The sequence below is a fragment of the Rhagoletis pomonella genome, unplaced genomic scaffold, assembly GCF_013731165.1.
Source record: "Rhagoletis pomonella isolate Grant_MI unplaced genomic scaffold, Rhpom_1.0 Rhpom_scaffold_00006, whole genome shotgun sequence".
Classification (NCBI taxonomy): Eukaryota; Metazoa; Arthropoda; class Insecta; order Diptera; family Tephritidae; genus Rhagoletis; species Rhagoletis pomonella.
In genome coordinates this window covers 70,950,981-71,023,069 of record NW_023458560.1, presented here as the reverse complement: position 1 = coordinate 71,023,069, position 72,089 = coordinate 70,950,981, and the positions used below count along the sequence as shown (strand labels likewise).

At 35.8% G+C, this 72,089-nt stretch overlaps 2 protein-coding genes and 1 pseudogene across 2 annotated transcripts; 2 read left to right on the top strand and 1 right to left on the bottom strand.

Annotated features, from left to right (window-relative positions):
• The first annotated feature begins 36,087 nt into the window (after positions 1-36,087).
• On the top strand, positions 36,088-37,586 carry LOC118742086 (juvenile hormone acid O-methyltransferase-like). The gene is made up of 4 exons (XM_036474050.1): positions 36,088-36,405; positions 36,915-36,988; positions 37,051-37,334; positions 37,393-37,586. The coding sequence occupies exons 1-4, from the start codon at positions 36,088-36,090 to the stop codon at positions 37,584-37,586; spliced, it is 870 nt and encodes a 289-aa protein (XP_036329943.1).
• Positions 37,587-38,874: 1,288 nt separating this feature from the next.
• On the top strand, positions 38,875-39,967 carry LOC118742085 (annotated as a pseudogene).
• Positions 39,968-43,982: 4,015 nt separating this feature from the next.
• LOC118741749 (juvenile hormone acid O-methyltransferase-like) lies at positions 43,983-45,172 on the bottom strand. Its single transcript, XM_036473723.1, has 3 exons — positions 44,693-45,172; positions 44,345-44,628; positions 43,983-44,280 (listed from the first exon to the last, which is right to left on the bottom strand). Exons 1-3 carry the CDS (start codon positions 45,061-45,063, stop codon positions 44,042-44,044), a joined length of 894 nt encoding a protein of 297 aa, XP_036329616.1. The 5' UTR covers positions 45,064-45,172; the 3' UTR covers positions 43,983-44,041.
• Positions 45,173-72,089: the final 26,917 nt, after the last annotated feature.

Below are 72,089 nucleotides of genomic sequence, written 5' to 3'. Positions count from 1 at the left end.
CTGGAATGCTTAAAAATTTTCCATTATGGAGCAGTGCAAAGAAAATTACATTGATGACTTATGTATGTATACTAGATTTCGACTAGGCATTAAATGGTAGAAATTTTAAGGACAAAGTTGGGCATTAAAAAATATTCGTGTCATTATGTTAAAAAAAATTGTGATATAACTCATTTCCACGCGGCATTTTTTAAGTGGCACTAATTTTTTGTGAGTTCAATGCCTAGTGGAAATTCGGCATTATTTTTTTAGCATTATTTTGAAGGTCACTCGATTTGGGGCCGTTTTGACGACTTCCTTAATAAAGTGGCACAATTCAAACAAATCACTAAAGGTTGCGTAAGAATTCAGGGAAAAAACTCTAGAAATGTTACTAATTTGTTATTTGCTGTGTTCTCAGCATTTTTTTTTATGTACACATGTTATTTCAGCTAGGGTTTGGACTCTTACTTTACGTGTTGAGTTATATTACACTGGTCAATAATGGCTTTGGTGCAAACGAGCTATAATTCTTTTTTATAATTTTTTTTATAAAAGTCTATTACATCTATGTGCACCACAAAAATCCACATTGAAAACTTCTTACAAAAATGTATAAAAATTAAACAAACTTTAACATTTGCACCCGAAAATTTTAAACTTTTTATTAAATATATATTTTAGTTATGCAGTTTTATATCCCATTAAATTTTAGTTAATTAAAGTGCAAATTTCAATCCCCTAGAAAATCGCGTTGATTTTTTATATTTTTTTTTTTTTTGCTGACAATTACTTTTATATGGTGGATGGTGGTGGTGCTAGGCATCGTCAGGAAAAAAAAATATTTAACAACAAGTTACGCGCTAACCATTTACTTTGTACCGCACACATAAAAAATTTTAATTTAATTTTTACAACGCTACAAGCGCTCCCAAAAGTGCCTTTCTCCAAAGTATCTACATATCTAAGTGCATTCACAATAAAGAAGATATTATTCTTATCACCAAAGAAAAATTAACGCCGCCACTTACTTTGCCGCTTCTCAATTAAATTCATTACGTTCATTAGCAGAAATTACCCAAATGTCAAGTGCCAATCTAACTTTGTCCCATCATTGCAATTCAACTGATCTGTGGCAGCAAAAAAATGTCAACGTAATTGAAGCAAAAAGCGCAAAAGTTAAATAGCAGAGTAGGAAGTACCTGGAAAAAGTTATATAAGGCAAAATAGCCAGCTTCCTGCTACACACATTCATCGACGGCGGGTCAAAGGTTAAGGGAAATAATAAATGTTGCAAACATTAAGTTGATAATTATTACAGAAAGCAAGGGAGTGCAAAATACATGTACGCACACACACACACGCCTCACGTGGGCATAGAAGGACAATCGGCGCTTGGAAGGACACACATCGACCGATTCGTTCGTTGGTAGGCAACGCCATGGCAAGCAAATAAAAATAGCAAATTTATTTTATTGCGCTGGCAGTTGGCAAAAGCTGAACACTTTTTGTACTTTTCGCACTAAGTACTCGCATCATATGTAAGTGTAATAACCCTACAGTGAAAAATTATCAATTGTTAAAACTAACCAACTTATAGTTAGCTTTTTGGCGAGATTTCGATTAATACCTCACTTTTAATTAGCTATGACAAAACCAACTTAAAGTGAATTGTAAAGTCGTGCAGGAGTCATCCAGACGCAATCGGGAGTTGGTTTTCTTTACAAGTTTCTATTAAATATCCTCATACAAAAATTACTTTCAATACACTTTTTTTCTGAACTTCGCAGGTTCTTTTTCATATTCAGGACAAATAAAAGGAAGATCGAAATTTTATACTATCATTTTGAAGTTATGTCTGATGGTGTTCGAATATGGGGCCACCCAGAGCAGAATATGTAAACAAATATGAAATGTAATAAAATAAAGTAAATAAATAAGTAAATAAAAAAGTAAAAAAACAAAAAAATATTTTGTTTTTCTTATTGATATTTTATGTCCAAAAGTAGGTAGTTACAAGTTAGTTGACATGTAATGCAGAGGTATCCAGGTCTGACTTTTTTGCGGCCATCGCCCCACAAAAGTAGTTAGCTTTTTTCGAACAAAATACACAGTTAATAGTTAGCACTAGTGTTCGCGTAAACAGACTAAAGTTAGGTATAAGCTAACGTCACTCCCTGCAGGGAAGTGTAAATGCGTCAATAAATATGAACTTATCTAATGCAGAAGGACACTACAGCGTACTACATGGACTGCGATATATATACATACGTACATATGTACATGTCCTGCTCGTGCGAAATAAAAATTATCGCTGCTCATAAAGTCACACATGCATGCTCAGCCGAGAGAGGGATAGGGAAATTATGATTACGCATGAAATTAGAGAAATTGACAAAAGTCTTACGCATTGACGTTTATTCGCTATTTAGATAATTCACTCGTTTTGCTGGATAACAATTTTATTGCGCACAACTGAGCTTTGTTGCACATGATTACTTTATTTATTGCAACGAATTCTTTCATTTGTTGGGAAAGAATTTTTGTTGTCTGGTCATGGCGAAATTTTCGTTGGTACACCCTTTTAATTAGGAAAATTTTTTTAAAATTTTTTAAAAGGTTTTGTTAGAAAATTGCTAGAGAATTAATATATTCTGCTTCTGCTGAAAAGGAATAACGGTTAATTATAATCAGCTTTGATAATTCTTCTTCAGTTGATTCTCATATGCGTAAGTAGGTATCCGGGTCGGTACCCATTGCCCTTTTTTTTTTTTTTGAGGCCATAATAGAGGATATATTTTCAGCAGTAATTTTTGCAGTTATTTTAATTTTTTAGGTTTTCTCGAGACTTCTCAAGATTTTTTTCGGAAATTTTCGGGATTCTTCGTATTTCACTTTGCTTATTTTATTTAGTGTTTTACGTTTTCGGAATTTTTGTGTAACTTATGGAAATTTTGCGGAATTTTTGGAATAATTTATAGTCTAGCTTACATGATCTTTCTGATAGGATACCGGATTATTTTTCGAGCTTTTAGGATCTCTCCGTATTCTTCTTATTATTTTTTCTTCGTAATCTTGGGACTATTGGGGTTTTGAGGACTTTTCTGGGTTCTTCGTGTTCGGATTGTTGGAATCTTCCTAGTCGTTCGGGGACACTCCTGGAATTTTTGCGTTCAATTTTTCAAAATTTTCGGGAGAATTTTAGACCTTCGGTGATTTTTTGAGATATAGTTTCTGTGATCTTTCTAAATTTTTCGGGTCGAAATTTTTGGAATATTTTTAGCTCCTTCGAAATTCTTAGGGATTCTTCAGAGTTTTCGGAACCTTTCGAGATTTGGGATGTTTTCAGAACTTTTCGGAATCCTTAAAATCTAAGTTTTGAGTTGTTTTCCGAAATGTTTAAGGACCTTTTCAGATACTTCGCTTTTTCTTCTACGGTATTTTGTTAAGATTTGGAGATTTTAGGCCTTTCACTTATTTTTTGTTTTTTTTTTTTTAGTTTTCGATATCTTCCTAGACAATGTCAGGACTCTGGGGTTTTTTTGATATTTTTCGGAATTTTTTGGCAACGTCTATGGAAATACCAATTGTTTTTCGGCATTTGTCGTATTTAGGATTTTAAATTTCGGGATTTTGTGGTACTTTTTTGTATTGTAGTTTTCGGATTTGCGCAATTATTTGGTGTATTCTAGTGAACTTTCTGGACGTTTTCAGGATTTTCTCTGAACAATTCGAAATATTTTATTTTTATTTTTCATATATTGTTAGGAGCTGTTTTGGATCTTCCAGAATTTTTCGTGGTTTACTTCGTGTGACCCTTTTGCATTTTCTTGTGATTTCTCGTGTTTTGGTTTTTGGGAACTTTTTCCATTTTTCGAGATGTTTTTCTTCGAAATTTCGGCACCTTCGTGATTTTTTAGCGAGCGATTTCGAAATTTTGTGAGACTTTTTGGGAATTTTTCGGGACTCTTCGGGATTATTGTGTAAGTTTCCAAAATTTTCCGGAATTCCTAGACATTTACGGGAGCATTTGGTAAATTTTCGGAATATTTTGGAGGCGTTTGATATTTTTTTTTTGTTTTGATTTCGCGGATTCTTCGTCTTTTAATTTTTTGGTATCTTTTTTGATACTTTCGGGTCTTTTTGACAGTTTTGACCTTTTGGAATTCGAAAATTTTTGGTTTTGCAGGATACTTTGAAAATTTTTTTGGAAAACTTTTTCGGGACTAAGTAACTTTTTCGGGAACTTCTTGATCCAAAAGTTGTAAATTTTTAGTTATCTTTTATTGAATTTCTAAAACGCAAAAAATAACCGGCATTTCGCGCTCAAAGTACTAAAATTCAAAATTGAACTAAACGCATTGTCTGCACAAATACAATAAATAATTATTTTATTACCTCAAATATCTTGGCTTTAGTTTGAGAAGTGTGTCCATTTTATTAGTGATATCAAGAAATATTTAATTTTCTCCAAATCCGTGTTGAGTTAATAAAACCAAAAGCGCATTTCCCATTCTATTGAGTGTCAATTGCGACAAACGCAGAAGGGCGATAGATAGATTTATGACTTGCTATCACAGTGCAGTGCAATAAAAAATCCTGCGCAAAATTAGATAAATCCTATCAAAACCGAAACATAGGAACATATAAAAATAAACGTACGCTGCTTGTGAACACATGTACCGCGCTCGGTTGACCAACTCAGCGATTTATTGCGGCGCTATTGATTTTCCAAGGCGAAACCAACCAACCAACCGATTTGTGAAATCAGGAAGAAGGAAAGAAATATACAGTTACAATATTTCCACGCAGATAAAAGAACATCCCCCCACTCCTGTACATCCACACTCGTATTCGTCGTGCATTCATTCAATTATGCTCTCAAATATGCTTTAGCTTTTGTTTCGCGCTGCGTGCGCCAGCAAATGAAAGTAATAATTAAAATAATAATTTTCACAACTTAAGTCTTTGTAATTATATTTGACGTTCGCTCATTCGGTTTCAGGCTTTCCGCTATACCCATTCTGGCGTACAAAGTTGTGAGCCGGAGGTGACGCCATTATGCATGTCCGCTTTTGTTTTACTCATTGTATATATCTGTGCGTGTATACGTACTCCTAGTAATAAGTAGCGCTGTTCAGTTCGCTCGCCAGTTCGCCAGCTCGCCCCATGCATTGTCCCATTAAGCAATATTTTTGGAAATTTGAAACCACAAATGCTCGCCAAAGTAGTATAATACAATATTGTACTTGTACTTAAATAGAAAACCCACACCCCACCAGCCGCTAACATAAATGGTAACACCAATGGCAGCAGCACCGCCACAACCACCACCCATTATCACCAGTGCCAGTAAAGATACATAAATTAAGCTCTATGCCAAGTTGAGCATCAGTTTTTTTTTGCTGCTCTCATAACTACAAAAGTAGGTCTTTGAAAATTCGAAGAAAATCTAATTTAAAATAAATGGACCGACGCAAACGTATTGAAAGAAATTGCATTACAAAGCAGACATATGGATACTCATATTTATGGAGCACGAAGGAAAAATAATATTTAAGAAGAAGTGCGTTTTTTGTTAAAATTTCCAATTGACACCGAACATTAAAGAGGCTCATGGAAACACTTAGCAGAATATTTAAACCGTCTTTATAAAAACTGCCATAAAATCCGTTCCCTACTAAACAGCATTAAAGATATTTTGTATCCTGAAAGTAGTAAAGTCGTAATACCCAATCCTCAACACAACTACTCAACTTAATACCGTAGAAGTACAGTACTGAAATTCGAAGTACTATGGTATGAACCCGATTGCAGCATTTCTTAGAAAAGGGCAGAGAGCAACAAGAGTCACCGCGGCCTGAAAGATCTGGTTTATCTCTGAAAAGAGTTCCCGACCCACCAAGCTTAAGGAAGCGCAAAAATGCATTGGTAGGCGAATGCTTTATTACAATGAGTCTCACCATTGGTGTTTTGAAATTAAATAATCCTTAAGGAATGTGTTTCGCAGTCCCATCGTCCTCAAGACGGAGTCGGCATTCTGGCTCTCCCCTTACACCTATTTGGTGCATATTAAATCGCATTTATTCGGGGCTGAAGCGTTTGCATTGCTTTCGCTGGACTTGGGTCAGCTAGCTTAAAGGGCTGTATTTAAGTCGTGTACACACTGCTCTACTTATACATATTTTCTCTGTTATTCCCAAAGACATTAGACTCTACCAGAATCTGTCTCTCGAACACTCCTTATTAAATGATGTCATCGTCAACGCTTGTGCGCCATGCATCAGGACGGGCATTCATCATGCCCAGAGAAGGAATTTTTGATGACGGAGGAGGACTTTACTATTCAGTTGTCTTTTCAGTCCGAAGTAACACTTATTTCCAAAAGAGATTCTTTGTTGAATTTGAAGGCAGACGCTATTATCGGATTTAATGCTGGTTCGCTAAAGTTATCTACTACTACGATGCGCCTGGGCTTACTGCTTTTTTACTTTCCTAACTTCTAAAAGGCACAACGGTCAACATACGTCAGCAGCCAGCTCTGCAACTGTCTATTGTCTTCTTTAACGTCAGATTAAAGAAATCGCACAAAATCTCGATTGATATCGGCTGGAATAGGTATCTCCCAATTTGAACTGAGCTAGGCATGTTCCTCAACGACATCTTACACAGTCGTATTAAGTTTGTGAAAGTAAATTGACACATAGTACTCTCTTATAGTACTTTGAGATCTTTTATAAGAGGTGGCATATGGTGAATACTGGGTATATGGTGGATTTCATATGTCTAAAGCGGTGATGGGCATCAGGTTGCACGCGCGCAAAACTCTTTCAAGCTTTGTATATATTTCCTCCGGGCGGACCGTTGCCCACCACAGGTCTAATTCCTTACGGATAAGGCCCAACAAGTTCATTGAGGGTGAGCCTTATCCATTCATACAAAACGTTCGATAAGACTGTTACTCAGAATGCTGAACCGGGGCTAGTTTGTGCATACGGCATAGTCATCTTTCTTGAGGGTTGGCTAGGGTACACTTAAGTTCCAATCGGTAGGCACGCTTTCGTCCAACTACATATTTATATTTTGCAGAGACGTTGGTGCATGCAACACATCATATCTTCGTCGCCATATTTAAATATCTTAGCTGGTAAACCATCGGCAACGACATGTTTTTTTTCTGTTTATTACCGCGCTTTTGCTATTCGAATATCGTCATGATCGATTTACGCAACATCAATTTCTTCATCATCGATTGGGTGGTCCAGCTCATCATCACCTCCATGGTTTACTACTACTACCATTCAAGGGGAGATTTTGTTCTTACAGGAATTCTCACCAGTCTCGAGTGTTCATTTGTAAATAAATAACGCTTTCAGCGGTTTCACTTCTAGCTCCTCAAATGATGTCCAAATATTTAGCAACGTTGGCTTCTGAAATATCTGTTTCGGGATAAAACAGCGCGTTTAAGAATAGCTCTGTGCTGGCCATATAGCGTTTTTATTCTCACCGACAAAAGGAGAGATAATATATTTCGCCTTCGTCTAACAGCAGATGGTTTTTGTGAGACGCTTTCAAACAGAAGGTATGCATATTAGTTGATACTTGCGCTGTGACCTATTCAACCTTAAAACGTCACTCCAACCATGTCCTCTTCATAAAGTTAAGCACTTTGGAGAATAAACCACCCCCTTGCAGTACAGCAACCACAGATATATGTAAATAGGGAAATGGGCTGTCTTTTTCCTCCTTGGGACTCCTTGGGGCTCCTTGGGGCCGCACTAAAGATCAGTTTCCGTAGTCATTTAGAGCCTCTGTCACCGCCCCTTAGCCGCGCCTTCAGGCACCTACCGGTATGCACCGAATTCTAGGGCCGCTGTCACCCTCAGTGCCGTTTGCGGCGCCGAAACTACTACCGTTCCTGGGCCGAAGCCACTGTCGCTGTCACCGGAAGCCGCTACCACTATTCACCGCAGCCCAGGGCCGCTCCACCATCACTGTTATATGGCCACACCCGTCACTATTATTGCCGTCACTGTGCCGCCGTTTTTCTACCCATCACTACTACTGAGAGCAGCTGCCGCTATCACCGATCCCCAAAATTCAGGGCCGCAGTCACCGTCACCGCAACTGGCGCCGCCGACATTTTTACCGCCAATGAAAGATGCACATAGCTATCGGGCCCACTGCCAACATCACCACTGGGGCCGCCTACGGAGAGTGGCTACTGTTGACAACATCACTGCTACCGTTCACATCGTCGTTGCTGTCAAGGTCCTGCTGTTCTCACCTTCGCTATTGCGACTACCGCTCCGTTCGTCATCAGCGACTTCGCCGTCAGCCTTTGACCAAACCCACCTCTTACTTGGTGTCGGTAGTGGATTTTTTACGCAAAAAATAATCGGCACACGAAATTCACTCTTCAATTTTCGTTAATATTTGCTCAAAAGTTTACATCAGTCTATTAATCGACGGCAGCTGATAGGAGCAGTATTGCATTTAAAGTTACTGCTTGCAAGTCACCGACTTTTCAAGTTACCCTCGTATTTATCTTGCAATTTTAAAGCGTTCGATAATGTAAATTACCACAATGCTCCAATGGCTTAACTCAATTGCCAACTGTGCTGTACAATAAACGATACCAGCAGTCATCTGTCAAAACGATGGACCCAATAAAAATCCAATTTCAAATCAATCAATTTTCATACGAAATTTCACTTTTCAATGTTTTGCCAATTTCATTTCAATTTTTATACCACAGAAAAACCTGCAGGCAAAACGAAAAACCGAACTGTCGTACACTTTGAATGATTGTGCGATTGACTAGTTGACAAGCTGACTGAGAGACTGACGGACTGACTTTTTCAGCCGCTGACTGACCACATCTACAAGCCAACTAGCTGGCTGATGGCCCTGTGTGGCGCCCCGAATCGACAAGCGATAAACACTAAAGCCAACCAACTTAACATTCGATATGCGTATTTTTGTATGTTTTTGCGGTCAATTGCGCACAGCTGAATTGAATTATCAGTTTCGCAGCGAAGGAAAAAACCGCAAAAAAACTTGCGCCTAGCAAAATGCAGTGCGCAACCCCAAACAAAAGTGCCAGCGTAAAAGTAGGCGGCACGGAGTGTGAGTATTAAATTAAATGTGTTCTTGCCTTCATATATATGTATATATGTATGTATGTATGTTTGTGGCTATACAATTTTCATAATTTCTAAACTCAACGCTCAATGCTGACTGTGCAAAATGGTGCCTGTGTGAGTAGTAAAACAATTCAATTAAAAGCCGTAACTGACATATCAATTCCAACAATTGCACGAGTAATATTACATTTACATTGGACCAAAATGCGTGATTTGAAATCAGTCATTTGAAGGTGTTTACACTGCTTGATCCGCATTTGCTTTGACTTCTCATCAAATGAAAAGGGAAGACAAAAACAAAATGTATGTAAACAAACACTACATTTATTATATTGTTAACGCTTTTTGGACACAAAAAGGCAATTATTCTTTGATTAAACTAAAAATGTGTAAAGCTCTTGTATAAATTAACAATTTTTACACACAAATTTCAAAGATTTATTTATTTCGTTGTGTTTGTTTTGTGTTTGAAAAATTCCAAATGTCAAAGACAAACCAAAGCTTTTGTGGAACTTTTGTTTCTGAGTGCGTTCAATAAAATAGTACGGCAATTGGAACGCATTTGTTTCGTGATTTTGTGTAAATGCGTCATTCTGGAAATGTGAATTTGTATGGAGAAATGCGTGATTTGGCCTCGCATTTGAGGTTTCTCGCCCAAATGACGCATTTGGGCTCAATGTAAATGTAATATAAGCGATCAGCGCTAGGTTAAAAATAAAAATCCTGATAAAACTCAACAAACTGTAATTTTTCAAAACTTCAATTTCAATTTCTGCCTTTGGCTGTTGGTGCTTTTTATTGTACATACCTAAATAATATATGACGGCATAGTGATGCATCACTTCTTGACAGCCGTCACCACCAGCATGACAGTCAATACTCACTCACTCAGTCACTCACTCAAATGTTGAATTTGCACTCTTCGCCAAGTGAACATATCCATCAAATTAACGTCGTCCTCGCGTCGTCCTTTTTTACAACGCTTTTATCAACTTGCAATGTTGTGCGTCCAGAAACTTTCAATGTTGTGGATCCAGAAACTTTCAATGTTGTGTGTCCGACACCAAAGCAAAGCTTTGAAAAGTTCCTATAAAAAAGCATAGTGCATAGGGCGACAGCTGTAATGAATAGGGCGAGGTAGATGACATCTAGATGTCGCCCTATGTACTACGTTTGCTACAGCGGAAATAGACGACACGCCATTTCTTTAAATAAAATTAATTGGTGCTCGTTTGTATGTACATACATATGTAAATGCATGTGTGTTCACCTTTCTATTAATATCGTTGAATTATTTTAATATCTATTGCAAACTTTTATTCAGACAGGACTAAAAAGTACAATATAAATAATATAAAAAAAAACTTTTTAATATACAACGCTTTTATAAATGTACTAAAAAGTAGAAAATAATATTTCTCAGTCCCATAGAATTTTTTTTGATAACTTTTGATTTTGAAATTTTAGCAAAAGTCATTATAAACAATCTATGAAATTGAAAATGACAAGCGTGGGGCGCATGTAATACACTTGAATTGATATGAAAAGTAATATATGTATGTATGTATGTGGGTATATGAATAACGACCGCTTAAAATCGATTTCAAAGTTCTACTTTCGCTGTAGAAATTTTAGGTCTACGTTATGTAGTTTGACTATTGTCAATTAAATCGAATGCTTTGTATTGCATGCGCTCCACGTTTTTCATTTTCAATTTCATAGATTGTTTATAATGACTTTTGCTAAAATTTCAAAATCAAAAGTTATCAAAACAAATTCTATGGGACTGAGAAATATTATTTTCTACTTTTTAGTCCATTTATAAAAGCGTTGTATATTAAAAAGTTTTTTTTATATTATTTATTTTAATTTTCTGACAACCAGCTTTGCTTTTGTGCTTTTAGTATTGCAACTATAAATTATTTAATTTATTCACTTAACACTTCTTTTACAATATTTTTTTAAGTATATGTAGTTTGTAAAATTGTCCTGTCATTGCATCAAATCCCCTAATTATCCCATCAGTTTGCTTGGCAACATTTGTTCTATTTCGTGTATTTGCATGCGTTTGGTGAGAATGGCAGCAATTTTCTCGTTAGCTCCAGTGAAATTATCCACTTTTTCAGTGTTGACTGGTTTGGATTGACAGCGGGTTTCTGCTTGCATTTGAGCGTGGCGGGAGAGAAGTGAGATGAAAAGAAAAGAGATCATCAATTGACAATTTGTGACCAATCATGCTGACTATTTCATACGAGTATTTACCGCAAGTGAGGACATTCGAGAAAGCCTGTGCATAATTACAAAAGAAGCTAGCTTTATTTAACTTGTTAAAACCCTCATTCTTCAGAGCACGGGGCGGAGGACGGAGAAATGAAATTTACGTCTGGCCACTCGTCAAAGAAAATGTAAGATGATTAAAAAAGATAGGTCTAGCAATGGATGGAGTACAATGCAGTGTAGTGGAGGTTCTGGGTGTGCAGTTATTGTTGCCCAACTAAACTCAATTCCTCCTCTTTCGACCGCGTTCGCACACCCTGCGCAATGTGAGCAATTCATCTAAAAAGCAGTGGAGCTTAAAAGTATACAAAATGGATAATTTGCAGATTGAATGTGTAATCAACCAAATCTGCCAAAGCCCAGAGAGAGCTTTTACTTTGTGCGCGTCCATATAAAATCTACAGAGAGTTTTGAGGAGTTCCGCCCGCGGGCGCTATTTTGAGCATCATTGATCTAAATAGACCAGCGATGGGCAGACAGAGCTTTTACTCTGACTTCGTCTATACAAAATGTATAGAAAGCTTAAAAGAGCTTTGTCTGCGGGCAAGGCGATTCCCATCAGTGATCTAAATCAGTGTCCGCCAAAAAGAGAAGTCTTAAAATGAGAATGTATTAGTTATGAAATAAAAAATGAGAATGTGTTGGTGGTAATGCACGGAAATGCGTCATCAACCTACTTCGCCTATTGTTTGCATGCAACTAAATAAAATTTGTTGCTCTGCTACTCTTTCTGTTGACGTTCGGATTGTGTACGTGTAAGAAGCCGATTGTGTACGTGTAAGAAGCCGATTGTGTACATGTGAAAGGCCGAATATAGTTCGTTTCCCAGGAAAGTGTTTGGCGGTCACTGATCTAAATAGAACAGCGATGGGCAGAGAGAGCTTTTACTCTGCGTTCATCTATACAAAATGTATAGAAAGCTTAAAAGAGCTTTGTCTGCGGGCAAGGCGATGCCCATCACCGAAATATATAGAAAAAACTTCAAAGTTCATATTAAATATTGGTAGTTAGACAACGCTTACCAATGGTAACCATCCGTTACCACCTCTTCATTGTTGTAAGTCTTGCCGCATACCTAGGACTTTTTTCATTGATAAAAATTTTGGAAGAGCCTTTATGGGATTCCTCAAGAGTATGGTTTTGGTTTTCAGAAGTCTATTACTTCAATTCGTTCTGCATTGACCAATCTGTATGACACTTTATTGGTCCACAATATCAATTTTCTCTTAAAGTTGATGTTGCATCTAACCTTGATTTATAAAGATCATTTTAATATTTAATTAAGAAGGTCGAGGGCTCTTAAACAAACAGAGGTAGGAACTAAATACTGGTGTCAAAACTACCATCAAAAGTTACATGGGTCCGTAGCTTTATCACAGCCTTGTTTAAACGAATATTTACCAAACCGTGTAGTACTTACTAGATTTTAACGAAGTAAATGCAGAGCTTTCAGGGTTTCGAGGAACAATAGTCAATAAAAGCAGTCGATGAAACCTTAAGCCAAAAATATCCCGCGAGATAAGCCTTTCAGAGCATTTTATGGATTTTGTATGTACCTATACAGAGTAAAAACTCTATCTAGTCATTGCTGGTTTAGATCAGAGACCATTAGGTAAAGCTTTTATATAAATATAAAATCTATTAAGAATTTTAAAACACCGCTCATCGGTTACTGGCAAAGAGGATAGCTTAACTTTACTTAAGTCAGTCACGATCAAACAATTTTCCGAGGCAGAAGCTTTTTAAAGCTTTTCGTAAGTTTTATATGAACGTGCAATGGCGAAAAGCTTCCTCTGGTCATCGCTGGTGTTTGCATTTTTCTGACGACAGTTTACGTTTTTTTAATATTTTTTTCCATCAAATTGATTCAGCAGTAAACGTGATTTGCAAAGAAAATTAGACACAGTACATTTTCGTCATTCATTTAAACACCCGTAATTTTCTTTAGTCCATTCAACATCAACTGCTAGCTGGAATGGAAATTATTTATTAAAATTCTTTGCTGGCAACGAGTATACTTACTCACGACAGGACAACAGAGCACTAAATTGGACGACAGATGAACTTGAGGTAACACGTAAACACATGATAGCGTGTACACATCCTGAGTTACGTGGTGTTGAAAGAGCCATTGAGCAAAAACAAAAGCAAAAGAACAAATAACGAAACTCGTTAGTGGTGAATTTTTAATAAAACATGAAATTATTTGTCATTATTGTCTGTGGTAATAAGTGCATACATATGTATGTACATAACTAGCATCCTGGACCAAGGTAGTCCTACCTATCAACCAACATAACAACCTGATAGTTGTGTATGGCAAAGTTTGCCTGTTAGTGTGTGTGTGTGCGTGTGTTTAAGTTAGTTTCATAATTAAGTTGTGCACTGGATGGACATCGTTGTTTTTTGGTTGAAGTGCAAAAAGTGTCAGGTTGGCTGAAAAGTCTACGGAAGGTGTGCTCTTCCTCATCATTACAACTATCCAAATGGTCTGAGCATTGGCGCTGGGTCAAACCACAGATGCAAAAGCAGCGATGAGGCAGTGAGCGAATGAAGGCTGTGGTAAAGATTCATTACATGCGTTTTGCATATTTCATAGTGCAAACTTAATTTCGCTATTAAAATAATTTTTTTCTCTCTCTTTTTGTAATTTTTTGAGCTGCATATTCGTTTGTGACAAAAAATTAGTTTGATTAAGCAACTGTAGCATAAGCACATCGCCCTTTTTACTTTAATTGTCATGTGCACATAAGTAATGTATAAACAAATAGGAATGTACACAAACAACAGTTTACCCAAATCAGTTACATTGAACTCAGCGGGAGTTTATGCAAAGACTGCATTCATCGCACATAGCGAGGATCTTGTTACACTTGTGCGGACGGTCAAAGACACCGCCAAAGACAGTCGCAGTGACTAACTGATCCACAACGTCAGTTTATCAATGCGACTGACATATTTATATATTTATTGCAACCATATGTTGACTTAGCATATTTTAGAGTTATGTAGTTAGTTTGTAGGTATTAGTAGTATATTTGTATACATTCTAGTTCGTAAATAATTTGTAAGTGTTAGTGTAAGAATTTGGTATAAAAGAAAGTGAAATCAATAAAGTAAACCAATTGGTGATCAAACTCCAACCAATAACTTATTATTTGCTATACAACATTTCAATTTATATTTAAATTAACTTTCTGTTTATCTACTTGTTTGATGATTAATTTTAGCTGCACATGCTGACGTACATATGTACATTTATTGGGTCATATGAAATGTCTCTGTGGATTGTTTGTCACTATGTGATGTTGATGCTTATACATCTGGTAAATCTAATCCAATTGAGTCAAATTTACGGGCGTTTGAAATTTTTGGAGTGTACGGTGAAAATACTGTGCATGACAAACGACTACGAAGCCTGAATTGACGGCAAGCAAGGTTATATGGAGCATTTGCTCGGATTGAAAAGGAATTGTCCATTTGAACAACTTGGTGAAAAGATCAAGAAAGGGCGCCAAGAATTGGCCAACAAAAAATTAGTTGTGTTCCATCATGACAATTCCAGGCCACACACATCTTTGATGAATCGAATTTACGGAAGTTAGTTGTAGAAACTTGATGGTAGAAAATTTGCCGTTCGAAGAGCAGCTCTGTATCACTTGGCCAAGTTTTTCCAAGGAGGACTGCACCAATGAAATAATTTTATGAATCTACCTGGAAAATGGTAATGGTCGATTTCCAATCAGTGTTGCCACAGACAAATTTTATTTCAATCGACAATTTGTTTAGCCTTTCGTTGCCTTCAACCTCTTCATGTCCTGGAACCCACCGCAGCTATTGTGGGCTCCCAAGTAGTTCAAAAGAGTTTTACAGCTGTCCAAAAGCCTTCATGCCGTTTTAAAAGAGTCTAAGTCCTTTAACCCTGCCTGACTATCCGACATATTTATTCGGCCACATTTGCTCTTCTACGAATACTTCCGCCTGGAATATCGTTGGGAATTTGCTCATTGTCAGACTTTCTTGGAATCTGGTCCAAGAACGGCTCCAAAGTACTCCCGCGATCCATATTCGATCTGTCGGTATACCATACTTGAGACCCTTCGTCAATCATAGCCATAATCGCTTTACAGCAGTCACTTTCAAGAATTCTGACCTTTTAGGGTTTGTAACAGGACAACTCGGGATCAACCAGGAATGACTTGAGAACCTCCAAGCGAACCTTAGATCTAGCCAAGTTTACTTTTTTTTTGTAAATGGGACAATGGTGGACTTCAGTGGGTTTATTGACAGCCCTTTGCGAGGTTACTAAAATCTTTGGAGATCCATATGTTCTATTTTTCGGAAAACCAATCTAGCCTACCAACCGTCCAAATGGAAATAAGCCTACTAGTTTGGTAGTTTGGTGATAAATATTCATGGCAATGGTGTTATTAATGGTATTCATACAAAGTGCAAACGGTTGCTATGGCAGCAAGCACAAAATTTGCAAATGTAATTCCAACTGCAAATCCCAGACCATTTCCACAACATCCTGAACAGCCCTTATGTATATCAAAATATTTCATGCATAGCGGCTTTCTCGAATGTAGTTAATAGAATATTAAGCTCCATTTTATGCATTGATGGCGTTATTATATTACAAAAAAAAACTTTTAGCTAGTGATGGAGGGGAAAGTATTTTGTGTGATTTTTGAAATTCGAAAGAATTATATAGTGAGATAGATATGACTTTTCGAATCGATGGTAACCATAAAAAAAAAGTATTTCAAACTAAAGCTTTCATAACACATTCGTTTGACACTCAAATTTAAATTTAATATAACCTAACTAAATTCGACTTTTGGAACAGGTGGCAACCACATTATGCCAACTAAGAATTTTTGTCATAAAAATTAACAATGAATGAGCTCTTCTACTATTATTATCTGCTTAATATGCCTTGGTAAAAGCCGTACTTTTTCACTTCTGCGCGGCATTATGAAGAAATTGGACATTTGCGTACATACAATACGGTTGGCAACGTTGCCATTTCGCCAAAAATGCCACTTTGCGGCGTTGCATGTATCGCAGCAATGTGTTTCAATTATAAGTAGTAAGGCACCTTCAAGTATAATGGGACAGATCTTCATAAACTTTAACAGGGTATCAAGACAAATTATTTACATTCCCATTTATTATTTTTCCGAGGCAATAAAAGTAATACCCGCGATTCATATAATGAGTATGGATTTGCTAAAAATTAAATCGAGTTTTTTTTCATTTTATTTATTTACGTTCTGCCAACACCCATGCATTTGCATATTTCTAAAAAAATTATGTATTCATACAAAGGCCAGCGGGCCGAAAGGACTCTGCTCAGCAGATCAACATAGTACATTTGAACTTTAGTAATATTGCTTTTGATAGGGCAACTATTTATATATGCATGTATGTCGACAACTAATTTCACCAAAGTAAATAAAACACCCACAATGCAACTGTGCGTACATACATGAATACATATGTGTGATGAATCCAGGGTTGCCACTTTGGTAAATTATTACAGAAATTGGTAGAAAAAAAAATCGGGTTGTTAAAAAAGTAAATTTTTGTTCATTTTGGTAGATTTGTGTATTTTTTTTTTTGAAAAACAAATAAAACTTTTCGTTCCCGCTTTAATTTTTGTAGTTATCTATTCATATATATATAATTTCTTTCCAAACGTGTAGTCTTCATTATTACATTAGATTTCGAACGCTCTAATGCACACTTGTTACACTTACATACATATGTATGTATATTGATAAAAGGTGAACATATCGTGCTCCATTCAAAATTAATTTTACTGGAATTCTGAGGAGCTTTTGATTGCCTAAATATTTTTGATCAACCTTTAAATAAAAAAAATGGACAGTTATGTAATTACATATTTCGATTGTTCACAAAAAAATTAAAAAAGTCAACGCCGGTTTTATAAATGGCAATTTTTAAATAAACAAAAAAAACACATAAAAGACCGGCGACAAAAGAAATCAGAAATTTTTAGGTGCAAATTGTTGGCTATACTAAAATTCCATGGGCTGCACATCGAAAAACGTTCTAAAAACTCAGAGTAAAAAGCTTTAAATTTAGACGAAAATTTTTAGAATTTTTCCTAATATTGTATATAGCATGAATCCTTGATTCAATATTCGTATACAAAAAAAAATTTACTTGAAAAATATTGTGAATATAAAAAAATGACCAAGGGGCTTTTTGAGTCACAGTATTTGTCTATAATAACTCCATTTGAAGTTTTGTTGTTGCCTTTAGTTTCATCACTTTTGCTTTAGGTTAAAGGAAACCGAGAAGAAGCTATTAATGGATCTGTAATATCATGTAATAATATTTTTTATTGAAATAACCAAAAAATAGAACAAAATAATTTAAAAAAAATTATTGGTAGATATTTTCCACATTTGGTAAATTTTTTTAAAGTGAATGGTAAGAAGTGAAGAAGAAAACTGGACATCCTTCCCTCAAACCACCAGCCTCTTCCTTTCCAGCGCGCTGCAGAACGTGCCCGACCAATGGTCAGCCGGGATTTGCATACGCAATCAAATCGGAAAAAGCGGCCAATATAAACACAAACTCCAACAAAAAGCAAACACAAATACAAACAAATAAGTGGCACGCAAGTCAAAGGCGTGATTGTATGCTCTTGATTGAAGGCAGTGCAGGGCGGGGGCGACCCAATGGGGCGCGGTATGTCCAACGTACTTACAAGCGAGTTAATAAAGTGACCGCGTTGAAAAGGCGGTTGTCGGTGTGTGTATGTCGTTGTGTTGATGTATTGATGCGTTGTTGGTTCGCGTGTGGTCATATAAAGCTCACACCTGATGTCATTTAAATACATATTTGCGTATTTACTGTTGACGCGCGCGTGGCATCAAAGGCTTCTCGCTCTCTCTCTCTCTCTCCCGCGCTCTTCCCGCGCCCATGTGCTCCGCCAGTAACCTTATCTGGCTGTAACCGTTGCGCGGCACTACGAATCGAAATGAATATTGGCTGACTTTGAGCCGCTTCAATTTAAAATTGCGCTGCATCAGAGTAAACTTTCATGCAATTAATGTAGGGGGTGTGGTGGGCAAGAGGTGGCACGATTGATGTGAGTCGCATACTCACTTGCGTTAGGTGCACTTACATTTATGTAGTTAATTGGTGTTGCACGGCAGGCGGTAGTGGCGTTGGTTCATGCCACCGAATGTATGTAAGTATGTAAGTTGGTGCTGCAACATTTTTTTTATTTTTCTTCCGCTTATTTTTGTTTTCGCCATTTGTTTGCTTTGATTTCCGCCGGAAATGGAGTTCGTTTGCATAGTTGCGTGCACCTGTCAGCTTGCTGGCCCCTTTCCGATTGAGGAGTCGTGTGAACGTTGCTGGGTTGATTCGTTGCCGAAATGGCATAGCGCGCTGTTTTGGCTTGCGGATCCTGGAAAGTCTGTGTGTGGCTTGCTTTCATTTGCGTACTCGTAAAAGTTATTTTTTCGGTATTAATTTACGCCTTTTTCAACGCACATGGCGTGTAAATTGGAGGTAAAAAATATTTGAAGACGTACGTAAATATGTATGTAGTAGTAAATGGTGGATTGGATGTCAGTTTATCACACTAATTTTATTGGCTTGCCGGAATTCGGGTGTATTTTTTATATTACTTACTCTAGTGGTAGTAAAAAAAAAATAAATAAACACCTAATATATTTTTTTTTAATTTTGAAAATTAACAAAATTATATCCTCCTCAGACTTCTTCTTTTGAGTTCATGGTGAAAAAAATTATTATTAATTTTATAGAAATAGTTTCAATTCATCATTTTGTATCCACACTATCGTCGGGTTATAACGTTGAAAGAAGGGTGGAGGATTCATATATGTAGTTCCTCTTATCGATAAAGGCTCGCTGAATATTGGAATGGTTGTATTACGCAGGATAAAAGTGATTTGCTGGCGACAACTTCCAAAGCCAATTAAAAAATTATTTAAAGCTTCGTTGTTGTAACTTCCTTGGCTAATCAAAACTTGTATGATATATGACATTTTTTTAAATGTCGCGTCGATTTTCTATCACATTTTTTCATTAAGGTTATTTGTTTAGTTTTTAACTGTTAAAAGGCAACATAGAGTCTATCGATTGCAAACTTTATTTTATATGCATATGCATATGATTTAATCGAATTTAATCATTGAAACAGGTAGCAACATTCTTTAAAATGTTTTTAAAGTTGAGTTTTCTTAAATCCATTTCGTTTGACACCCATATTGAAAAATCTCTTTTAATTTTCCAGAAAATATTTTTTTTTTCAATGAGCTCTCAAACCCTTTTCCGTTCGGCCCCGTATTACGATATTTGATCAATCAAATTGTTTAAATTTAGTTTAGCTTTTATAACAAGTGGCAACTCTCTTGAAGATTTACTAAGAACCTACTCCTCGCCGAGACAAACACGTACGCATGCCTTTCTGTAATCGGACCACAGCAACATAGGGTCTATTGCTTGCAAACATTGGGCAGCTTACGCAGGGACATAAATATAGTACTGTTACAACATTGAACGCAACCGTTCCAATATAAAAGTTGAACATATCCCGTTATTACCACGTGGCTTATAAAATGTAACCTATTAAGCGTTAGTCTGTATCGGGAATTTAAAATTAATTCGGCTTTCACCATGAGGTGATCAGATATCGAAAAGCATAACAGCTATTTATTTATTTATTTGTTTATTTACCGCCAAATGTCCGGCCTGTATACGCCAAGTTCGATCGCAGCAAGTGATCAAATCTGAATTGAGCGGATTCCGCTCCAAATACAGGAAATCATGGCCCGATAGACGAATGGCGCAAATTATTAAAAAAAACGACAATGCAAACGCCTTTGGGTGAAGCACGCTGATAACTTGCACAGGAAAATCTTCTTTCTTTAATGCAAATTTAGTAAGCATTGCTTACTGAGCAAAAAGTACCCGAACCGATTCCACGGGTCGAAAAGGGTCATCATCCAGCTTCTGTCATGGTTTTGGTAGGGTGTCTCTTAGGATGTGGTCACTGGCTTGCAGTTCTGCAAACAAAGGGTCAAAACATCAGCGGACAGGATTCTGCGCCGGCCCTTTAAGCTAAAACGGCACAAACCTGGCTCCAAAACAATTTGACAGCATTCATTTCCTCTGAAGAATGGTTTCTGGCAGTTCTAATTTGACATGTTTTGCCACAAAAGCTACATTGAGTCTCTTAAGGCAGCTTTGATTCCTTCATATAGTGCTAACCACGCTACCATTCCGCAGGACCTGGGTTCGAGACCAAGTTTCGACCAACATAAACAAAATAAAAAAATAAAAAGACTTTTCTAATAGCGGTGGCTCTTTGGTAGAAAATGAAAAACCTCCGAGTATATTAAGCCAAGAAATACAGCTTCAGGATTCAGCGTGAAAGAAGAAGTATTGCTTAAGTACTTAAGTACCGTCTACAAAACCTCACATTTACTACACCGACTGCTTGTACTAGCTACACGGTGAATCGAATTCTACTACATCAATTTTTGCCAGATATCTACTTACTCGCTAAATGTTTAGGAGAAATCCCTCAAAAAAAACTCCAAAATTTCTCCCCAAAACCTCCTGCCATCTTTTCCATTTGCTACCCACAAAAATTGAGCTCAATTTCAACCCATTTTCTTCGCCTGCACTTTTCTACACAAAACTCATTTAATACATAAATTTTTAATAATATTCCTCAATTATTTTCGGCTAATTTTCAACCAAAAAGTAAAGCAAAACATTTTTACGGCACATGCAGCTAATTAACTCAGAATGCAACAACAACAACCACACAGCTAGCAACCGGAATTCCATTTCATTAACAGCCGAATATGGAATTTTTAAATCAACCGTCAAAGTAAGAACAAATTTTATACAACTGCGAGTGCAGGTGAAAATGAAGAAATCTCCAAGGACTTGCGCGGCGGCGTGGCAAATCAAAAAGCATAAACGAGTGTTGGATTACACAGCAAAACGCAGATAAAAATGCGTAAAACTGGATTTGTTGGCCTATCACAAAAAAGTTTAGTCCGAGTGCTATTTGGCTTTTAAGTTTATATTATTTTCTCTTTTTATTAAATACTGACTTTCTTCTATAACTACTTACATACGCATTACAACTGCCACATTTGCTTTACTTTAATTTCATTTTAACTTTACACCTGCCAGCTATGGAATGCATAAAAGGGACAGGACACCATGCCAAGTGGCTCAAGTTCAATTAAATCCTTTTGCAGCAGCCTTTTGTTGTACTTAAGTGCCAATTGGGCAAGGAAACAAGTTTACCCGTGAAAGTTGAGTAAGTACAAGCACATAAGTATGAGCGACACAGCTGCTAAGAGCTGTGCTTTGAGACATTACACAGAGCTATTATGTCCGTTTGCTTTTATGTACTTCTATGTGTTTTGTAAGTGAGTTCTTTGGATTCAAAAGTTGGTTGCTTTTACTGTATTTCAAATTATTCGAGTGCTTTGTGTGTTGAGGTGTTTCACTTCAAACCAAAATCTTCTTGTAATCGGATAAGGTAATTGGAGGCTTTGTCTAGACATTAAATGGACAAATAAATATTTTTCCTCTTCTACTTGCGCTGATGGGTTTGATAAGTGGTTGTGGAGGAAGTATTTTAATATCCGAATATGCAATGCCTTTGTAAAAAAAAAACACACAGTTTTGCATTACACTGGGCGACACTCCGGTTTTCCGTATTCTTGCGCACATAAAACCTGTAACACCGCTATAGTTCGACCCATACGCGGCGCTGGTCTGGTGTCTAACTAACTAAGCGTAATTCAAAGATTACCAGCTGTTGACGTAACGGGTGTAATGATATGCCGTCCTAAGGATGTTTGAAATGTTCTGCTTGATTTATTACCGATGGATATTTTTTTCCAAAACTCAGCTGCTAACAGCGCCATCAGACTACGCACTTCTGAGCTCTGGAAGGGAAGATCGATGAGGAGTAGTTCCATGCTAAACGCATTATTCTTCTTCTTTATTGGCGCTGTAACCGCCTAAGTGATTTTGGCCGAGCCCAAAACAGCACGCCAGTCATTTCTCTTCTGTGTCAACTAACGTCAATTGCACATGCCAAGTGAAACCAAGTCCTTCTCCAAATGGTCTTTCCATCACAGAATAGGTCTTCCTCTTCCTCTGTTACCGGCATCACGGCCCGCATTGAATACTTTCAGAGCAGGAGCGTTTATTTCCATTCGACCAATGCTTATACCGTTGTAAAGCTCATACGGCTCATCGTTAAATAGTCTGCGGTATTCGCTATCGACATCGTAAATCTTTCGCAGAATCTTTCTCTCGAAAACTCCAAGAGCCGCCCCACCAGATGTTTGCATTTTCCATGCTTCCGCGCCATACACCAGCACAGGCATGATGAGTGACTTTTTTATAGAGTGTGATCTATGCTAAAAGCATTACTGCTTGATATTAAAACACGGCACACTGACTATATCTTATCGAAGACTTTTGGGTTCACCACAAACCCCGCACCAAATTTCCAAGCCACATTGACTGTGCTTAGAGGACTTAACTGTCTTTACGGACGTATCAAAGATGAAATGCTTGGTTTGTGCATGGATTTTCATTGGGCAATATACCTAAAACTATAATTTCGCCTACTATAACTTGCAAGCGTTTTCCAGACCGAAGGCTAGATAGAGGTGGAACCATACTCATTTAAAACCAGGACTCTTTTATGAATTAACAAAGAAAATACATACGGCAGGCACTGACCAGTTGACCTACAGGCAAAAAGTATTGACTCACCCTTCAATAGATTCTGACGTAGCTGCGAGGACGTAGGCTCAATGGAGACGGTCGAACATTTGTCCAGCCCTCGCAAGGATGAGGCTAAACCATTACTGCAGAATATTCCGCAAATCATTCCTGTGGGAAATTTCAGAGTGCACCCGCCTATATCGGCGTACTGAAATTCATTAAAGCCAGCTAGAAGGTATTTGGTTCCACGAGTTGTGAAATCAATATGGCAAAACTTAGTAATTGTTTGTCACCAGATGGCAATGCACTTAAAGCAACTAACCAACTTCCCGAGTGAATTTCAATACGGAAGGCCGTCCTAGCACTTAATAGGTTTGGTGATATTGTAAATAAGGTTGCTGCATCATGAACTGGGATTAAACTCAGGAACAGTGGGTGATTAATTGGTTCGAGGTTGAACATTTTAAAATTCTTGGTTGAATTTTCTCAATCCGCTTTAAGAGATGAGTAGATAAGATCCATTGGCTGGAGTGAAGCAGCGCAGACGAGGTAAAGCTTGACGGGAGAGCCGCTTGACTGTATATTCTGTTCGGCAAATTAAGGGTTCCAGACTAAATTGGTTGGTAAATTGGGGAGGTAGTCTATGTGCTACTCAGGTAGGTGAAGGCGATAAAAGTGTTCAACATTAATCCTGTTCTGATAGCGAAGCGGCCTTTATGATTCCTGCTAAAGTGAGTGTGGGTGTATGAGTTACTCATTCACGCTGGATGTATTTTAATGCAATTTTGCGTACAAAAAGGCTAGAACCCGGATTAACATATATGTAAGATTTTTTCCCAAGAGTGTTGCTACCTTTTTAAAAAGTTAAAATCAATTTTTCATAAAAATGGCCTTAAGCTCAATAAAATTGTTGAATACTAATTAATAAGTTGAATAAAATATAACAACAATGTCGTCGTCAAAGAAAATTGGCCTTATTTCGAAAATACTTTCCAACAGTTTGCCACCTATTCAAAATGTTAAATCAATTTGATTAACAAGTTAAATGAAATATTTTCATTATATATATGGGGTGTTAATTAGGAAATGTTTAAGAAGAATTATTTCGAAAATATTTTTAAAGAGGGTTACCACCTGTTCAAAATGTAAAAATCTAGATATTTTTATACCCAGTTAAATCATATAGCTTAATACGGGTATGAAACGGGATAGGTTGTAAACGCTTTATTTAGAAAATATATTTGACACGGGTTACCTCGTGGAAATTCTAGAATAAATATGAAAGGTGTCAATTGAAAAGAGTTTACTAAGGCTTTATTTTTTAAACGGGGTTGCCATCTATTTGGAAATTCAACTGAACGTAAGTAAATGTTTCGAAAATTCTACTGAAACCAATCAGGGGTGATTTGCCCGATTGGCACTTACGCATAGATGAACGGAAATCCAATCAGAAGTACTACATGATGATTCAAAGTTTTAATTATTTAATATTCTGAATCAACTGCGAATTATGGATAGTCTCACAATAGAATTGGATGTATTTTAGACCCAAACTATCAACCAACAAACCTTTTTTAATTTTCACATCCTCTTTTACATTAGAGCAGATATGTATATTTGAACCATTTGTAAATTCAAGAGCAATCGTCAAACAATTTCAGTTATATGTTCATACGATTTCCTTTACTTTCCTACAAACTCCCAAAGATGTTTGCCAAAAATACTTGCGGTCGACTTTGAGGTCGTTTTAAACTAACCACAGGTGTTGCATTCATTTGGGGCTTTGCATTAATTATGATATTGCAGTAGTAATATGCATTAATACCCGCCCAAATTTGTACGTATGTACATTTAAATGCGTGTATGAGTGCGAGCGTGTAGTAGTACTGTTAGCCAGTGTTTAACTCGTTTTCATAGGAAAACTATTTGCTACACTTGCGACCACGACTAGAAGGAAGAAAGCAGCAGAACACTATTTCGCTACAACTAAACTATAATAATGAACAAAATATACAAATTCACCTACATGCATATGGGCAAATCTAAAAAACAGGTAACCTTGGTGTTATTTAGCTTTATTTTCACTGTTGGAAACTATATCAAGCTGGTTGCCGTTGGATATAATTCATTGACTTATACTTGAAGCCTCAAAAAAGGTTTGGATCAATTTGCTGCATAACTTTTGAATTATAGGTGTTTAAATTAAAAAAAAATAATGAAAACAAGTGAATTTTTTATGTAATTTTTAAGAGGGGCAAAATTAATTATATCATAACTTTTGAAGCACACCATATTCTGACTTGAAATTTAATGGGCATTTAGCACTTATGTGTATACTTCATATGTAGTAGGTAAGAAAAGTGTGCACTACAAAGTAACGAAATGGCAAGTAAGTCAAAGTCTGTAACTCCACGTTTCACAATTTTCAAAATTTTCGGTTTATCGCGTATGGTTTTTGAAGCATTTTATTTTAAGAACTTCTTAAGTATGTGTTGTATTCTAAAAACAATTACGAATAATTTGATACCTTAGCAAGAGGTGTGCTTTCAGAATAAACTAACTTTTAAAGATAAAATATTCTGCGATCTTGAGCGTAATTTTTATTCCAAAAACACCTTAAATCTTTTTATAACTGCTAGTCCTTATAACGTTGCATATACCTGTAAAATGCTTCAAAAAAATGTTCTCTAGAAGTGTTTAAAGACCCCGATTTAGTACTTTTAATTATGCTCCTTCTTGTAGTCAGAATATTTCGAGCGTGGTATCAAATCAAATTTTTTTCGACAAAAGTTCTGATAGTTGCTCTTACTTAATTTGAGCCTTTTTAATTCAATGGCGTCCCCAGTTTTGCCCGATTGTCTCCACTTTTGGAGATAGTGGTACTTGAAACTTTGCTTAAATTTTAACTATTTTATAAAAAAAGTCCCTGAGTTTTAAGATATTTTACTAAAATTTTGAACATGACCATTTTTTAATATTACCTTAACTATTCCATAAAATCATCGAAATCGGTTCACTAAAACATCTAGCTCCCATAAAACTGATTGATCAGAGACGTTGTTTTGCGTTATAACTCCTCCAATTAAACAGGTTAAAATTTAGTATAGGTTGAATTTAACATATAGCACGCATACAATTTATTATTCAGATATGAAGTTAGAGTTATAGCGCAAAAACGCATATCTGATTAATCAGTTGTATTGGAGCTATACGTTAAAGTGCACCCATTTCGATAATTTTAAGGAATAATTAAGGTAATATTAAAAAACTGATATGTGCAAAATTTTAGTAAAATAACTTTAAAACTGAGGCAGTTATTTATAAAATAGTTAAAATTTGATCAAATTTTCAAATACCGTTATCTCGAAAACCGGAGCCAATCTGGTAAAACGGGGAATGCTATTGAATTTAGAACGTCCCAATTAAGTGAGTTCAACTTTCAAAATCTCTGCTCAAAATTTACAACTTCAACAACGTAATTTGAACCCAGCTTATTCTCCTGTTTTCTATTTCATGTTTATTCCTCGTCTAACTTTTGAAGCACTTGATTAAAATGAATTACACTTATATTAATCGATTTATTAAGAGAATACGAATAAAATGATATATAAAACATAGGTGTGCTCACAAATTTAAAAATTAAAGATTTTTTTTTTGAGGTGTACCTAATTTTTAGATTTGCCCATATACATACATATGTAAGACTTTACCTATATACATATTTGTTATTAAAGGTGTAAGTCCGCTGCAATGCTGGCAAATGCCATCGGAAGAAGTCGTTGCCGCTGCCCAGTTTATTTGGGGCCACCTACCTCTTGGCCACCTTTCCTGGTAGTTCTACATTTACATACATATATGTGCATATGTATGTTTGTGCAGGACTTGAGCTGCATGCCTGCCAAGGTGGATATTAGTTATTTTATTCCTTAGGGGAATTTCATTACCAACCCACATAAAGCTCCTGCATATCGAAAATAAAATTGCAAAACTATTAAATTTCTCTGGAGATGTGTGTATGAAGAAGTATGTATGTATGTATGTCGGTATTTCAGATGCCATATGCCATGAGAAATATATAATTGATTTATTAAAAAAAACTCAGAGACCATTCATTACGGCTGTGGAAGTAGTAAGAAAGGCCAGGGGTGGAATTGAGAAATTTCTAAGCAAGAGTTTTGGATAAAGACAAGCAAATTCGGCTAACAAGGTGAAGTTTTTTTTTCTTTCTGATTACCAATACATCAATCAACGAGCGGTGTGTGTATTGAGCAGATAGAAAGAATTGCCAAAACGGATACTATTAAAATTCAATTAATTTTGTATATATTCAATGGACCAGCCCTGGCTGTGTATATTTTTAACAATAAAGAAGTCCAGTAGCTTTAATTTTTTTTATATGAAAATCTTTGTCGAAGTCAGAATACACATGCAGTTGCTGATATAGTACATACGTAAGTATGTATTAATTTGTTGTGGGTATATACTCATTTATCGTTTTTCAAACAGTCGGCAGCCCTCTTCAAAACATTACCAGAATAGAGCATTCCTAAATCTCATTCGTTTGCCAACCATTTTGTTATACTTCAAAAAATTTAATTCACCTTTGTAAATAGATGAAAATTAACTTTTTAAGCAGGTGGCAACCCTTTTCAAAAATATGCTATATGTATGTTAATCCATGCATAACCCATTTGCATGTAAAAATTTTTCCAAAAAAGAGCAGCAAACATGTTTACACACCCACTCAAAAAACTTGTATGCATAATATTAGAAGCATTTCATTTATTTACCTTGGTTTGACGCCCGCAATCTTGTAACTTAATAATTGATTTTTACTTTTGAAAAATGTGGTAACTCTCTTGATGAATGAGCACAAAACATACACACGCAGTCAATCACAAACTTTCGCATTAATAATACATATTACTAAAATGTATTGAGCAGACATGTGCGGCCTACTAAGATCAGCACGTTTAATATAAAATAATCTAAAAATCTGAATAAATGGCTATTTTATACTTACAAATGTTTGAAAATGGCAACCAGCGTCCCACTTCCCCAGCCAAGGCGAGTGTAGTTTTTTTTTTGTTTTTGGGCTGCTGCTACCACCTTCTATGAAGTCGCCGTTTGCCCCCGCTATAATAGCTTTTAAGCTTTACCACCGAAAGGTAATTTGTCAAACCAATTTTCTCCACATAAAATCTTTTAATTCTATGTATCTGAATAAATATTCCATCAGCTACAACAACATTTTCATACATACATACTATTTCATTAAGCATCCAATCCGTTGATGGCGTTAACAGGTCCTTATTGAAAGCTGTTTTTCAAAGTAATTTTGTCTGCAAGTGTAGGTATATCCATATACATATACATATGTGTGTGTGTTTAAGCGTTTGTTGTTAATATTACATTCGCCGCTTTTGCCCTCGTTGAATTATTGCTGATTTTGACATAACTAATTATTGAAAAAGCGACAGCAAAATGGCGCTCTGCGCCGGCTACAACGAGACGACTCCCAACCAACCAACCCATCAAAATTTTTGAGCGCCAAAATCTCGCGAAATAGCAAACAATTTACAAAATATGCACCATTCCTCCCCCCACCCCCTCCCACTTAGCTCACACCCAAGAACCCGATCACTGCATTCAGCGTCCCGAATAGCTACGTTACATCGAATATATTTTCGACAAATTTTTAAGTGAACATGAAAATTACAAGCAGATTGCAGCTGGCCGGCCGCCCGCCCGCCTGGTTGGCTGGAAGAGAAGAGTGCTGAGCGGGGCGGGGCATTGAAATGAAAATTATGATTTCCCAATACGTAATAACTTTGACAGACTGGTGAAAAACGTCGAAGCGACGCCGAAAATTCATCAAACGGGAAATCCTCTGAAGGTTGCGCGCATATCGGTCGCGAGCGCAGGAGCGGTGTGGGCCGGCGGGCGAAAGGATTGACAGGACAGGTTTTTTTCGTAGCTGTGGCAGTTGGTGTTTTTTGAAAAGGGTTGATACGCTGCTCTATATCTAGCAGCGTTGAAAGTTGAAGATTAAAAAAATCACCAGCATGTATTCGAAGCGCGGAAATTATGTATGTATGTATGTAAATAAGGATATACGGAAGGATATGTGGTACGAATATGAAAATGTTACTTGCATGGCATTTTCGATCGAAATTTCGACAGCGCTGATTGCGTGTGTGAGTGTGTAGTTAGCATGGAATAATTGTTCGCCAACAGGAAGTGGTGTTTTTTGTGGTTAAGTATACACTGTCAGAAATTTTTAATTGCAAGATAATATTCACCATAATTATAGTCAAATGTAATAGAAATCCAAATACCGGCGCTAAAACGCACTTAAACAAATCTGTTCATGAAGGAAAGGCCAAAATATCTGGCTAATCCATCTTGTCGAGTATATGGAAGAAGCTCCAACAAGCTTTGGCTTATGGCAATAGAGAAAGTAGAAAAAGCACATTCTCCCTGCGTGTCCTTCCTAAATCTGAGATGAATGAAATGCGAACTCTCTTGCGGGAATCTGCCGTCACCTCTCTAAATATCGATATTTCGATGCATCGAAAATTTTCTTCTCGTTGTATAAATAGTCGTTGTACCGATGCATCGAATCAAAAAAAAAACCTCCATGTATTTTTGCCACTGAAATCCCTAATCTGCGTTCTCCCCTACAAACTAAGTCGCAATTGTCTTATTTAATGGAAAATATAAGATTCCAAAGTGATTCTTCTCTTAATCCTTGTTAGTTAGACAGCTAGTGCAACGGGCACTTATTTAATTAAATTGGGAGTCCAGAAAACTTCTTCTCGAGCACCATCCTCAATATAATCTTAATTTTAATTTTAGTTTTAATTTTAATTTTAATTTTAACTTTAATTTTAACTTTAACTTTTATTTTAATTTTAATTTTAATTTTAAGTTTAGATTTAATTTGAATTTTAATTTTAATTTTAATTTTAACTTTAGTTTCAATTTTAATTTTAATTTCAATTTTAATTTTAGTTTTAATTTTAGTTTTAATTCTAATTTTAATTTTAATTTTAATTTCTATTTTTATTTTTGTTTTAATTTTAATTTTCATTTTCATTTTTATTTTATCTTAATCTTAGTCTTAATCTCAATTTTAATCCTAATTTGAATCTTTATCATTATCTTATTATTAATCTTAATTTTTAGTCTTAATCTTAATATTAGTCTTCATCTTGATCTTAATCCTAATCGTTTTCTTGATTTTAATCTCAATCCTAATGTCATTCTTAACCGCAACCACCGCCACTATCACCTCCCTTCCACTGTAGCTTTTTCGTTTCATTGGAGTTTGGAGTTAGAGCCTAACGATCGAGTCGCTTTTTCGTTACATCGATATTTGCATTTACTCCCAGCCGTCGACAAAGAAGTTCCACTTCAAAGCGTAACCGTCCTTGCAATAATTTTTTTAATTATCCAAAAACAAATCTACGCTGATTTTGCTCAGTGTACGCTTGCTTACTACACGCCCTCCCAGACTCATGATTCAACCATAAATATCGCTGCCTATTTCGACGTGTACACGTAAAAATTTTAATTGTTTTCGAAAATGTAGCGACGGAATTTCAAAATGAGTTATTATCGCTAAGCGATATGCAAATTTTCAACAATTGCGATTTTCCCCAATGAAATCTTCGTGGCAGCTAGCATATGTATGTACCATACATACATTTCGAGCAAGGGTTACTGGATATACATACATAGTACGCATGAGACTGACGTCAGTGCGTAAGCTTGTTGGCAACTTTAACCCCAGCAAGCATAGATTACCCAAACTCCTGCGACACATTGCCATACAAATAAACAAACTTGAAGACACAGACACTTGCACACTTCAATGTTGATGATAGAAATCTCTGACGAAATCTTTGAAGAAATCTGCACAACAACAACAATAACAGCAGAGGTTATCGGATGTGAGTGAGCATGTCATTTATTATACGCTTGCTGTATTTAATTTGAAGCGCATCTCACGCCCAGACGAAAAACAAAACCAACAAACTTGGTGCTTAGTGCGAGGAAAGTTTTGTAGAGCGATGAAGTGTCCTGAGAGTGAACGGATGTAGCGGCGGGAGAGAGGTTAAAACTAATGTTTGTCTTAATCTTTGATTTCTTCTTCAAATGTAAACGACAGGAATTAATTTAGATAAATGATTTTTGAAGAATTTTGCTGCCACTGGATGGAAGGAAAGGGATTTTTGTTGTAGTGCCAATGGCAATTCCTCTGGCAGCAATCTAGTGCGAGTTTAGTGCATCCATTCACATTCGTTTCCGCTGGTATGCAGCGCTATTTGCCGCTTGTCAGTGTAGCCATCACTCAGTTCTCGAGCGTCGTGAATCAATCAGCCCCAAGCATGAGGGTGGGAGTTGAAGGCGCGCGGCGAGGCATAGCGTTTGTTTCTATCACAAGCAACGCTTAAGTCAGCCAGCCAGCTGATGTTTGAATTAATTGCTGCCGCCACTCAATTCGCTGCAAAGTCGAATGTCGTTTCACTGCTGCCTGCTGTCTACTCCTAAGACTATTAGTCCTTTAAAATTTGTAAAATTGTTTACGCAAACAATTTTCGTATTGAAATTTGATTTATTTGCTAATTTGTTTGTAATGAATTTTTGGCCCGCTTCTCGTTCACCCACTCCGACGCCCACCAAAGTTCCGGCAAGTATTTATTTGCGAATGCTTCGCTTTCTTAAGCATTTAATTGGCCGCTGGTAGGCGCATCATCCGGAAGCTGGAATTTGTTATTCGTTTGTTTCATTTCCGCATCATTGACTTCGTTTTGGGCTAATTTATTAAGCAACTCTCACTCCACTCTCTCCGCTCCAGCTTTTCTTATTTGTTTTTGATTTTGTTACTTTCGATTTTCTCTATCATTTGCTCATTTCAATTATTTACTTATCTAAATATTTTATGTAGTAGTTGAATTGAAAAATTGATTTTGAAACTATGGCGAATCGGCTTCTGTTGGCGACTGGTGCCTGGTGACTGGCACAGGCAGTACATACTTTGATGTGTGACGAAGAAATGAAAAATAGCTTTCGTTGGTCGATAGTCTTTGATGTGCTTTTTATGCTAATTTAGATTATGCAACAAACTTTTAATTAGTTTGAATAGCCGTTGGAGCCGTTATCTTTGTATACAAAAGCTCAGAAGAACTGAAAACATCTCTTAGAAGCCTCCAAAGCCTTCTCATCGTTCTTCGTCAAGGGACGGGTTTTTTCCTAGGATGACGGCCGTGAAGAGAGAACTGTCATGAGTACTACTATACCAACATAGTAGTGTACACGACTTGCAGCCTCACAGCCACAGCTGCGTACTAAAACCTCTCCACAGACCACTCCCCCCTCCCGCGTCACTGCCTTTCAACGTATTACCTCACGAGGTTGGCCGCGATACATAGAAAGGAGTATTTTCGAATAATATTTTAAGCTCATCGCTTCAGCCCAACTTTCACATTTTCCTTCTGTGGCTTCTCTGGCTATGTTAATCACGGACTTAGCGGGATCAGTTGTTGTACGAGATTTCCTAAAGCCTAACTGGTATGGTGACAGAAAGTGTCTCACTCACGCGATCGTTATAAACCTGTCGCAAATAATTTTTGAGAGTACTTTTTCGAGTGTGTCCTATATGCATATTGGCCGGTAGGATGAAGAAGGTTCCCCAGGTTGCTTATATATTTCCGTTTGGTATTAAGATTAGGTTTTGGACCTTCTATCTTTTCGGGAAAATTCCCTCATTAAGACAAGTCAGAAAGACTTTTACAAATTGCAATTGTAATCATTGGGGCATCGGCAAGGCGCATGCGGTCGCTAGTTTCAACAGGGAAGTAATCCCAGCCGTTGTTAACCCTTCGTATGGAACGCAGGTGATCAATTTGGTTTTTCTTGAATTGAGAGACACCCCAGTATCATTGTAGGTGTTTCGATGCAGTAGTTTGGTACTACTAAGTGAGATAGTCATATCTTAACTAGTTTCAAACTATCCCAAAATTATCCCGAACTGTTGCCGAAACTTGCTCAAATGGTTCAGCATTTGTACCGAAATGATCCCGAACTAATCCTGAAGTAGTCCTGAACAGTTCACAAAAAGATGCCGAACTATGTAGTTCCGAAATGGTCCTACACTAGTTGTGAACTAGACACGAAATGGTCCTTAAATAGCCCTAGTCCAGAAATGTTCATTTGTACACACTCGAAGCATTTACAGATGTTCTGCTGGGTGCACAGGAAGAAATTACAAATTTTCTTCTGGCTTAACACAAATTTAACCCATACCGAGAGCTGATTGTTTACACATCTAAAAATAGTTACAGTAATCGATAATACCGTATTTAAACAACTTAAGTTATAAATTTTGATAACGCTACGTTACGTAGTATTTTTTAAACAGCCAGCCAAAGTGAACGCTCCCAGTGAATTTGTGAACGGTCTAAATCCAACCGATTTCAAAGCCGAGTTGAATATATTCTAGGGGAGCCTGCTTCTATATTTACAATGGTTAAATATTGGTTAGTTGAGTTTAAGCGAGGTTATCAACAGGGCTGCCAATTATCCTTAGCTATGAGGTGCCATATTTCACAAAAATGTTTTGAAATATTATATTTTTTTCAAAAGTGTGATTTTAAGTGAAAAATGGCAGAATTTTAGTCAAGTTGACAGGCCTGACAACGCTGCTGTATAAATGCAACTTGGTGTCACATTATTAATTGTGCATGTTATTGTTTGTGCGCATAATTAATAAATAAAATGTCGAATGTTTAAGATATTAGGTTGTTTAATATATTAGGTTGAATATATTGGATGCTAACGAAGTTGTTGGTCATGTTGTTGTAGGAAGTGGTGTGGACGACTGTGTAGCTACATAGGTATGTGCATACGTATGTACATATGTACAGAGATGTATTAATTTGTTCCACTTAATTCTTCCTTTATTTAATTGATGCCTTTAGCAACTTAAAGTGGTTAGTCATAAAAAAGCACTCTCCGGCGAACGTCATAATTTTATTACATCAAATGCAATGATAGATGCCAAAGTGCAGATAAGCGAAATGCAACTGAAAGTTAATTTTTATTAAAAAAAAAACCGGTTCGACATAAATATTTCAACATTGAGCGAATAAAATCAAGTGCAGCTACAGGGTAACGCGTTAACGCGTTTGATTTAAAAAGCGAGCAACATATTAACTTAAATAGAAATAGATTCAAATATTCGTCACATGCACAGTTGGTCCACTTGTTTGGAGCAAAGGTAAAAAATCGTTTTCTCTAAAACGTAATGATAAACTCGGTACGCTTATTACTCTTTGTCTTGATCTAGATTGGTAACGAAAAAGCCTTAATCGGATTAAAAATACGCCTACGTTTTATATAACGGTATTTTTTGTAAAAAGACATTAAAAACATTTTGTTATTAATAATAAATAGGTGTGGTCAAGGGCACTTATAATGAAAATAAGGTATCACAGTGACCGCTTAATCGATTTTACCTTAACTTAGAGCACGTATTGATGTTAGCCACACTCAAAAATTCTTTGCTACTTTTTGAATCCCATATAACGGCATTTTCGAAAGATGCAAATTCTACGATATTTCACTATGTAATTATGATAAATTTCTTAGGTTATATTTAGAGAAATATTTCAAGTCTTACAGAAAAAAAGCTCCCTTGTCAACTCTCATGGGCGAAAAAATGTTTTGACGGAAAGAGAAAGTGAACATATTCCAAATGGAGGTGTATATCATTTAGCTCGCGCCAACAGAGGTCCACTTTTGTATTTTTCTTTAAATTTTTAGATTTTATTGTTTTAAAATTAAAGACATTTTTTTTAATTCAATTGTATTATTAGATACTTATTTTATTTGAGTTTTTAATTCTTTTATTTCTTTAATTGAATTATTTTCTAAATTTTAGATTTTTTGAATTTATGGACTTTATTTTATTTTTATTTAAATTTATTTTAACTTTTTAGGTTTAATTGTTTAAAAAATAATAGTTAATTTCATTTAATATTTAGAAACTTATTTTTCAACTTTTTTCTATTTATAATTGAATTTGCCTTCAATTTTAAATTTGATTATTTTAAAATGATTTTTTCTTAATTTCATTTAGTTTTAGAAACTTTTTTATTTCTTTTTTAATTTTATTTTTAAATTATATATTATTTTCAATTTTTATGAACTTATTTTATTTATTTATTTCTTTTTTTGTTAAATTGTATTTTAATATTTAATAGTTTTTGTTTAATTTTTTTTTTATTTTAGTTCATAAAATTTTTTGCAAGTTATACATATTTGGCCTTATTCATAAAAAATAAAGTTTATTTTATTTTTTTAATTAAATTTTCTTCTTTTTATTAATTTCATTTTATAAAAGGCTTCCATATTAATAACAATTATAATGACTTATTTTTTTAATTTCATATTCTTCAAATTTTCGGTTTTTTATCGTAAATTTTTTTTTTTTAATTTTAATTTTATTTTATTTAAAGAAAATTTATTACTAAAATTTAAAAAGAATACACTTAAGACCTCCTCGTTAGCAGATATTTCAATTAGTCGTTCGAAAGACAGAGAACAGCTTTCAAGATAGCTTTTTTTATTTTTGACTTATGGCGGGAACACTGTGCTGTACGCTTCCAAATGACCTCATCACAGTGACGACCGGGATCGATATAAAAGCTCCAGCAGCATTCAATTAGGTATCAATAATTCAACATAAAGCGATCGAAAAGGGAGTAGGAAGTGCCGCTAAGTGTTTTTTTCTCCGCTTTATGTGCTCATGGTCGGTTGATATATTTTTTTTCGAGAATTCCACTTCCGAATTTCGAGTACTTACAAGAAAACGAAAACACATACCTACATAGTAAATATCATGAATCAGCCCTCGCTTTATCGTCGTGCCAGCGCTGTGCAGCGTCGCGACGCGAAGCAGATTTGGCAGCAGTATATGAAAGTGATGCAATGGCGCGCCGACGGACGTGACACACTCATCGATATTGGTTCGGGGTCTGGCAATGTACTGATGCAATACATTTATCCAATTATGCCGGCGCAATTCGATGCTGTTTGGGCCATAGATATTTCGGAGAGTATGATTGATTTCGCGCGCAAAAACTATGGCGACTCTGAGCGCTCGCACTTCGAAGTGTTGGACATCACATGCGCACAGCCATGGTGTAATGAACTGAAGGTGGCGCATTCCCGAAACCGCTACTTTGGTTTTGCCGACTTTGACGTTTATGGCAATACGTAAACAAACTTTTTGTTTAGAAACAAGTGCAAACGTATTGCAAACGTATTGTGTACTTTCAAGTGAAAAATCGAAGTAATTCGTGCGTTCTATGGTAAAAAACGTTTTATTTGTAATAAAAACTTTATAAAAATGTCGTGTCATGTGTTGAATTGCAGCAGCCTTAGGGGTAAAGCCCCCAAATGCAGTTTTTTTTGTTTCCGCACGTCGACGCCTTGGCCAGAAAGTGGGTAGAGTTCTGCCGGCAGGAGAAGGTTAACGTTGTGCTTAATTTTCTATATTCAAAGATGGCTTGAGAAATTGGTTAATCGTGAAGAAAACACGTTTTCTCACTGCAAATTCACAACTGTCAACTCATTGTTCTTCGCCATATTCTTTGTTTACCCGTTGCCACAAATGTCATTCTGCGGGAATGCGCAATCTTGTATTCTATCGTTCTTGGCGCACAGCTGCCACAGCGGCTGTGCGGGCAATTCGATCATGTGACCTCTTTCTATTGCTTGCATTGGGTGCAGAATCAAAAGTGAGTTCACCTGTTTGCCGTAGGTCAAAATCACACTAACACTTCCTTCATACTTATTGCAGACGCGCCTTGAGGAATATTTATCAATTGCTGCGCCGTAGTGGTGGTGACTGTCTACTAGTTTTTCTCGCGAATCATTCCTTCTTTGATGTGTACATAGAACTATCAAAGTCAAATAAATGGGGTAGATATATGACAGATACTATGCGATTTGTAGCACCCTTATATAATAGCAGCGATCCGAGAGCCGAGTATAGCAAATTATTGCATGCAAATGGTTTTTTGGACTTCAGCGTGGATATACGCAATAAGATTTTTGTCTATGCTGGCAGGCAGACTTTGAAAGGTTTGTGCTATTTTATTCACTGTTGCAATCGAATTAAGAAAATTACAAATTCTTATAGATAATTTGAAAGCTATTAGCCCGTATTTATCGCGCGTACCGGAAAGTCAGCATGAGGAATTTCTGGATGATATGATCCAAGTTCTTCTTAAAATGAAACTATGTAGTGGCCAAATCAATGAAGAGGATTTCAAATGCACTACACTGTACAAATTAACCGAGAAAGTGTTTGGACGCAAACAGGGACCATATTGATAAAATATTATCTAGGGCTCGGGTAATAAGTAGATGAAAATGCCTTCCGTATCTTGCTAGATAGGTGGCCGGTTCCCAACAAAGCTTTGAATGTACATATTTCCTGAAAGTGGTAATTGTAATTTTAATGCTCCTCTAGGGCCTAAATAGGCGGATAACTGAGGAGTCGTAAAGTTCCGATTCCAGCTAGTTTCGTTTTATATTGAAATCCGCGCATCTTTCAATCGCGTATATTTCAGCCAGGAAAATGAAAATACACATAATTTTCCCCTAGGTTTCAGGTTTCTCAATCTTTATACACCTATTCCGGTACCCTTTTTATTAGCTTTTTAGCAGTTTTGTAAAGCTCAACTTCGGCGGCATGCTTTGCATCGGTAATGCAATTTCAGTGCACTTCTTCTTTCCTGGTAACACTCATCTTTAGGAGGGATCTTTTCGCCTGAGTCTGGATATGAATATGAAGAGTGGAAAGATCTGAACATGAGATTTATTGAGAGTTCCTGACATAAAACAACTCCTTCAATTCTGTTATCTTTATTCGATCCATCCGTGAAGATATTTATTGGACCTCTACTATAGAGGCAGCCATTCGCCCCTTCTTAGGCATGTGTGTGTGGAAAAGGATCTGTTCGGGGCAAGCGTGTGAACGCCCCGATAAATTTATTTCGATAAGAAAACGAAGCTCTGACGTATTGTCGAATATTCGTACGCCGGGTTGAATGGAAAGCCAGAGCTTTTTAGCCTAATGACGGAACGAACTGCGGCAACTTTTAGTTTTGTGTTTTGCGCTAGAGTAGGAGCGATCCGCCAGTCTACGCTGATGCCTACGAGGGTCGCCCATTACACGCGCTCTAGCTTCCTTACAAGAATAGACATTACTAGTGCATTCCATCAGACAGTGACCACATAAAACATGATTGGCTTGATTATGGTTTCACATAGCCAATATATATAACTCTTGCAGAGAGGCCCCATCTCTTCCCTGTTCCATTTTTACTGGAGAGAGGCGTTGCTCCATTACGCTGTGACAGTTCCGTTGTTCAGCATGCGGGAGATAAGCCTAACTATGATTTCAAACTATCAGTTGTTAAATATGTTCAGTAATCAGTAAAATTGTACTGGTAATCGAAATGCAATTTCTTTACGAGCAAAAATTTATTCATTACAACTATGCTCAATGCACTTAATATATAATGCAGTGTACCCAGGTATGATAACGATGAACAGATACGCTTTATAAAAGCTACAGCTGCGTTCAGTTAACTATCAAAAGTTCAACATTAAGTGAATGGTACATAAGTGCGGCTCGTAATCAATTGATTGAAATTGTGTTTAATCCTTCCACTTGCGAATATCGAGTAACTCCAAAATAAACGAAAGTGCTCCTACAAACTCGGAGAAGATTTTTAAGGAATATAAGGAAATTATGAAATGGCGCGCAGATGGGCGTGACACACTCATCGGTATCGGTTCGGGTCCTGGCAATGTGCTAATGAAATAAATTTATCCAATGCTGCCGGCGAAATTCGCTGTTATGGCCACAGATATTTCCAAGCGTATGATCGATTACGCGCGCCAGAAGTATGGTGACGTTGAACGCGCCAACTTCGAAGTGTTAGATATCGCTTCTGCGCAGCTGCCACAACACCTGTGCGGGCAATTTGATCACCTCACCTCCTTCTTTTGCCTGAATTGGGTGCAAAATCAAAGGTAAACTAGCCTGTTGAGATCGGTGAAGATCACACTAACGATACCTTCATATGTATGTATGTATATATATATTGCAGACGCGCCTTGCAGAATATCTATCAATTCCTGCGCCGTAGTGGCGGTGACTGTCTACTCGTTTTCGTCGCAAATCATCCCTTCTATGAAATGTTTATGGAACTCTCAAAGTCAGAAAAATGGGGTAGCTATATGGCGGATGCTATGAAATATATTTCACCGTTGTATAACAGTGAAGATCCAGTGGCTGACTATAACAAATTGTTGCTTGAAAATGGTTTTGTGGACTGTAATGTGGAGGTACGCAATGAGACCTTTGTCTTTGAGGGCGCGCAAAATTTTAAAGGTTTGTGTTATTTATTCACTGTTGCAATCGACTTAGGAAAATAACAAACTCTTGTATGTAGATAATTTGAAAGCTATTACCCCTTTTTTATCACGTATACCGGAAGGTCAACATGAGGAATTTCTGGTTGATCTGATCCAAGTTCTACTTAAGATGAAAGTGTGTAACGGCCAAATCAGCGAACCGGATTTCAAATGCACTACACTGTACAAATTAGTTGTTGTTTATGCAAGGAAATTCAGCGAGCTGTGATTATATTTTATGGCAGTTTTGAAGCCTTCTGAAGACTTTTTAGTTACTCATTTTTTTAAGTTTGGACCATCAACTTGAAACTGTTTGCTTCGTGAAATTATGATGCTGCAGAAATTTGTAAATTTGCGGTTCTACTGGACCAATTTTGAAACCAAAAACAACAATGCTAAGGTATTTTTTGTAGTTTTGTTGGTTTCAAAATTGGTTTAAAAATGCTTCAGGCCACAGCCATTTGACGATCACAGAGATTTTGCAAAAAAAAACATAGTTTAAGGAGTCATCAAACTGCAATGTAAACAAATTATTTAAAAAAAAAAAATATTAGAATCTAATGGTACAATTTAAATGTATCTTTATGTTTTTATGCGTCAAATTTTGCACGTGCCTTTTCCTTTTTAATTGATGCTGCCTTCATACGTGGGGAGGCCTAAAAGACCACCTGCAAAATACAAAGAAACGGATATTGTTATAACACTGAGAGGGGCGAGGCGGAAATTGCTGGCTTGTATATTTTCAATGCCACAGATTTGAAAATTCTTACTCGATTGATACTTACCAAATTAACACCCTAGTAACATAAATGCTGTTCTTACCTTTTTCTGTCTAGACCAGAGAGATAATCATGAGAAGAATTTTTGTATAAAAAAAAGGAACTTGAAGTGCAACCCTAAACTATAGGACTGCCACAATAGATTCCGAATTATTCGACCAGTGTGATTTGTTACACTTTGGTATCGATGCCCGGGCTGTTGCACTCACTTAAAACAAAAGGATAATATTTAAAAGGCTTCTAAATGAACTCATAAAACAACGTATTTTTACTAGATAAACAAAAAAAGTATTAAAGGAAAATAAAAATTGCGAACCTAATTAATATATTTATGTACATTAAGGACCACATTGAATGTAGGAAGCAAATTTTTACATCATATTTCCTAAAACTCAATCCCTACGTCGATGCTACTATAGTCGATTGGAGTCGGTTAAGGCCTATCGCACAGGGGTCACCGACTCCAATCGGTACCGAAATTTATATGTGATATCTTCGACTTTAGTAGTATCGATTTTGGGTATTAAATGAAAAGAAAAACCAATTTTTTTTTTCTTCGCCCGAATGAAGAAAATACTCAATGAATGAAGAAAGTACTCAATCAAGTAAAAAACTTTCATATTCTGCCTTATCCTGAGTTTCACCTGAAAAAAAAATCACCCGAAAATCTGTCATCCGCTCATAGAAAAACCAAGGAAACCAAAAGTGAAAAGTAAAATTTATTTAAATGAATGCAATTTTCAGAAAATGCTATTGCTTAGTGTTTGTTCATGCGGCCCAATATACATTAGAGTGGTCCAAAAAAATGAAGTTGGAATTTTAATGCCGACACCCCCTAGGATTGTTCTATATCGAAAGAAATATACCCCTATTTTTTTATTTTGAAATCAAAAAATATTTATATTTATATTATACATACATATAAATTCAGATTGCCAGAACTCTGCATACACATACAATACATACGTACGTACAAAAATCTATGTAGATTAAAAGCAAGTGCAGTCACAGGAAAATGTTGACGTCCCTCATTTAGAACACATTACGATCATAGATAAGCACTTTACACGACCAGTAAAATTGGAGTAAAAACAAATTTTTAGTGATAATGAAATTTCATTTTCATTACGAGTAAAATTTGTACTGATTTCATTAACGAAGATAGTTAAACTAGATTACCTAATTACTAGGCGGACCCGTGCGCATCTTTCGCGAAAGCTGTTTTTATGATTATTTTTTGTTTGTTTATTTTTTCTTGATAATAATAGTTTACAAACAGATAATAAATATTTCATTAAATTTTTATTAACTGAACGGCGGCACATGCTAATTGCACGCCCCAACTAAATAATACGTCTTATCAGCGAAGAAATCGAAAACGACCTGGAACTTGCTTGTGAAAAGTACAAGTTAGCTGTGGCTGTGACAACCAATTTTTTTGCCGTAGGATATAATGTATGTATGTATATATATTGTCATAGAAGTTTTTTGGGTTGAGAAACACTATTCTAACGGAAGTCAGGAATTTGTGTTGTAGGGAACTCACAGCCTTTCCCAAAATTTACTGTATAGGTGCCAGGCCCCTAGTATTTTAAGTTCCGTCGCTCGTACTAGTTCTGCTAGTAAAAAATTCTGAATGTATTGAGTTTTTCGGGCTTGCCCATGCACGCGTGGCCGGTGAATAACCCAGTCAGCAAAATCATCGTAAACGAGCTCGTAACTGGATATTTTCTCGAAGAAAAACCGGATAAAAAGTCGTTTATGATAGCCATTTACCGCCTACGAACACTCGTAAAAGGATCGAAAAAGCATTCCTATGTGAATATTATATACTATAAAATATTGTGGTTGAACAAAAACTTCTTACAAAATAAACAGTTTTTCTTGTGCTGACAAATTACTACAAGCCTCTGTCTATTACACTTTTTTGTTTTATCGTTTATGTACGAGCCTTTAGCTAACTTTTTGAAGATCGATAATCCCTCTTAAAATATATTCGTAAATTAACTGGCTGGGAACATTACAAAACTTTTCTATAAATACCCTGCAAACCATTTTTTCAGATTATTCTGAATTGTAGAGAAATTTTAAGTGATTCGTAAAGATCTCATCCGATATTTTGCCGAATTTTATAAAATAAAATAAACTGTGCACACTTCGATTCTTTTACGAAATTTCCGAAGAAAATCAGCAAAGCAATGAAAATAATGCTGCTATGTGAAGCATTTCTTCCAGATTTTTTTCCTAATTTTCTTTATTTTTTGTACAGAAATTTCTTTGCGAGTTCATGTCAACCAATTCATATAAAATTCTTTCAAGATTCGTAAAAAAATCGTTACAGAACTAAGATACTCTTAAAGATTTCGAGAACTTTGGTATGTATGTATGTATACATATATGTTTACAACATTTAATGTGAAAATAAATTTATCTGATATTTTTTGAACGGAAAAAATAATATCTTCGAATAGTCTGACTCTAGAAAAAGCTATATCAGTAAAAAATAATAGCTTTGGCGTTAACCCTAATTCACTTTTTAACCGACTTCATAAAAAGGATAAGGTTATCAATTCGTCAGAATATTTTTTTTTTATTATTTAACGCACAACTTTGGACCACGTTAACCGATTTTTAAAATCTTTTTTTGTAAAGGAAAATTTGGTTTAAATCCTTGGATCATGAAGATATTACCGATAATTTTAAATTTTTATATGAGAATTGAAGTCGGTTTTGTTTTTTGCTTAAAAATTACTTATATTTTGTTGCGCACAGGTCCGCCTAATCATGGTTTATTTGATCTGGTTTACGTTTTACACTCAAACACTAAACTTCCAACAAATTTAAGGAACCACTTTGCGCTCGCTCTATTGAATTCTTTGCCAGAACCAGCAAATTTTCTATCAAATGTGTCTTCAAAGTTCTAAAGTTAGTCAAAAGTAATTTCTTATGTGTTATTATTTACCTTGCAATGCATTCGCCACTAACATAACGTCAACAGCATTTCTTCCGGTGTTCCTATCCAGGAATATTCGGAATGCATAGATTTCTGTCGTATCGAAACCCGATACTAAGGCAAATTTTGCTTCGAATTTTTTCCCACTGTTCTTCCTAAGTGTGCTTAAGTCAAAGGACATAGAAAACTAAAAAGGTGCATAGTCGTAGACTACGTTCCAGCAAAACGCGGCTACTGGTTGTAGAAGGCAACCAGCCCAGTGGTGCGTACGTATCACGTAGCCGCATTTTGTTGGAACGTAATCTACTACTATGCACCTTCTTAGTTTTCTATGTTCTATGTTATGACCCATGATAGCTCAGCCTGGAGTTTCCTGTCAGGTATCCGGTGAAAGCTCTTAAGTCTTCTCTGGTAAGACTTAGCGATCGCTTACAGATTCCGGTTCGAGCCGGAATCTATTCGAAGCATCTTAGAATTAAATTTTAATGTTGACATTTCTAATCATTTGTGATTATATGCCAGTGAGGTGATATTTTCATTGCGATAATGCATTGAAAAGTTGTTCATAAATAACTAAAAATAAGTCTCCATACATATGTATAAGTTATTGCAATTTCCAATCTTTCACTTCAATTCAGTCCCTTTGCCAATCGCTCCGCTTCTTCAATCATGCTACTCAAATATTCGTTGGGTTTCCGCGCATAGACCATAACAAGTTTGTAAGGTGCAATGAACTTGAAATCTTTCGCATTAATATCGCCCTCACGCAGCTTCATGTCGACCACAGCTTTAATCACATCTTCCAGAAAGTCTTCATGCTGCGTTTCGGGCATTCGTTCGAGAAATGGGCAGACAGCTTTCACATTATCTGCAATATTTCAAGAAGCAAGGAGTTTTCTTGATACAAAAGCACTAAAATACCGCTCACTAACCTTTCAGATTCTGCGTGCCATCATAGACGAAGATCTCATTGCGGATCTCTACGCTAAAGTTCACAAAGCCAGCCTCCTGCAACAATTTGCTATACTCAGCTCCCGGGTCGCTACTATTATGCAACGGTGATATAAACTGTATGGCATCTGTCATATATCTACCCCATTTTTTTGACTTGGACAATTCTATGTACACATCAAAAATGGGGTTATTCGCGAGGAAAACGAGTAGACAGTCACCACCACTACGGCGCAGCAATTGAAAGATATTCAACAAGGCACGTCTGCAATATGTATGAAAAAATCATCGGTGTGCTCTTCACCGATCTCAAGCACATGTAAACTCACTTTTGATTCTGCACCCAATGCAGGCAATAGAAAGAAGTCACATGATCGAATTGCCCGCACAGCCGCTGTGGCAGCTGCGCGCATGTGATGTCCAATACCTCGAAGTGCGCGCGCTCAGAGTCGCCATAGTTCTTGCGCGCGAAATCGATCATACGCTCCGAAATATCTGTGGCCAAAACAGCATTGAATTGCGCCGGCAGCATGGGATAAATGTATTCCATTAGCACATTGTCAGATCCCGAACCAATATCGATGAGTGTATCGTGTTCATCTGCGCGCCATTGCATCACTTTCATGTACTCCTGAAAAATCTGTTTCGAATCACGGCGCTGTACAGCGCTGGCATGATGATAAAGCGAGGCTTGATTCATAATATGTGGCTTGTTTTTTTTTTTCAAAATTCAGAAGTGGAATATTTGCAACACAAAAATACCATAAAATACCAGCAGCGCTTATAGCGGAAAAATACTTTTCAACCCTTCCTATTCACCCACTTGACGTTTAACATTTGAAACGAGATGCGCTACGAACGTAGCTTTTATGCTGATCCGAAAATCTAGAACCAACGATCACGCATTATTCTTAGCAGCTGTCGGTCGGTCGGTCCATTCAGCCCACCTGAACTTAACTGATTTTAATTTGTTTATTTTTATATAGGTACACGGGCATGCGATAAAATCACTCGAGACAAAGGCATCGGACGCCGTGACGCCGAAACACACACAAATTATGTAAATTAAAATGAGCGGAAAATGATTATGCCGCAAGTACAACTGTTTCAAAGTTGTGTCGAGTGCATAAGAATAGTTGGCAGAGTAGCATGACAAATAGAAGGAAACTTGTTCCGAAATTGGATATGATCTTTCTTACGCATGGATCGCATAATGTGCTAGTATACTCATACTCATATGTATTGAGACACCTGATAGTTTGACAGCGAATGTGTCACGAGAAATGCATTTTTAGTTTTTTATTGTAATGGGTTTTAGGAAAAGCATCAAAATAGAATTTACTATCAATAAAAAATCCAAAAATTTGATTACAAATTCACCAACGTCAAGTGAGTGTGAAATATGCTTTGATATAATCAGAGGCAATAGTGTGTATCGATTCTATTGGGTTTGAGGAACTTAGAAACATGTTGAACTTTAAAAATTGTAAATTTTTCCCACATGGAAATTCAGTGAAGAATAATGTTATTTATAAACTTGTCGGTGGTAGTTGATTCCTCATTTCGTTAATTGACAACTTAAGCCAGAACATTTTTAAATGACAGCTTTAGTGCCACGGGTTTTAATGGAAGTAACGGGACGGAGTGAGCGGTTATTTAATTATCTATCGTATGGTTATAATGCACGCTAACGTTGCGTAAAACGGAAGAATGGGCGTGGCACTTATCGTCACATGTTATACTTCTATATGGCTATGACAATTTGATACAATATGTCAATTCGAAATCAAAGAAAGACTGCCTATGACAATTTTTGCGATTGTAGAAGTATACGTGTATATTTTTAAACTACTACATAGAATCAAATGTCATGTCAAAATAGGGGCGGCTCAGGGAATTAGACAAACAAACAAAAAATTGACGATCTCATGTTTCCTTCCAGCCGCGTGCATGTCGAGCCCCAACGGCAAAAATAACTTTAAACCGCTTCTTAATCTTGAAAAGTAAAAGTATTTGGTGTATTTATTTGCAGAGAGTAAAACCCTTTCACCATTTTCTCGAAGGTCGGTTTTTTTGGGGAATTCATTTTTTAAGGCCCCCAACCTTAAAAAAAAAAGATTCACAGTTTTTCGAAATTTGAATTATATTGGAAGTTATGACCATAAACTTTTTTCGAAATTGTTTGGTTCTTATTTTTTCCCATTTTTAACCGACTTCACAAAAAGGAGAATGGTTATCAATTCGTCGGAATATATATTTTTTTTTATGTATGTTACCGCATAACTTTGGACCACGTTAACCGATTGCTATAATTCTTTTTGTAAATGAAAGATGTTACCGTACAGGTGGTCAGTTTTGTTTTTAGCTTAAAAATTACTTGTTATTTTTTCATATTTTTTTTTTTTGTTAAAAGTTATTAACAATTTATAAAATATTTCTGATTTCTCAATCGCTCTGAAATCGCGTTTTGGACTAAAATTATACTACATTTTATAAAAAATTATTTGCAGAAAAAATTGGCGGAATGTAATGAGACGGAAGTTTTTCACGTTTTTCACTTGACGCTCCATGACTATCAATAGAGACTCATCTCAGCGATGCAAATCACAGTTAATTTTATTTCTAAAAATCCCGAACTAGCCCCGAATATTTAGAAACAGTCCCGAAAATCGATAAGTAGTCGTTTACAATTTCGAAAATCCAAAGTAGCCTCGAAAATCCGGAAATTATCCCACAAATTTCGGGGCCTACCTGAAAGTCGAGAAGTAGTGGAAACATCAGAAATATTTAGTCTTGAAAGATCGAATATCTAGAAATAGTCCCAAAGACCCGAAATAGTTCTGAAAAATCCTAAATTCCTAATTTTTATACTGATTGAATAGCAGGTATTTAGTTTTTAATCTTCTATACTAATTATATAAAGAGAAGTCCCTTTTTTTTGTAACAGGTAATCTCGCGAACGGCTGGTCCGATTTTCATGAAATTTTGTATACGAATAGCTTTCGGTAACCACCATGTTTTAGGCTAAAAAAATTTTACTTTTTTTCGGGTAGGTGGACCAGGGACCGGTCTATTCGAAAAAATCTTATTATAGTCCGATTTGCATAAAATTTAGTACGTAAGTAGGTTTTTAGCATATATTAGCATATATGACCCATTTTTTCCGGGAAGTGGTCCAGGGACCGATCTGTTCGAAAAATTCGAATTTACGGTCCGATTTGATTAAAATTCGGTGCGCGGGTAGCTTTTTAGCATGTATTAGCATATGTGATCATTTTTTTCCGAGAAGTGGACCAGGGACCGATCTATTCCAAAAAATCGCATTTATGTTCCGATTTGCTTAAAATTCGGGACTTAAGTAGTTTTTTAGCATATATTGGGATATATGGTCCATTTTTTTCGAGAAGTGGACCAGGGACTGATCTATTCGAAGAAATCGTATTTACGGTCCGATTTGCTTAAAATTCGGTACGCAGGTAGCTTTTTAGCATATATTAGCATATATGATCCATTTTGTCCGAGAAGTAGACCAGGGACCGATCTGTTCGAAGAAATCGTATTTATGGTCCGATTTGCTTAAAATTCGGTACGTAGGTAGCTTTTTGCCTGGATAAGCTTATAGATTCCTTGGTTTCCAATTTTCATGCAATTTCGAATATAAATAGCTTTAAGTAACGACCATATCAAGGGGCGAATTCGTCACTAGGCAAGATTTTTTTGCGCCAATCAGAAACAACGGATACTGTCAAAATATAATTATAATATATAATATATCTCAACTATTATATATATAGAACCGTTTGTTAGTTTTTGCAAGGCTCGAGAGCGGCTGAACCGATTTTTTTGAAACTGCCACCTGCCGCACGTGTCCCAAGGATGGTTTTAGGCTCAAAAAAATCTATATGTAAAGGGGGCGTGGCACTTCCCATACAAACCGAATTTCTCATGCTACATATCTCTGAAAGTGTGCATGGTAGAGTTTTGGAAATTGGTATGGAGATATACGAAATCAATCGCATACCCTTGGAGAAAAATTTTAGCTATTGTAAAAAGGGGTGTGACATCTCCCATACAAACCGAATTTTTCATACTGCTTATCTCTGGAAATTTTTTGATAGAGTTCTAGAGTTTTGTATGGAGATGTACGAAATAAATCGCATACTCTTGGAGAAAAATTGGAACTATTGGAAAAGGGGGCGTGGCATCTTCCATACAAACCTAATTTTTCATACTGCCTATTTTGGAAGTGTTCATGGTAGAGTTCCGGAACTTGGTATGGAGATATACGAAATCAATCGCATACTCATGAAGAAGGAGGGCATCTCTTGGAAAGGGGGTCGTGGCACCTCCCATATAAATCGAATTTTTATACTGCATGTCTCTGAAAGTATTCATGGTACAGTACTGGAACTTCGTATGGAGATATGTATATAGTTGAAATCAAGCCCATACTCATGGAGAAAATTTGGGCTATTTGAAAAGGGGTGTGAGGCCTTCAAATGTACCGACCTTTAGCTATCTTTGAATGAATTTTTGTATTCTTCTGTAGGTGTGTTTGTGAGTGATCTCCTCCTAAATGGTTGCACGGATTTTAACGAAACTTTTTGTGTATTTGAGTGGGTCTCTGGATGGTTTAGTTTCACAATTTAATCCGACAGTTGGCGCTGTAGTTGAGTTATTACTAAAAATCTTATTTATGATCCGATTTGGCTAATGTTTTAAATATGTATGCAATACTATTGCAAAAACGTGCTGCCAAGTGGTGCTGAAGTCGAACTATTACTAAAAATAGCGAAGTGAGAAAAGGGGCCGTGAAGGTCAGATTATATCGAACGCTCCTGCGTTGCAATTGGCCCTATGGATGTGATTTTCCAATATTATTATGCGTTCAAACTTTTAAGGTATTGCGTCTGAAATAAGTATATGTATATTGCATTTCTGTAGAACAATGTTTCGCACCCATTTTGAAATTGCCACCTACTATACTGCAAAGCTTCTAGGACATTCACTATAGAACCGGGTCATTGTTGCCGCCAGAAGGGGAAGAGGAAAAAGTTTATTTCGCTTTGCGAATAACCGTGCTATGAGATGCCGCACAACTGGAGAATTTCAAGAGCGGATATAACACTTTCCTTATGTTATTTAAAGCGGCAAATGACCACCAAACCTTAATACTAGCAGACAAATGTGCCAATGAAAATCGTAAACGTGAATTGTTGGTGAAAATGTTGGACCAAAAAGTTTCAATAAAATATATAAAAATTTTGGGCGGGACGAAGTTCGCCGGGTCTGCTAGTGAAGTCATAAGTACGCGGTGTTTCGTTAGGTGAAACTAGCTAAATACTTGAATACTTAGTTTTAGTCCTTAAGTAAATAATACCCTGGTATTTACAACAACATACATATACGAGCAAATCTCACGAGTTGTTTTTTAGTGTCACAAGCAGGGTTGCCACTTTGGTAAATGATTACCAAATTTGGTAAAAAAAAAATTTGGGTTGGTAAAAAGGTAAATTTTTGTTCATTTGTGTTGACTTTTGTTAAAGTATTTTGTTTGAAACAAATAAAACTTTTCGTTCCCGATTTATTTTTCGTAGTTATCTTTATATTATAAATCTATATCCGAAAGTATTACTTTATTTTTACTAAATTTCGAACGCTTTACCGCACTTTTTTTCACATACATACATACATATGTATTATATCGATAAATGGCGAACATATCGTGCTCCAGTCAAAAGTCATTTTACTGGAATCGTGAAGAGGTTTTCATTCAATCTTTAAATAAAAAGAAAAAATGGACAGGTATGTAATTACAGACTAGAATTGTTCGCAAAAAAAAACAATCAAAAGATCAACGCCAATTTCTATAAATGCCAAAAGACCGGCGGCTAAAAAATTAACGGGAGTTTTAAGCTGCACATTGTTGGTTGTACTAAAATTCCATGGGCTATAAAATTGCATACCCAAAACTGTAAAAAGTAAAAAGCTCGACATTTAGATGAAGAAATTTTGAAATTTTTTCAAATGTTGTATATAGCTTGAATCCTTGGTTTTGTGTTTTAGGTTAAAGCGCAAACAATATTCTTATACAAATAAAAATAGTAAACAAGTTTAAAAAACTTTGTGAATATTAAAAAAAATCACCAACAGGTTTTTGGGTCACTGTCTAATCCAAACCGAGGAGATGCAATCAATAGGATTTCAAATACCATATCGTTAGTTAAATAAAAAGTTTCTTGATACAAAATTTTAATTTTTATTGAAATAGAACAAAACTATGGTCTTTATTAAAATAACTAAAAAAAAGTTATTGGTAGATATTTTTCTGATTTGGTAAATTTTTATAAGGAGATGGTATATATTTAAAAAAAAATTAAACGGGAAAATGTTTTTCTTGCCAATACGAACGAATCTAATGTAATAAAACTAGTGTACCACCAATTGAAAAAAAAATTACATTGATTAAAAGATGACTATGATCATGATTCCATTTTAAAAATTTTTATTGGCAAACTCGAAATTCATTCTAAAATTGTTATATACATACATGAGAAGTAATGTACACGTGCATAAGGAATGCTGTGTAAAAATCTCCCATGCCAATATTTAAGTACTTTTAAATATAACTATGTAGTTTCAAAATCCGTTTGGCCGGTGGTCGACCATAGGCGATGAAAGGAACATCTTAAGATGGCGAAGCCTAACTCTTGGCAGGACCCATATAGCGCCAATTGTTTGGATGATGACTGTATGTTCAACCTGCAAATCTCTTAAATCATATTGTGATTTTAAATGATGCAGATACATATAAAATTACGATTAAAATATACAAAGAAAATTGTTTAGTATGTATCTAAATTTTATTCCCACTTATTGCCATCGTTTACAAATAACATAAAAACTTCATATGTACTCGTATTTAATTGCACACACTGTAACCACGAGCATGGCGGTAACAATAGCATGTTATTGTTTTTGTAATTGTATGGTGAGGGAAAACTTTGCATACGTTTAATTGAAATTGAAGTTTGTAAACAAGACAGCGAGAAAGGACACACGCATGCTACATACATATGTATGTAGTATGTCGGCATATCTGCATAGATACATAAACACATATTTATGCGTACATACATGCATACAAATGTTTGCAAGCTTATAAGTATTTAGTTTGCCAGATTCAACTAAGCATAAGAAATGCCAAACATTCTCTTTGCAGTCACCACTTCCTATAAATACATGCACATGGAAATGAGCAACTAGAAAATGGTGTAGAAGGTTTAAAGGATATGCATATGCTTGTTCATATGTATGTGCATGTGTGAGCCGTAACGGTTAAGTAAACAAAAACAAAGGAGCTGCCAGCCTAGGCAAATGATTATGGTGTTGAAAAATCGTAAAGGTTACAATGAGCTGCTGCTGCTGGTGGCTGAGTGTGGCTGGGGTGTATACTGTGAAGTAAGTATGTAGGTAAAGTAGCGCACTGCTTTTGCCTGTCTGCTTAGCGGCGGTTGTGTTGATGAGAATTTAAAAGTTTTCATTCGTCTTCCTTTTGTTTAATGAATATTTAATTAAGCATAAAAACAAAGGAAGTGGTAAAGAAATGAAAAGAAAGTTTATAATAGTATCGAATATGTAAAAGCACACAAACAGCAAAGCAATAGAGGAAACCCGAAACTGGTATGGCAACAAAACTGGTCAGAAAAAAAGAACGTGGTAGGAAGCCATGCGCTTGACATTGTTGCTTTGTGCAGACGAGATTTTTATCCTTTTTTGTTTACTTATAACTTTAAGCCAAAAAAAAGCCTTATGGAAAGTGTGCAAATAATTAAATTTTTTGTAATATAATAATCGGTGTAGAAAATATTTACATATATAAATGATAGCAACAAAAAGAGTTACCTAACAAAATCAATTAAAAATTTCTCTCGAGCGAAATTCGCTTTATGCTGCTTTGATTTCCTTTTATGGCATGGCATACACCAAATGTTCAAATGGAAAGAGAATAAGCTTTGCTGGTGAGGTTTTACTTGTGAGGAAAATGTCCACGAATGGCGGGCGATGGAATGCAGCTGGCAGCGCACATTTATGTTCGTCCGTACACTTAATTATAAGTTACAGGGTTGCCATGCGAATACTGTTCGAAGGTAATATTTTATTGAAAGCACAAACCATGGAAATTGAAATTGAAGTTATCAAACGGTAATCTTATTTTAATTGAGATGTTCATTTATGAACTAATTAAAACACCGTTAGGCATAGAGAGCTTTTAGACTGCATGAATCGATGTAAAATTTTTGGAAAGTTTAAACTTAAAAGTATCGTAATAATCATGAAAAAGTACGAGTTGCAACGATCAGAGAGAGTTTTTACTCAGTGCTCGTCCAATTAAAGCGATGATGAGCACCGCCTTGCCCGCGGGCATAGCTTTTTTGAGCTTTGTATACATTTTGTGTAGACGCGAGCAGATTGAAAAATCTATCTGCCCCTTACTGAGGTACAGCTTATAAAAAGCTTTAAAAGCTTCTCCCGTGTGATATGTTTGAGTGTGCCTGCTTTAAAGCGGTGATGGGCCCTGTCTTGCCTTTGCGAGCAGAGCTTTTTGAGCTTCCCTTACCTTTTGTATTAACGCATACAGAGTGAAAGCTTACTCTACGCATGGTTGCCTTTAAATCAGTGATGTTCAAAATAGCGTCAGCGTTTAGAACTCTTCAAATATCTCTGTAGTTTTTATAGGAACGAGAACACAAAAGCTTTCACTGGCAAATACTGCTTCCAAACCAAGTAAATCACTTCTTAGGCGGAGCTTTTTTGGCTTTATATACAACTTATATGGGCCAGCACTGAAAAACTTACATATGTCTGTGTTAAAGCAGTCGTAGGCACCATCTTGCACGCGTTCAGTGCCTTTTAAGCTTTCTATTAAACCTGATGACTAGAGACAGAGCTTTTACTCTAAACGCGTCCAAACAAACTCTACAAAAACCTTAAGAAAGCTTTTCATGTGGCATATATTCTAGTCGGGATTGAATATAGGGGTGCTCTGCCGATCGCTGCTTTGCTATAATTGCTGCTGCTGCTTTCATATAATTGATGGCAACTCGTTTGAAACCCACTGCTACTTTCGACGTGTACATAGTTATCCTATTTTACCCTTCCACCTTTTCTACTTTTCATACATTTTTTGCCAAAGCGCCGTCATTTTTAAAGCTATTTTACTTATTTTCAATTCCACAGGGCTTCATTGTTTTTTTCTTTACATTCTTTTTTTCTCCAAACCAACTTTTTGCCTGCACTACTGCGCATATCTTTTTTATTTGCTTTTCACATTTTTCCAATTTTCTTTCAAACTTATTTTCTACAATTTCAAAGTGGTTTGCTTCTTGGTTTTCTTTTGCAACGTTGATGTTATTGTTATTTTGTTTTTATTGTAAGGTGGTTGAAAATTAATTAAAAATTAAATGAATAACGTGGATAATGAGCCCCTAAGCTGATTTGCGCTCAACAAAAATTTTTCGCATGACACATAAGTACAAAAAAAAAATAAGAGTAACAAAATCAAAAAAAGCAAAAGCAGTAACTATAAGGGCTTTGTAAATGAAAAGAGCAAGCTGGTAAAAGTGAAAATTGTTATTGTATGTTTTGGTATGTTGCTCGTTAGCTGCTTTTTTTGGAGAAAAATTCGAGTAAAAGTAAAAATAAAATTGATGTTCCACACCCACCAACAGCAGATGCCAGCTGCTTTTCAAATTTTTTATTTTTATTTTTTTTATATAATTGTGTCTTTTTATTTAGCGTCAAAAACGTGCGGGTAAACAATACTGTTTGTGATATGCATATTTTTTGCTAAATAACAGCACATTTTTTTTCTTATTTCTCTGCTGGCGAATTGTGTTTGAGGAAAATGATAAAATTAAAACTTTCCACTTGCTGGTGGCGTAATTTATTTTAAGAAATTGAATTTTAATAGCAAACGTTAAGCAGCTTTCACAAACTTCTTACCCGTTTTGCTGATTAAAATTTTTTATTTTTTTTCATAAAGTTTCGCTTTGTGGTGAAAATTCAATTAGAAGAAAAGAAATATCACCGCGTGATTAAATAAAAGTAGGTACGTGCTTTCATTTAATTTTCAAGAAATGCGCAAAATAAAGCAGAAGTAATCATGCAAATGCGGGCGGGTAGCAATAAACCCAATTTGTACGTACCTTTCCACACCAACAAATTTACCCACACCCAGTTCTTTCTTAGTTTTCGCAAGCAACCGTGCCACATAATTCATCGGCAATATGTTTTGAGTTCATAAAAAGCCGAAATATTCTTCTAACAGCCGCTTATCCTTTGAAACCGTTTTCTAAGAGCTCATTAATGACAAATCTCCTTCTAAGGACAAGACGTGGCAGATGCGCAGTTAACTAAGAACCCCCCAAGCAAATAACACTGTGAGACAAATTTTTACACATCGCCGTCAGCCTCAATAATTCCATCGTGGAATGAAAGTAGACCACTGGATAAACAAAAATGCCAAAGGGTTTTGCAAAGTTAGTTCGAATTTCCTTTCTATGGCCTCTTGAAGTTGAGATATTTTTGACCTTTTTTTCAATATTAGTGAGAATAAAAATATTTAGGCAAAAATACATTACTTGGGCGGGCCTTAGAAAAAAAAACCTAAAAACCGTTAAAATATGGGAATTTCAGAAAACCAAAACTTTTTTGGCGGTCGGACCTATGGGACCCCTGGGGTCCAAAATAGGGGCTCGAGAATGACTTAGAATAAGTCTCTATTTGATGAGTTTTATTTGTAAATCTTGTAAAAATAAGACGAAGAAATTATATATTTTTCCGATAACTGTCTTAGTTATCGATTTTTTAAAAAATAATTTTTTCTTCGCGTGTTATTTTATGTAATTTACATATATTTTGTCAAATTTCCGTATTGTAATGGGTTAACAAACGTCGCCAGTATTTAGTCCCGTTATTGTTTATTTACTTGCTCTTGTTCATTGTTCAAACACATGACTTTACATTTGTTTCAATATAAACAAAAACAACATCATTTGGTGGGTACACTACCTACAGTTGCTGGGGAATTGACACAAAGGGCATCAACATTGCCCATAGCATCAATGAGATAAGTGAATATCACAGTCGTTAATGCCTTTCAATTAAGCAGTATGTATTGAATTCTAACGGTTTTTGTTTTAAGTTTTATAACAACTGGAGCAAAGTCAGAGAAAAGCAATGTGATGAATTTTAGTAGATTTTTGAAAAGCATCGACGCTAGTCTAAAATATCGCGAAAGTTTCACTGAAGTTAATTTTATTATAAATAAAAAGTGCAATTTTTTTAGTAGAAATGGAATGTAATATTAATAACGTTTGTTACGTCTGTGGCCATTTCACTCCAAAAATTACAAAACATGGATATTTTACCGAAGAATTCAGGTGTGCTTATGAAAGTTATTTCAACCAACCAGTTATTTCTAATGTTTTCTGGGCACCAAATGTGGTTTGCAAAAAGTGTTACAGTGATCTTTTAAATTGGAAGCATAAAGTATTTAAATGTTTGCCATTTGGCGTACCGATGATCTGGACGGATCCAACCAGCCACCATAAATCAAATTGTTATGCGTGCGTAAACTCTGTTCGAGGTATGAACAGAAATAACTAAGACAGTTATCGGAAAAAAATATATAATTTTTTCGTCTTATGTTTAGAAGATTTACAAATAAAACTCATTAAATAGAGACTTATTCTAAGTCATTCTCGAGCCCCTATTTTGGACCCCAGGGGTCCCATAGGTCCGACCGCCAAAAAAGTTTTGGTTTTCTGAAATTCCCATATTTTAACGGTTTTTAGGTTTTTTTTCTAAGGCCCGCCCAAGTAATGCATTTTTGCCTAAATATTTTTATTCTCACTAATATTGAAAAAAAGGTCAAAAATATCTCAACTTCAAGAGGCCATAGAAAGGAAATTCGAACTAACTTTGCAAAATCCTTTGGCTGTTTTGTTTATCCAGTGGTCTACTTTCATTCCGCGTTGGAATTATTGAGGCTGATTTTTCTTGCTGCACAGTGTAATTTACAAAAGTAAAATATGTAGTAAGTAAGGTACGAGTAGTTAAAATGAGTTCTTTCATAGTTGTAGAAGCATTCGATGAAGGAGTGTACAAAACTAACCGAACGTGATCACACATAATCAAAAAGGGTATTCATTCCATGAAATCTTAACTATTTTATTATGGTATCAATTACATGCTACGAGTGTGTATCTTACCCCAAAAATGTTCTATGATTGCATGGTAATGAATGTATGTTTCCTAGTAAATATGTATGTCTGTTACCGTTAGAACTTAAGAAAAGAGTAGAATGAACATGCGGAAGAGTCTGTGATGCGAAGAAAAGGAGAACATTTCTTAGTTCACTCAGGGCACAAACTTCCGAATATGAAGGTACGCTATCGCATGTATTCACAACAACACCGCCATACAAATATATGTATGTACATATGTACATTAGACCGTATCGTAAAAAAGCAACAGTCCAGCGCCTTCGTCTTGGTCTTGGTCTAAATTTTTTACGTAGAATACGTGGTATGGTTAAGAGCACATCCAAGTCAAAATCGAAAGCACACACTAAGAAAAAATATCGACAACAAAAGCGATAATAATATCGATAGCAAAAACGATAACAAAATCGATAAAAACATCGATCAAAAATCTACAAAACTATCGATAATAATACCGATAGCAAAATCGATAACAAACTCCATAAAAATATCGATAACAAAATCGATTACAAATTCTATAAAAAACTATTACAAAACCGATAAAAAATATCGTTTATTAAATCGATAAGTTCCGAAAATATCGATAGCAAATTCAATAACAAAAAATATCGATAAAAATTTCGATAAAAAATATCGATAACACAAGCGATAAAATATCGATTATTATTATATCGATAAGTCCCGAGAATTCCGAAAATCTCTAAAATACCGAAATAGTCCCCAGTTTGAGTCTCTGTATATATCCTTTTCTCTATGATTACCTTTATTTTAATCTTTCCTCCTCTATCTTCATCTTTACTTTTATCGGTATCCTCATCCTCATATTTTTAATTGTTTTTACTTTTATGTTTATCTTCTTTCTTCATCTACCTATTCTCCTTCACCTTTGCCTTTTATAAATATTGCGCCATCTGTTATTTAAATGTCGAAATACCTACATACACATTCTCTTGTCTCCTTCTCTCACTTCCACGAAGTGATTTTGTATGTAAAATTATTTATGCCCACATATTTGAATCAAATAAACATACTTAGAAGATATCAACTAATTTCCAAAAGTACGGAATCTTCTTCCCTTTAAAACCGAGAAATAGTATAAAAGGCGTATAAGCCAATTACGCAGTGGCCCATAAGTGCTCTTGTAAGGAAGGGCATTTCTTTTCTGCTTAAACTTAAGAAATGTTCATTATTTTTTTAATTTTTAACGAAAAAAAATTAACATGTTTTAGGCGTCGTAAAACCATTTTAAGTATACTCACATATGTATCTATTTCATAGGTTCTACTGTAATCTATAATGATTTTAATTTTTTTAGTTTAACCAATACAAATAAAAAATATTTATTATTTTATGATTTTTATTTTTGCCATCAAAAGTAATGATTATTTTCTTTTTTTTGTTTTGCTCAAAGCTAATAATTTCTATTGAGTTTTATTTATTACTTAATGATTATTCAAAAAACTCATTAGCAATACTTACGTTATTTCCGACACATCCTTTCAGACACCCTAAAAGGAATAAATGCCAAAAACTTCTCGACAAAATTTCATTTGGTTGCTTCTGTACAGCCTTTTAAATTTTATAAATAATCGTTATTTTTAAGTGGAAAATAAACCTTAATAATAATTGTGGATATCCGAGCGTAAAAATAAAAATCATAAAATAATCATTACTTGTAATCGAAAAAGTAAAAATCAAATAATTATTATTTCCGTTAAGCAAAAAAAAATCATAAAGTAATGATTAAATGTCGAATAGAATTATTTTACTTGTAATCATTACGGTCTCTGTTCTAATATATGTACATACTTAATGTGTAGTAGGTACATTTTTTCATCTTAAGGTACATTTGACAGTTCCCAATTACGTGCCAGGCAGTTGTATACCCATAAAAAAGACAGTGTCAAATCTAATCGGCATAACTAACAAAATTTGGCAAGCAAGAAATATTTTTAAGTGCAGTCCAGAAATTATAACGGAAAGTACATAACACATACAGAAATACTTACATACATTTATGTATATTTCTACTCAAACAAAAATATGAAATTGCTTTGGTCCCAAGCTGAGGCCACTTAGCCGATCAAACACAAATACGCCTCCTTGAAATATGTGTGTGTACAACGAAAGAAGCAGCTCATTGTGTGGGCTGCCACAAAAAGATAATGACTAGAGACTATGTATGGATATGTATGCATACATATCCTTGTATGTATATAAAAAAATAGTATAGTGAAGCATTCAACCGCGCTCCACCTAAATAACTAGCCTAAAACCGACCATCCATTTTGGCCAAAAATCTGCGCGACCTTAAGACTTCACACGTCCTGCACATCCTTAAATGATTGTATGTGAAGAGGGGCGGGCGGGGAGTGCGAGAGGCGTATAAGAACGAATTGTGTGTAAGCGTAATTGAGAACGTTTCGGTAGGCGGTGGTGAGTGGGTGGATGACACACAAGACTTTGTCACTATTTTAATGTTGTTTAGCTGTAGTTATTAGTTTGTGTTTGTTGTTGCATTTATTGCTAACCATCACCAATGCCACCACCAACCAACACGAGTCAGCATGTGATGCCGCAAACGGATGTGTCCGCACTTCGTTTTGTAGTTTTTATTGCACAAAAACAATAACATTTACTGCCTACTTTTCTTACACAGCCCCAGCCCGCCCTTTGCTGAGGAGTTCCGCTATCATTTCATTTAAACTTTTCTTGCGAGTTGTTGCTGTTGCTCAGCCCCGGTTGGTATTATGGTTGCTGCCGCTATGTCCTCGCATGTCCTTGTTGTAGTGCTGTTGTCATTGTGGCAGCTAATGTCTATGAACGTGTAATAACGCTTGTTATTATTGTTGTTGCTCCTAATGTCGGCAATGTTGTTTTCGGCCGGCAACCCTATACAACCACACACAGTAAACAACCAACAACTTAGAATTAATGTCGTATAAGTTTCCTTCTTCATATTACCGTTTTTCTTGCAAGTTTTGTTGTTATTGTTGTTTTGCAAAGTTTTTGCTTTCACTACCTACCATGGCTTGTATGTATTTTATTTATGTTTTTCTTGTACTATTTGTATGTTAGTTTTGTTGTTGTTGTTGTTGATTTTCCTGCTGACGTTAACTCGAAAATAATTTCATCTATTCAATTAAGTTTTTTCTGCTTTAGCTCATTCCATCTTCGAAATACTTCCTAAAATCTGTTTCTTCTGCTTCTTCTTCTTCTATCTCTTCTTCTTGTTCATCATCTTAGTCTTCGGCTGTTGTTTGTAATTGCAGAGTAATGGATTTTATAATAGATTTAGTTGGTCTTACTGTTTGTTGATTGGCTGGCTGTTCGCCGGGCGGATTTAACTACTTTTTTGTTATTTTTTGCCAGGCTAAATAAGTTTGCCATTCGACCATGAAAATAATTAAAAGTTTGAAATTATTTAAATGCAATATTAGTGAGGAGGCAAGTGCAGAAACAGCCTGATCACCACGCTTAGCTTCGATTAAATTACTTTGTATGAGTAGGTAGGGCGTATCAATATCCTAAGGAAAGCACATTTTTTATTGCTGTTTATTCAGCACGACCGCTACTCGCCTCTAAAAGCTAAAGATTCAGTTAAAAAATTAAGTTAAGTCGCTTCCGAAGGAAAATAAAGAGGTTTGGCGATATGGTTCCAGGGGACTTATGAAAAATTACAGATAAATTGGATACATTAACTTTGCGGGGAATGATTTTGGCAAGGAAGGTATTTTTTCAGATACAGTTTTTTATAGCTAAACCCATGACCGTCAGTGTAAGACTTTAACTCAAGCTAAACGTCGAAGTACCGCTTCATCCGGTACTAACTACTGACGGGTATTTCGTCGGAAAGCGCAATTAAACCTTAGGACCTTTAGTCAGTGCCTCTCTTAGTGCAGTTTGGCATAAGCTGCACCAGGTTTGCACAACCCACTGTATTTGTGCCATTTTGGCCACTCTTCTGTGCCAATCTTTTGTCGGCCAGCAAACGCCGAGCAACTCGGTAGATTTCCTTCAGCCACATGAGTCTCAGGCGGGACACGAACATTTTTCTGACCGTGTGGTGATACCTGAACTCATACACTTGAGCATGCGTAACGTCATTAACATTGCTGCGCCAGTGTTTCTTCCAGTCCTGTACTTTCTAAGCCTTTCAAATGCTTTGGGAAAGAGTTAGAAAGCAGCGCCTCCTCGCATTCTTCCCTTGGGAAAACCGATTAGACTGAATTGAAAGCCTTGCTAAACTCAATCGTATTATGTTCTGGACTCCGGGACTAATCCGGCAAACGATTTCTTTCGGTCGGACTTTCTTCGGTATCTTGGTATTTCGCATAATCCTTAGAAGTGCACTTGTTTTAGCTGCTTTCTCGCAATTAACTCATAGTGGGAGATTTGTAGAAAGTCGCAGGTTAGAGAACACAAGGCTGCATAGTTGGAGATTTCATTGAAGAAAGTAAGACTTCTTAGTTACTGTTACGATAAACTCTTTACATAAAAATGAAAACGCCTATATACCAGGACGTTCGAATCCAGAACCATAACTTTAACATACGCACAGGAAAGAGTCAGTTTCTCGGCAATGAAAGGAAACCAAAAAGGGGGAAAGATCTATCGTCTATTATGAGCTACCGTGGTAGACCGACTTCTCTACCTTCAAGTATTCAAATGACATTGTCATCCTAATAAGAAGTAGGTACGCTGAGCATATTCGCCAAATCCTGTGCCCAATCTTAGGCAATAAAATTGCAGATACTCTCGCCGGGAATGGAGCAGCACAGAGATTCGTAGGCACAGGACCCTTCAGACGAATTTCTGGATGAAGAAAGAAGCGAGCAAATGCGAAAGGTAAAAAGTTGAGTGGATATGTTGCCGAGTACATAACAAAAAAACTTACTAAAAACTAAAAACTTACTAGGAAAGCGGTGTCGTATTTTGAGTTTTTTGATCTGCCAAAAAAAAAGAATTAGAAAACATAAATTAATTCTTATGTCTGAGTGAAAAAAACAAAGCTCAAGAAACAGGATTCCTAAAAAAATAATCATTAGTTTTGATGAAAACAAAATAATAATAATTTTTTTTTTTTCTTATTACAAAATAAAACTCATAAGATAATAGTTATTTTTGGGCAAAAAATAACAATTCACAAAATAATCATTATTTCAGAACGAAAAATAAGACCCTAAAGTTTGTTCTATTTAAAAAAATATATATATATATCTAGACATATGATTTTTTTGAGCGATTAATAAAAATCTAAATGGAATTATTAATTATAATTTTATAGATATCGCTCAAAAAATCGAAAAAGGTCATTTTTTCTTTTGTAAATTTTGTATCCTGCAAAATGCAATTTACCTGAGATCGTGCATCTCAATGTCCTACCGCCCTGAAATTATTATTATGAAGTTAAAAGCAATAATTCTGCGCGTAAGTCCCTCAGCCATATTTACAAAAAAAAGGAAATCTTAAGCCCGTATAAATTCACTTAGCATTAACCTTAAACCCAATGAACATCAAAATTACCGTAAATAATCCAACTTCATGAGCCATATGTTTGCACATACATATGTCCCCCTTAAGCAAAGAGTTGGCGGGCATTAAAATTGCCTGCGACGCGTATGCGTATGCATAAGAATTGCATAAATATAAAGCCGAAAAATAAATATTTTTATTTTATTATTATTGAATTATAATGCGTATCGAATGTCACACATAAACATTCAATGACAAAATGCCATAAGTCGAAGCAAATAAAAAAGTGTGACCGCCCAGGAAATGGGTAAAGATATGTACATACATTTGTATGGTTAGAAAGCAAACAACACCCACACAAGGTGCCCACACACACACACTGTCGGCACAAGCAGCTTGGGAACAGAAAGGATAGCATCACACAAAGCGAAAGGGTAACTAAGTAAGCTACGATTCATTTTTTTCACACCGCTATCACTCCTAAAGTACTCATACCCATCATCATCACCATCACCGTCACCAATACCATGTAAAATGATTCCGAAAGTCAATGGTTTTGAAAAGTGCAAAAAGTCATTATTTGGTCGTATTTGTGTACTTAACGTTTGGATTGCAAATATTTACTGCCATCACCCAAACATTCATTGTGTGTGTATGTTTGTTATACATATGTATGTATGTATACACATTTGTAACATAAAGAATCCTTTCGCCATAAAAATCGGCACGTAAAAATGACTCCTTTTAGCTTAAAATGTTGTCACGCAAATCAAGGTTGGGACTCGCACACATGTCTACTCGTACGAATATGAGCGTGAAGGGTGCTCGATTTCGATACCCAAAGTAGCATTTTTTCCACACTTGATTTCTGATAGCAAAGGATGGTGGTGGCGATGATGTTTCATTTGCTGGAAAACTTCGATTTCCGAATGTGTATCTACGTTTTTTCTTTTTTTTCAAATGCTGGTTTTTGCAATTACAGTGAACGTCAAACGTGTGTCACCACATACGGTTTTGAGGTTAATGGAGTTTAGTATGTGCTTGGTTGACCTTTAGGCTAAAAATAATAAAAAAGTGACTCGTTAGAACTTTTCATGCTGATTTCAACCATACCAAGATTATTTGGCACAAAAACCAAAGCCAATAAAGAGATTAAAGTTAAATTTTTCAATTTTTTATATTTATAATATCTCGGAAACTATTTGACCGATCACAAACGTAGAGAAAATTATGTACGCCAAGTGAAACACCACCTAATTACCTTTATTTTGACGTCATTGGGTTTTAATAGGTTATATTGTTCAGAAGATATTATTATTTAAAAAAATCCAAAAATTCAACTTTAACCATTGATATCTTCCTTACCTTTTACTTCCGCCTGATAATTTTGGTAGGGTTGAAATCAAGTTTAAAGAAATTATTCACTAAGGGGTTTTCGGAGTCCGCTGTCAGAATTGCATAATCCAAAATGCATCTGGTAAATTTTGAGCTTTTTAATTTGATTGCTTAGAAAGATTTTTGAGTATGCAGTTTTACAGCCCACTCAATTTTAGTGTCATAAAGTGCAAGTTTTAAGTAGCTAGGACTTACCGGTTATTTTTGACAATTTTTTTTTATTGACAGTACCAGTCGTTCTCTTCCATACGAAGTACGTTCGATGATTTTTTTATTTAAAAAAATTGAACACCTTCAACAAAAAAAAAATTCCAAAAATCAACCGTTAGTCCCAGATACTCTAAACTTGCACTTTAATATTCCTAAATTAAATGGGTACAAAATTGCATACTCACAATCTTTCTGTGAAATCTAATAAAATGCTCAAAATTTTGTGGTGTAAAAATACATGAAAATTTCAGTGGCAGATTTGAGCAGCTTAATTTTATTTTATTCAGTAGCTAATACTTTTCTAAGTAGCCTCCAATAGGTTTAAAGGCAGCATCTGACAGCGTGTTATTACTGCTTCATTTAACAAATCAAATTTTGGTAAATAAAAAATAAACAAGTAATTTTTAAGCAAAAAACCAAAACCGACTTCAATTCTCATATAAAAATTTTAGATTATCGTTAATTTCTTCACGATCCAATTATCGGATCTAAACAAATATAGTAGGGGCCCACCCTTGAGATACCAGCTTTCCGTGGTCCAAAGTTATGCGGTAACATACATACAAAAAAAATATATATATTCCGATGAACTGATAACCTCCTCCTTTTTTTTAAGTCGGTTAAAAAATGCCCTTATATTTCTATTTCTAGAAAATGTCTATTACAGTGTTGGTTTTGTTGGATTTCCATTACTCTAGGTACTTTACACGTTTATAACATTTCCCTTTGAATCTACCATAATGTTGGTCCTGGGCGAAGGCCATATTTCGAATGAAAATAAAGAGGGGACTTAGGACACAGGCCGTTACTGTGGATGGTTTTCGCTTCTTAGAGGATCCCTTTAGCCAACTCAATGATGAAAACCCCCTATCTAGAAACTTCTTTTTCCAATTTTGGACGCACCAGCGGCCAGCGTTACCGTTTACATTTTTTTGTCGCTCATAGTATTCTCCCTTCTGAACTTTCGCTCTAAAGCGCATTGATGTCGTTACAGTGATAAAAATCCAGCAAGTCAGTACCTTTACGAGCATTTCTTAGAAAAAAAAATTTTTTTTTTCATACATTTACGAGTATAAGGAAACATACATACATTTGTTATTCAACCACAAGTGAACTCATCCTATCATCTTTGATAATACATATGTACAAATGTACATTAGGGTGGTTTTAGTGAATAAATGTTGATTTTTTTTCTGAAATTCTTAAGTTCTCACTTCTAGAAATCTGCCGTTTAGCGTAAAATTACAATTTTAAAAGCTTCAACCAGGCCATCCCGTACCAAAAAAGGCCTGAAGTTAGAAAAATCATTGTTTTCCCGAAAAAGCGACATTTTTCTACTTTAGCTTACGCCTATTTTGCTATATATAAATTTACTAGTAAATAAAAGGTAGTTTTATTAAACATAAAATTAATTACAATACATTTTCTTTAAAAAGTGACGGTTTAGATGATATTTAAAATTTAGTGGGTCGAGTTCGGGTCAGAGGCCTCCGCAGCAAGACGCGAGGTTCTTCACGATATTCAAGAAAAACTAAAGAATTTAATTAAGTTCTTTTATTATATTCGATAAAACAAGAAATTAATAAAAAAAAGTCAGTTTTTTACATGAGTTGCTACAATATTTAACGAAAATATTCGACAAATGTCTCAATTCTGATAAATTCAAAATAATCATTCTTCGGCTATGTTTCGGTTATCTGACGAAGAAGAAATTATGAAATCTGTTTTTTTAACTCTTCTCCTCCGGTTATGGACCAGTTGTTTGCCATTTTGTATCTACTAAAATGCGTAAAAAGCTTCGCTCGACTTCTTAAACGTGATGACGACAGGTCAAGTACAACAAATTTGTACCCATCTGTTTTTCTATCGAGGTTTTTGCGCCTTTCATTCATCCAGTGTTGGAGGCCGTCGTGTCCACACACTGCCTAACTGGCACTTGTGCTATTTTCAAAATGTTTTAGTAAAGTAACCAGCAACTAAAAAGCATTTTTCCTGTAAAAACGTCAAACAGCCACTTGCTTGATACTTTTCATTATTTTACCAGAAGCAAAAGTTCGGGTAAATTCTCGCAACTTGATTCTCTACACAATTCTCCAAAAATCGCTCTCATTTACAGGATTTTGGAGTACGGAATAATTTTTCCTGTAACTTCCTGCAAGTTCGTGTAAAAACCTGTAAGTTCATGGAGTACTGGATCCGCGCTAATGTAAATTTATGTAGCAGTTTCTTTTGTGGCTAACTTAACAATCTCCCAACCGAACTTGATATATTACTATTCTTCTTAACGGCGTTGGAATGATACTTAATATATCGCACACCATCTTCAAAAGAGTCACAACTCAGATTTCGGCAATTTTGAGACTATGCGCTAAAAATGTACGCAGAGCTTTTATTTACCTTTCAGCAAAAGCTGGAGCAAATTTTTGTTATAATTTGCTAAAAAACTTAAGGTGAAGTCGCTCTTGCCCATATGATTATCATGTGCTAAGAAATAGTTTTTCGCATTTTCTGACAAACGTATTATTTTGAGTTGTGACTCTTTTGAAGACGGTGTGCGATTTGTTGGACATATGAAGGCTCAAAAGCTTAAGAATTAAGTTCAAAACTCACCAAGATGTAAACCGTAAAAATTAAAACAACAAAAAAATATCACATATTAAAGGAACCAAAATTAAGAGAAATTGCTTTAGTTCGTAATACTTCACAAAAGCATATAACCCGAACTTGGCTAAATAAATGTTAAATATTTTCGAAATTCATTTGAAGAAAATTTAAAATAATAGTCCTTAACATCAAAAAAAATATCTCTCATTTGATAGTAAATTTATTGCAATTGCGAGTTTCTAATTGCATGGCTCTTTCGACGCAGGAAGACGTAGTCCATTGGGTTAAAACTTATACAATTGTGTTTTTACATTAAATGGCACATTTCTAGAAGTGAGCACCTGCAAAAATCGATGGTCGCTTTTATGAAACCACTCTAATGTACAAAATTATGTAACTGCTTGTTTCGCTTCCTATATCTAAAAAGAAGATTTCGACCGTTTGCACCTTCACGAGTGTCAGTTTTTTTCTCACATCCATTTCCGTTATCCATTTTTCTATTTCATTGAACTGTGCGTATTTGCTTACCAATCCCCAAACAGGGAAACCGCGGACTAGTGAATCAAATTTCTAGTTCCGTACTAGGTCTTTATCGCCAAAAAGGAACTGGTCCGATAGGAATTAGATCCCCACCAGTCCAAAATCGGCGAAAAGTGGTACTTTTAAGAAACTAATTTTTTTCAGTTTTTTCACTAGAAATCTATATCTAAAGTGATAAATTTAGAAATGGTTCGGAACTATAGAAAAAGGGATGCAGAACGAACTAGATCCTATTTGTCGAATTTAGAACTATTTCGGAACTATCAAATAAGGGATGCAGCGGGGGGCTTGTTTACTTTACATAGATATGTGTTCGGCGGCTTTTTCGTTCAAATACGCTTCTATTTTGCGCTTCGCAGATGCTTTTTCATAGCCCGGTAATACAAAACTAAAATTTGTGTTAACATTTCAACATCTTGCGATCGTCTGAAATCTAAGAAGCGAGCACCTCTGCAAACTCAGCTACAGCTAAAGGTATGTAAACGTACATTTCTTAAAATTTCAAATTGAAAACACATTTCTTCCAAAATAACTTAAAATCGCACCCACGGAAGAACCAAAAAGATTGAAAAATCATGATACTTTTTTCTTTCGCCTGTCGATTTTAGAACTGGTTCGGAACTATAGAATTTAGGACTAGTTCAGAACTATCGAAAATGGGGTGCAGCGGGGGGCAATTGACACTTCCTAGGACATCGCCATGTTAAATTTGCCAGTTGCTTGCATGCAAAAGAGATTTATCGCGAACCAGTACTGGGTCTAAATGTACTAGAAACGCACCAGTTCAGAACTAGAGATTTTCCCCACAGGGATGGAATGGCTGCACAGACAAATACATTCACATACACATTCCCAGTGGATCTAACAGCGTAGGATTGCTCGATAGATGGAGTTAACATATTTTCGGATAGGTGTCTTCAAATTGGATTTGCTCTTATCTGAATATTAGTTGTTATGACACACGGCCTTAGAGGATTTTTAAAAGCAATGGTTTCGCGGGATTTTTTTTAATTTTTGTTCGCTGTGAACTGTGAATAAGTTCTGAACACATTGAAAAACGAGCTACGGGCCACAGCTTCCAATTTTTTTTTTTTTGAACGCGGCAGCGACATCATGATTTTGTATGAGTTTACCATAAAAGAAGAGGAAGAACCTTATCTGTCGCTGGGAAAATAGAAATAGATCTAATCTGGCCACAACCACAGTCGTCGCGTAGCCCGGTAGTTGCCAAAATATGGTTTTAAGAGCTCCCATTGCAAAGAAAAGCTCTGTACCTAATGGCGTTGCCGCTGCAGACGTCCCTGCAATGGTTTGAAGCCTAGTAGAGGAAGCTCCTTCTGTTTGCCGCTAAGCTGTTTAATTTCTATTCACATCCGGTAACCAATAAAGGCTTGATTTTGTGGTAGAGAAGAGGACTGAGTTACAAAATTGATCTCTGCATACAGACTAATGGCGTCGATCTCCGCTTGGACTATTATCATGGGAACTGAGGTTCTTGATTTAGGTCCAAAAATACCAGCTTCAATGGAGTGGGTGTTTTTAAGCCCTCTGTGCTCAGTGTGCGCGCGGACGCGGGCCAGGGATGAAAAAGTAGGTACAATTGTACCTTTTTCCGACGTTTGATGACTTAAAGGTACATTAGGTACAGTCATTAGATTTTAGGTACAATCATCTTTTGATCAGATGCATGTTTATTTATTTTTTTCTTTTTCCTTTACCGTGCTAATATATCTACTTGTAGGCATGGGAGAAGCTCCGCTTTCATTTTGCAGAATAAACAATTTTAAAGAAAAGTGGTCAAAAGGAAGAAATTAAAAAAGTAATATTAAATATGTATTATCTTAAACATTTTACATCGAATTTAGAGCAGCCACTACGAAAAATTAACACTTTACTTAGCTATCCGCAAATTCGTAATTTTTTTCTATTAATTTTAACGCTTATTTTATACTTAAACTAAGTCAAATTCAATAGTATTTGCGGTTAAATGAGTGAAATCAAATTGTCAAATGGGACTAAAAAATGGTCTTCTGATTGATTTAGATCAGAATAGGCCATCAGGCGTGTACATGCGCTGATAAAGCGGCTATTTGTAAGTTTTTGGGCCATATTATCATCGATAAAGGATATAGGAAAAAAAGCAGTGTCAAAATATGGCGACCAATTTTGTTGTCAAAATATGACATAATGAAAACCAGCCTTTATTCGCCCGTACAGTCCAGTGTCTAGGATGTCTTCAAATTTCATATTTTCTTTAGATGAGAACTATAGCTATTTGACCCATATCCGGTTTTTGATTTCTGGAAATATATTTAAAATGCTTTCGAAGTTACTTACGGCAATTTGATTATTTTCTCTAGACTTGCTCGGATAAATTAGCAGACTTTTCCTGTTTTTTTATAAAAAGCTGGATAAAGAAGTATACTTCGCAAAGTGTGTTTTTTGTATTTTTCGCCAATATTTTTCAGTAGTCAAAATTAGACAAAACAACGCTTCTCCGATTCCCATTAGACTATAGTCTATAGATATAGGCTCAGTTAAAAAAAAAAAAAACCTAATCATGTTTAAAGTACATCCATCTTTTATATTCCTGTTTTAAATAAAATTTATAAAAAAACTACGAATGAATGATGTAAATTTTTATAGGTACAATCTGTCTCATTTAGGTACATTTATTTTATGATATTAGGTACAATCTGAAATTTCCATTAAGCTAATTTAATATTTGAAAGAGCTATAATGTCAATGGATTTTATTTCGCTTTAAAAAGGTAATAATGTCAATTGACTTTATTTCGCACCATGGTGGGAAATAAAGTCAATTGACCTTATTTCCGTTGATCTTATTACATGTCACCTTCGGATTACATATGTCGTAAAAGGAGTTTTCGTACTTTCCATTGTCTGCTACCATTTGCTGGAGTTCATCTGATACCTAGCTCCAGTGCTGGGCCTATAATATTCCCCAAAAATGTTCAATCGTGTGGCATTGTCTTAACAGTGGTCGTCTCTCGACAGACAATCGCCTCATTTGAAGCCCTTCGACTTCTACCTATCGGTAAAATGCAACGGCAAATCTATGTGAATGTAGAAGACGTTCAAACGACTGGTCTTGATATTTTGAAGAATGTGCCGGGCAATGATCTCCACCACACTTTTGGAATGCATTTGTTTAGCGCGCCTTGTACATTTATTAATCAGAATTTTAACTAAAAAGAAAATGCTAATTTCTTCCTTAAATTTAATTTCAGCTACTTATAACCAAAAAACTTAAAAAAAAACATCACCACATACAAACACACAGTCTGTCCTACAAGGATAATGCGTACAATTTGGTTGCAAATTCAGCTGTTGCGCTTCGCCCTATTCTACTGTCTCTGGCTTGAACAACCAAGGCAGGCGAATAACATTTTCCAACTTCACATTCCCCCACATTCGCCCACCACTACCAACCAGAAAGAATAAGTCCTGCCGAGAGAAACACCCGACTTATATTCGTATAGCTCCAGATTAAGGATAACAACTGACCGTACGTGTGAGCTGCTGCTTTAACTGTTTTAATTTTGATTTATGTTTTCTCATCGACTTAACAGAGTAAATAAATTGCGCAACAAAGAGACCGTAGTAATTGTCCGCAAGAAAAAAAATTATATCTTTTATTAGCCACTGCATGCGAGTCCGTGTGGGTTTCAATTGCAAAAATGTGTGTGGATGTGCGAATATCAGTTGGTTTTTGGTTCATTCGTAGTAAATAATTTGGCAGTTTTTTTTAGCTGAGGCGTACTTACATAACTACTAAAGAAAGCAATTATTTGCGCCTAATTCGATAGAGGGAATCACTCGTCATTTTCTAATTAAAATCGGATATAATAAAAGTAAAAGCTCAACTGTAAGTAAATCGGAAATGTTTTTGGCTTATGGTTCGGACCAGACGTGGGCACGAACCGAGGTTATGGTAGGGGACCGTGCTTGGACCAGACGAGCCTTAAGGCGAGAACGCTTGCCCTGCTTTCCGTCCATATTGCTTCTATGGTTCGATCGTGTGGTGGAATCAGTTATGTGGATATGAAGAGCTAAACTGCTGTAGACAAGAATGAATTACTGAAACTAAAATTTTAAACAAGAAACGTATGCCCGCAGGAGGAGCACTGTCACCTCTCCTACTTGGAAGTGTAGCTCAATGGTCCTAACGTGGATCCACAATTATGGTGACCTACGTATGTGGCGGTGATTTGGGATTCGAGAACTACATAATGGGAGCCAATTCGCACATGTTCGATGACAGCGCTGGAGTTAGTTATCGAGCTTTAGCCACTACATCCAAAGAGCAAGCTTTCAAGGCGTACTCTCTTAAATTTCGCAAGAGAAGACTTTGGAAGAGGAAAGGTCTTACCATATGAGACAGGCTTGCCCAGCGCTGGCAAATTTTTTTCAGTTACATATGCAGTTCTGCCATGGCATGGAACATGGAAAAGTAGGTCCATTTACTCAGTGATAATATGAACAAGGTTGTGGTTTTTAAAGGAAAATATAAATAATATAATATATATAATAATATAATAAATATAACATGTTTGAACCTAGGACTAGGCAATTTGAAATTTCCAAGCCCTTGCTTATCTCAAAGATATCTGGACAAAAGGGAATAGAGGGGAACACGGTAGGGGACGGCTTTACTACAAACACAGCGCTGTCAACCGCCGCCGCAAGGTCTCAGCTTTTCCTTGTAGTAAATTAAGACACGAAGAGCTCGAGAAAAAAGTAATAGGAATGAGAGCTCTACACTGACGGAGTAGCATAGACCTTCGCCAAATAAAAATCTTTTGAGAGAAACACCCTAAAGACTTTTAATTAGTATCCTTAACGAGAAACCAAACCAGAGAGCGTTCTCTGGCATAAGTTAAGGATCTGGACAATTTAGCTACATATGTACATTAAGGTGGTCTTAAAATGTAGGAAGTAAATTTTTACATCGCAATACAAATCCATCTATCTAGCAGTGTAGATTCTACAGTCGCAGCTATTAAATAAGCAAAAAATTTCTGTATTGTTGTCCTATCGATTTGCCTTAGGCTGTAACCAGCCATAAACAGTTTGGTTACCACTGTATGTAATTAGAGCAGACAAGCACCTTTAGCAAATTTCGCTGGTAAATTCACACTGGTACCGCAACGCTGTTAGGGACTAGTTTTACTATCACTACGGTAGTTCCTTTA

What these genes read in the sequence shown, in the direction of transcription:
- LOC118741749 (XM_036473723.1), bottom strand. Translation starts at nt 45,063, where the DNA reads ATGAATCAAGCCTCGCTTTATCATCATGCCAGCGCTGTACAGCGCCGT. An exon ending in CATTGGGTGCAGAATCAAAA is followed by an intron (nt 44,629 to 44,692) that starts GTGAGTTTACAT and finishes TACATATTGCAG; the next exon opens with ACGTGCCTTGTTGAATATCT. An exon ending in TGGCACGCAGAATCTGAAAG is followed by an intron (nt 44,281 to 44,344) that starts GTTAGTGAGCGG and finishes GAAATATTGCAG; the next exon opens with ATAATGTGAAAGCTGTCTGC.
- LOC118742086 (XM_036474050.1), top strand. Translation starts at nt 36,088, where the DNA reads ATGAATCAGCCCTCGCTTTATCGTCGTGCCAGCGCTGTGCAGCGTCGC. An exon ending in CATGGTGTAATGAACTGAAG is followed by an intron (nt 36,406 to 36,914) that starts GTGGCGCATTCC and finishes CTTGGCGCACAG; the next exon opens with CTGCCACAGCGGCTGTGCGG. An exon ending in CATTGGGTGCAGAATCAAAA is followed by an intron (nt 36,989 to 37,050) that starts GTGAGTTCACCT and finishes TACTTATTGCAG; the next exon opens with ACGCGCCTTGAGGAATATTT.